We start from the raw sequence: 64160 nt of genomic DNA, 5'->3' as shown, positions 1-64160 counted from the left end.
TCCTAGGTATTAGGAAACATGAGGCTCTCCCATACTGGGGTTCAGCTCCCTTGATCCTTCACTGTTGGCTCTTACTGGCTAAGGCTGGTAGAAGTTCTGCTCCCATCTTAAATCAGGCAAAGACTCATGCTCGGTTGCTGCCATCAATGAAAGGTGAGAACCCTGGGTGTTTCTATCACATACTGATCATCTGAGAAGATTGGGCAAGTTTCCACTTGTATATGACCACTGTTCTATATTGAGAATAATCTGGTAAGTTCTATCAGTATCCCAGTGGTGAATTCCTTTAGAATAGCATCCCTACCCCTAGTTACCCAGATGTTATTGGATACTCAAAACAATTCCCACACTGCCCTAACCATTGATCATGCTGGCTAGGGCTTATGGGAATTTAAGTCCAACAATGGGAACCACTGCTTTAGAAACAAAAGCTGTTCACCTACATCAGGGTGAGAAGGCCTGTGCAAAGGCTTAAATAATTATTATTATTATTAAATACAATGAATGCAGCAGATCCCATCTGATTTTGAAAGCTGAGCAGGATCATGCCTGGTTTGTATTTATATGGGGGACTACCAAGGAATATCGGAGGCTGTAGGCTATATTCACAGGAAGGCAATGGCAAACTGCTGAGCATTCTTGCCTAAGGTGGGGGGGGGGATGCATGAGTCTCCTTAGGTCAACAGTATGCAAAGGGATCTTGCAACACCTTTGAGACTAACTGAAAGAGGTTGGTAGCATGAGCTTTTGTAGACTTGATCCTGCCTCTTTAGATATATTAGGTGGAGCTCAGGCAGACTGTGTGTGAGAATGTCCATAGAATATAGCAGACTGTGTGTGAGAATGTCCATAGAAATGCAAAACTTGTTGGGTGTAAAGATGAGGTGACAAGTTCAGTTTTAATGGACAAGGCACAGATGTTGCCCAAAACCTAGTTTATTAGATAACCATAGAAATGAGCATTGGGATGTAGTGTGGGAGACTACACCAAAAGATGTGATGAACTGGCCAAGAGAGCCCCCACTGAGGCTAGGGGTTACATAGTGTTATGTGTGTAGTGTGCCAGGAAGCCATTGTTTCCATTCAACCCACTGCTGATGGAATGCAATTTCTTGATACACTCAATTCTGTTGTTTCCAATCTTCCTTTGTAGTCTTTTTGTTCAAGGACAGCTGTTCTGAGGTCTGGGATGGAATGCCGAGAGAGATTTAAGTGTTCTGCAACTGTTTGTGTGTGTGTGTGTATTCCCATTCTTAATGTCTGATTTATGTCCATTTGTCCTCTGGCTCCGTTTGTTCAATATAGAGTGCTGAAGGGCTCTCTTCAGAGGATGCCATAAATCACATTAGAGGATGAACAAGTAAAGGGTCCTCTAATATTGTGGGTGATATTATTAGGTCATGTGATGACATTTCCTGTATAGATCTGTGGGCAAGTCAACAGGTGACTTGAAGGCACGTGTGTGTGTGTGTGTGTGTGCGCGCGTGCATGCATATACACACCTGTAGGATAATAAAATGTGCCAAGATCCGCCAACCTGTCAGGTGGAAAATAGAAGGGATAGGGAGATCACACACTTTGAATTAAGGAGCCAGGGTACTTTTTTGTGTTAGTACCAGAAATGTTTTTGTCATTTTAGTAGGTCAACCTAAAGAGGGTGGGAGAATATTGTAGCTATTGCTATTAAATGTGCAGAGAAATCTTGTAGCACCTTTGAGACTAATTAAAGAAAGAAGTTGGCAGCATGAGCTTTTGTGGACTTAAGTCTAATTCTATTGCTATTAAGCAGTGAAGAGAATCAAAAATGCTTCCTTACCTGCTACAAATCATCCAGAGATCTGTCTACCTCCGTCTTAAATCATGCAGCCATTCAGGCTGGAGATCTGACATTATCACCCACCCTTACTGCGGTAAAAGAAAATAAGCTTCTTTAAAATTGCTGGAAATAGAAGCTTCCAATCCTTTCTAAAACATGGAAGACTTGCCATATATTGAGCCTTCCCTTCCCTTTTGAATTAGCTCTTTATTTTGAATCAGTATGCTTTTATGTTTACCAAAATAACTTTAGGGTTGAATTGTCACCTTATTTCGCTCCTGCCGATTTTTATGGCCTAGTTTCTTAACAAAAATAATTTCCAAAACTAAATTAAAACAATACTTTGTTCCCCAGTTTACTTTTTAAACATTATATCCTAGTTTTAAACTTTTTAAAACTCGGGATTTTTAATGCTAAACCTCTCTTGGGAATAGAATGCACTGTTTCATAACACTTAAGAATTATAATAGGCTCTTTTCTATTTAATGAGTCTTCCATGGATTCAGATTTAGTAAGATTATTCACATCAAGGATGGCTTTATGCTTCCATGTACTGCTGTAGTATATGACTTACTACTGTTTTACAGAAGAAAATTAAAGCTAAAAGGAATGTGCATTTATTTTAAGCAGAATAAATAGAAAGAGCTAAGTATATGCATCTGGTTTCTGTTTACAGACCCAGCACACGTTACCATTTATTTCTGGTAAATTTGTAGTACAAACAGTTTTTATCCTTACGGATGTCAGGATGATGCTCTCTATGTATTGCTTTTGCTTATCTAAAGAACCAAGGATTTAGTGTATGCGTCTTTGTGGAAGTAACTGTACTGCTGGATCAAAACCTGAGAATCTGGAAACATTTTCTTCTTTCAGAATAAAAATAGCATTCTTATTGAACTCTTTCCCCCCATAAAGCTAGACAGGGTGGTTTTGAATAATGCTTGAAACTACATGGCATTCCAAGTAGTCTAGTAAGCATTCACACGTGTAGATATTTGGTTCATTGACTCAGCTGGCCTCTGAAATAAATCCCAAAGTGGCTACACCTCAATCCTTTATATATTTGAACCTCTCCTGAACCTTCCTTTGATGTTACATAGAAACAGCACAATGTTAGAGCACTGTGTAATACAGGCATACTTTTCTCTTAACGCTTTGAGCCAGACCTGGTAATAATGGCCTAGCAAATGGGAAGTTTGTCTACATTTCATCATACTACTGTCAAAAAGTTCATCTACTGAAACTGAATGGGAGGTAGGTTCACGACTGATGAAAAGGAAGTACGTGTTTACAGAGTACACAGTTAAACTTATTTGCTTCCAAAGGAAAACACATTCAGGCCATATACCTCTCATTATCAATTACAGAGAACCATTAGTGAGGTTGATGTGCTCATGTCTTGCTTGTGGTCTCCCCACAGGCATCTGGTTAGCTAATGGGTGAACAGAATTTTTCACTAGATAGTTTTTGGGCTGACAGCATGGCTGCTGGGCACCACATCCATTATCATTACATTTGCACATATCAGTGCAACCTGCCAAGACAAGGAAAAGGAGATGCCCAGTGTTTAGTGTTATACACAGCTGTGGAGAAATTCAACTCCAAGGTCTCTGAAAATATACAGTCTACAATGGATTACAATATGGTTGAGTTAGGTCAGTGCTGACTTCTCCTAGGGGTTGTCTAGAAATAATTTATTTCAATCAAATAGAATGATCCAGCCACATGCAATTCACAGAAGGTTGGGCTTTTGGGGTGGAGATTCCTGAAACTGCAGAAAAAGGCTTCACAGTTTTCAGTGGAGTATTCACAGAAATCTGCAGAAATGTCCATTATCTCATGTGTGGTTATCCATCTGCTGTGCATGGAATTTGAATGGCTGCACATTTTCAGCAAAAAGAGGGTGAACAGATGTGAATTTTCATGGGAAAGTGAAGACAATTAACCATCCCTGCAAATTTGTGAAAATTCACAGCAATTCACATAACATGCTTATGTGTAGACTAGCCCTTAGTTGTCAGCTGTGTTACTTGATACCCTTTTGACAGGAGGGCACAGGAATTTTCTACACACAAAATACATGTTCTCTCAAACAGCAATAAGAAATATCCAGCAGGCTTCCTCCAATTTCAAACGTCAGTTACCCAAATGAGAATTTGACAAAAGCTTACAAAGAACATGGGTCCTTAACACCAAGACCCTGATAGCTGGAAGCTGCAGTGTATTAAAAATATTGCCCTGTTCCTGACCAAAAGAAGGCATTTATGGGTACTACAGTGGGTCCTTGCCTTACGCGGGGATCCGTTCCGGATCCCTCCGCGTAAGGTGATTTCCGCCTATGCTCAAGCCCCATTGGAAACAATGGGGCTCGTGTGCGGCGGCGCGCACGCGCCCATTCAATTGAATGGGACGCGCCGCCCCTTCCGCCCCGCGCATGCCCCCGCGGCTTGAGCGTGTATGACGTGGGCACGCTGTATTTCTGTAATCGCAGAAAAGGTTATAACAAAAGTTAGCCATTTGTAAAAGATGAGCTGTTTTATGTACACGCTTATTTAAAAAAATCCTGTGTTAAAAAATTAACATACTGTAATACACATGTTGTTTAAAGACTGTACATTGATAAGCATTACATCTGAATTTGCTGTTAATGTGGATTGCCCACCAGTATAATAAAAACCCATTAATTTATCTACATATTAGCCACAACCTTGAAAATATAGCATTTAAATTATGACATTTTGCATAGCTGTACTTTAAAACAAACCAAAAAAACCCACCAAAGGTTTGAACATTTTGGAGAGCACACTTTCCGTTGCAATTCATTGATATAAAAATATAGGAATGCCTTCCTTTGCAGTTTAAGAAGAGGCTGTGCAATTCTGCACACATTATCCTGAGAGGTAGGATCATTTTTACTGGAATTGCAAGCTACAAGGGGAGGGGTAATCTTTCCACTTCTTTCTGCAAACTTTTAACCCCCCCCCCCCAACATCACTCTGCAGATAGCAATGGAAGGCAAGGTCCCATGGATGCCAACACACTCCTATTGATAATTGCAATATGGGGAGAGGATTTCTATTGGTCTTATGGCAGGTAGGAAGGGATCAAAACTCACCTGCCCACATGCTATCCTCCTTATAATTCTGCCCCCTTCTGGTACTGCATGCTACTGTAATTGATGTATCATCCTGTATACATAATCCTGAGTTATTTTGGATTATCATGTTTCTCACAGTTTGAGCATTGGACTATGACTCCGGAGACAGGGTTTGAATCCTGGCTCTGCCATGTAAACCTACTGGGTGACCTTGAGAAAGCCACACACTCTCACTTTCAGAGGATAGCCATAGCAAACATCCTCTGAACAAATCTCGCCCAAGAAAACCCCATAAGTCTTAGGGCTGTCTTAAATCAGAAACCCAGTGGGTGACCTTGGACAAGTCACATTCAGTCAGTCTTAGAAGATGGCAACGGCAAACGCCCCTCTGAAAAAACCTGCCAAGAAAGTTTGTCTTAGGCTCACCATAAATGGGAAATGAATTGAGGGCATACAACAACAACAACAACAACAACAACCAGTATCTAAAGAATTTTGATGTGCAACGTACAGCAAAAATAAAAAATAGAATTAAATTATTTTTTTAAAAAAACTCAAACCTGCTCTTATTGAATACACTTGCTACCCATGCTGGCTGCTTCTTCAAAGACAAGCTACCAAAATGAAATTTTAATCAGGCACTCTGAAATCACTTTTTTGTTGTTGTTGTTGCTGTTGTTGGTTGCCAAAGGCTGTGTATTTCAGAGTTAACTCAATTCAGTGTTGCTTTGCTGACTGGTTAAGGAAGACAAATGATGCCAAAAAACCTCATAATGGGTATTTTTCACAGCAGAGTAGACAGAGAGCAGGAAAATGTTGTAAACAAGTGCCTATCTGAGCAATTTCTGTATTTACTAACAGAAATTTGTTCCTTGCAAATTATTGGAAGGGAAAGAGTCAGGCTCTAATTCCAAGTTACTTTCAATCACGGCTGGCCAACCTGTGGTCCTCCAGCCCTGGACTGCAACATCCATCAGTCCTGGACTGTACAGCCCATGTTCAAGGATTTGCAGCCAAGTGACATGTGGAGGGCCAGAGGTTGCCTGCTCTGCTTTAAATGCAAATATCAGGTTTAAAAATACATATGTCTGGATTAAAAACAACAACAACTGGCCAACAGGGATGGTCAGTTTTACCGGAATAGCAGTGTACAGGAATAGAAGGTTTAATCCTTCCCTCTCTTGCTGAAAAGTCTATCCCAAAACTGTAGACACCAATAGTAATGCAAATGGTTTCCTGCCCCCATTCCTATTTGCAATGGGAGGGGGGCATTTTTCTTGGCGTTATGATGGGTGGGAAAGGAACAAACCTCCGCCTCCCCACATAATGTCTTCCTCACAATTCTCTTGCCCCAGGCATGGTGTAGTGGTTTGAGTATTGAATTTTGACTCTGGAGATGAAGATTCAATTCCCCACTCGGCCATGAAACTCACTGGGTGACCTTGGAGAAGTCACATACTCTCAGCCTCAGGGGAAGACAATGGCAAATCTCTTCTGAACAAATCTTGTCAAGAAAACCCAGTGACAGCTTCGCCGTAGGGTCACCATAAGTTGGAAATGACTTGTAGCCACAAAACATCTAGCTACCCACCCAGGCCAACAAACCCTCATGCTGCTGCAAGCAAGACATTTAAAGGGTCATCTGTAGACTTTGTCAAATGAAGACACATTTGTGACACACATCTGCCAGTTTATGATCCATGCTCTGAAATCCCTGACTGACAGCACCATTAGTTTCTATTCTGGAAAAGAAAAAAGAGCAAGGGACTTCACAATAAATGATTGTAGCACTATGATTCCACCTAAACTGTCATGGCTGCATCCTGTGGAATCCTGGGATTTGCAGACTGATGAAAGACTAGATTTCTCTGGCTGAGATTTCTAGTTGCAGACGCCATGATTCTACACAATGCACCCATGGCAGTTTAAGTGGAATAACAGCACTACAATTGTGTAGTGAAAAAGGGCTCCAGGTATTTTAAGTGTCAGTGGACAGCCATGTATTGTTAATCACTGGCATTTTACCTGCACAAACTGTGCAGGCCTGTCTGAACTAATAACAAAACATTTCAAAAAATATCTTCAGCACTGTTTTGCTATTGCTTTATCAATCTTAGTCCTCAGGACTAGAATCTTACCACTTTTACAGCTGGGATTCTAAGAATTTGAAAAATAACAAGAAGTCCTTCACTAAGAGAGCATCCCGACACTACCTGTTCCTGCTACAAAACAAAATTATTCTCCAGCTTCACTGGAGCACACTATCAGTTCTAGTCACCAGTTTCCTTGCAGTTTCCCACCATCACCCTATCAAAGGAAAAGAGGTTTGAATGTATGTGCACATTTCCTCATAGGTGGCATATTCTATGAAAACTCAATCCCAAGCACTCTAATCCCAACATGTTATTTTTGAAGCAGTTGTTAATTATATATTGGTTAGAATTGTATACAGGCCTAATGTGTCAGTAAGATCAACCTTGAATAACTTTGAAAAGGAAATTTGCCCCGCGAAAGCAAAATTGCTTCTTTGCACATCAGAATGCTTTGGTTAGAGGAGAAGGGAACAGGGAGAGAAGTGTCATGAAGTTCTCTCCTAGCCCAGAACTAGGCAATTGTATGTGATTAATGCAACATAAATCACATGTTTAAAAAGCTGACCACTTCTATACTGAAGATTGTGGCCAGAATCCTGCATCAGGGTTGCATAGAGTGAATCTCCACATGCAGAATTACGTATTAATCATGCTATGCAACCCTTATGCTGAAGGCCAACAATGAAAAATTGAACCTCACCAAGTTCATGAACAACTTCACTTCTGCAACCTTGATCTGAAATGGGCCATTCCACATTGGACAAAGATGTCCAACCACTTCCACAGAAGAACGTACACATGCATTAAGACATCCAATAGGTTTCTGTCCCATGAATGACAGATTTGGAGGTGAGTGTCCATACTCAGGCATGTACGAAGGTGAGAAGTTCATCTGTCATGTGTCAATCATCAAGAAAGCATAGTGTACACAGTTGTAAAGTATGAAGTAAAATAGCTTCCAAATGTGCTAATTTTTTTGGTGTGGATACTCCAATGTCACAATGCTAAGGCTGTCTGGATTCCGAGCAGCTCATGGAGCAAAGTGTCTTGGCCTTTAGTCCCATGTGACCAGCTGTATCACTAGGAATGAAAGCAGTGACACCTGGGGAAATGTTTTCACTGCCCCACTACTAACATCATTGCCTAATCTTCTCAAGAAGTTTGATTCACTGAGTCTTGCCAAGGTTGCTGATGTCCCTCCACACTGGAGGAGAGGGGACTGATAAGAGGTGGGCCGCTTGCTGGGTGTGCTGGGGCTCGACCCATCGGTTGGTCTCTCACCGATATAGAGCAAGCTGCGTTCTTTGGCATCCTGTTCGATTCTGAAGAGTTCATACTCTGTGTGGGGGAGTCTGATCCCCAGAGCTGCGCATCCGTTTGTGTGAGTCACATCCAGTTCCTCCCCAATATGCCATGAGCCAGCCTCCCCACAGCTCCCAAAGTCAGAGGAGTTGAGCATTGCTACAGTTACCTGATCCATTGGTGTGACTCGAGCACGGGTCACCTTGAAGACCAGCTCAGTGCCTCCCCTCACAATGAGGGAGGGTGCTCCTTGTGTATAGTGGCCTGAGGCATACACAGTGAATGTTGGCTGCTTGCAGAGAGGGTCAGAGTAGTGGTAGTAGTAGCCTTCCCATGTGTGGTTGTGACCATGGAAGATGAAATATCTTGAGAGAAAAAGCACTGCTGGGCGGACTTCACACCGAGAGCTGACCCAGCGGCCAGTCAGCAACATTGGGAGTTCAGGTCTATCTGGCAGAATAGGTGGATGGTGTTCATCAGCTCTGTATATTATCCCACAGACAGGACAAGGGTGGATGTGGTGCTGAAAGAAGGAAGAAAGAAAGGAAGAAGGCAATTCCTCAGCAACACTTTCATTGTATGTATACTTATATACAACATTGTTTATCAAGGGAAAACACAATCTGCAATGTGGGGGCAACTTTTCTTTAGCTTTCTTGTTAGCGAAGGAAAAGAAGAATACTAGGGAGGAATGGTGGAAAGGAGTTGCAGCTTTGGAACAAAACTATCCGTACAGAAGGGAAAGCAAAGTTTCTCCTCCAGTTTTATCAGTTTTTTAGAAAATACATTCACCTTTCATTTCACTTAACCCCAAAACAATACATGTGGTCTAGAAACTTGATAGAAAGAAGCCAAGATGAGCATATTAAGGCTGTAACACACTGCATACTAGAAATTTTGAAGCTTGTTTGTGCAAAACCCAGAAATGTTACAAGAAGCCCTGTCCCAGTTCAAAGCCCAATAATACAGAGTGAACCTACACTGTTGAAATAATAACAGTTTGACACCACTTTAACTGCCATGGCTCCATCTTACAGAATCCTGGGATTTGGAGTTTTGTGAAGCACTAGCTCTCTTTGCCAGGGAAAGACTGAAGACCTTGTAAAACATACAAATCACAGGAGTCTGTAGGATGGAGCTACAACATCTATAGGTTGATTTGTAGCATTATGATAGTTTTAATAGATGAAAACTAGATGGAACTGGTACAGTGGAACCTATGCACATAAGAGAGATGGACCTGTGTTTTACAGGGCAGAGAAATGTACTGTAATGTTCAAAATCAAAATTCTATAATTTGGTTAAAGGTGTATGGAAACCATCCTGTAAAAATACTTTCCTTTATACTTCACTATAAGGAGCTTAATGTTAAAGAAACACATGTATTTTCCTCAGGATCATGTATCTGAAAAAGTCTCCCAAAATGTTTCTGGGCAGTGTTAACATATTCCTGTACTAATTAAAGAAATGAAATACATAACAATTTACAGTGAACCATCTCTGTTTTCATATGCCAGGGGTTCTACAGATGGTCAATTTTTGAAAGACACCAGTCATGTTTGCATGGGAATGTGATTTAAGTAACTTGGTAGTTAATAATATGGCAGGTAATTCACATGTGTGATGATTGAAGTCTGCAGTAATTCAACCATTTTCAGTCCTCCTTACCACAACTGTCACTCTAAGGAGTGTTGATGGTACACAGTGCATTGCAGCTAAATACTCCCAGCAGTTACTGAAATATGTACATTCTTTTAGAGCAGGAAATACTTTAATAATGAGAGATAATTTTCCAAGAGTGGTTTTCTTTTAAAAACAGATACAGATTTGGGGAAAATCAAAGAGGTTGTTTTGTACAGAAGGAGTACTGTATTTTTAGAGGAAGGGATGGCATACCAGTGAGGAAAGAAACCTTTACAGCTCATGACTGGCTCTAATTCACAAGCCAGGACCTTTGGTTTCCTGATTTTAATAATGAATCTTCACATTGTAGGTACACTGCCTTTCTATGGGTATATAGGAAAAGTGAAGAATAGAGGATAGGATTCTGGTCATGAGATCTTCACTGGCCAAGCTGCCCATGGAGTATTCTGGCTCCAGAACTGTACTGGATCTCTCTTGTTACCTCTGCACTCAGTGGTGATGCCAGGTGGCTGACTACACACATGTCCCTGCTGTCACCTGGCATGGTGAGCCACTCCCTCTGAGGCCAGAAACGAAGCACCCAATGTTGATCACATAGCTGGGCACTTCATCATGACTTCACTGGAGTGACTTCCACCAGCAAGAGCAGTGCCAAGAGACAGCAGGGATGCGTGTGTAGGGATTGCTAGAGTCCTCTGAGTTTTCCTGCAAAATCCAGAGCAAAAGGTGAGTAATTTTAAAATGATTTAAGGCTGGTATGATGGCGATTTGGTGCAGAACTGGTCTTGCATTGTGAAAAGAGTTTGCACTTGGAGATTTGGCTCTGCGTTGTGAGGACAGGTCATCATGAAGAGAGCACAACACTATTTTATTTGGTTCTTGTAAGCCTGAGGGCAGGGAACCGTCTATTATCCCCTCTGTTGTAAACCGCTTGGATTCCCAGTGATTGGGCGGTATATAAATAAATCCTATTATTATTATTATTATTATTATTATTGATGAGCTTGGCTTTTCTATCAAAATCTATGGAGCTGGCTTAGACTGGTCAAGCCATGAGTCTGTTGTGCGTTCTATTGCCTCATTGCTGATAGCAACTTGCTAGGGTCTTAGGCAGGATTTTTTTTTACAGCTCAAATATATTTTTTAAAATTAGAGATGCCAAGGGTTGAGGGTGCATATAAATGAATATTTTCCCCCATTTTAGTGATGGCCTCCTTCTGTTTTGCTAAAGTGTGTGTCTAGTCCCTGTGGACTCATGCTGCTTCTAACCTTCTCATAAATGGAGACATGGGTCCGAGCTCTTCCTTTGAATTCTTGGTGCATGTAAGGAACTGCAGGAGTTCAGTACTGCCCACACTGACTGGCAGTGGCTGTTCACAGTTTCAGACTAGGGTCTTTCTCAGCCCTCTTTGAAGATTTTGTTGTTGTTGTTGTTAATTGCCTTCGCATCAGTCTCAATCCATGGCAACCCTATGGATTTGACATCTCCAGGCCCCCTGTCCTCAACTGCTCTGCCCAGCTCCTGCAAACCCATATTCGTGGTCTCTTTAATAAAGTCCATCCATCTAGCATGTGGCCTTCCCCTCTTTCTACTTCCCTCCACCTTTCCTAACATTATTGTCTTTTCCAATTATTCATGCCTACTCATGATGTGTCCAAAGTATGATAGTCTAAGTCTTGTCATCTTGGCTTCTAGGGATATTTCTGGCTTGATCTGCTCTAGGACCCGATGCCATAGATTCAATCTGGGACCTTCTGTATGTAAACAGAGTGCTGTACCACTCAGCTACAACTCTTGCCCCAAAGGCTGGTGGTGACTAAAAACAATAGCTAGCTGTGAAATGAATCCAAACTTTTCAGAGCCCCCCCTCCTCCCCCTGGTATCCAAACATCTCTCCCACTTTCAATTAAATGAAGCACTTTTGAAGGATCCAAATGACAGTGTCTAATTTTCCCCAGGCAGTGACATCATCTGCAGGTCACAAGCTGTGTAGAAATGCTAGCTGATTCATTGCAACAGCAGAGTGAAGTCACTATTTCAGCACACCTTGGTTTTAAATTAATTTTAGAATGCATTCATGTTTATCATCTGGTTTAGCTCATACACGTACGGTTTTGGCACAAAACAACTCTGCTTTAATGCCACTCTGAGCCTATATCTTTGAGAGGGTGTGGGTGTGTGTTCATTCTCTCTTTCTTTTCCTTTCTAGTATCCTAATGGTTGCAGTATCGTATGAGGGGAAAACCTGCACCTCAGTTTCATTCTGCTCCCATCTGGTAACAGTCATGAGCATTTTTCCGCTGTTGTTCACAGTCCTATCGTGCTGTTCAATCACATTTCTTAATTGATTAGTTATGATTTTGATAAAAAATACACTCTGGGAAAGAAACCAAGCTCCTGACAAAAAAGAAAAAAAGAAACGAGGGCCGGCTGTGTAATCACATTTCAGCTGAAATACTAGGTCTCTGTATATCCCAGGCCTGCTGCCGATAATTACATTCAGGGCTATTTCCTCTGGTAATGGCATTCCGCTGAGGGATAATGGTTTATTGGATTTCCCTTACTGCTCTTCTTTAAAAATAAAACTTAAAAAAAATATGAAATTCAGTAGGATCTGCCAAAACAGAGTCCATGTGATAAATAATATCATCCATTCGCTTCCGCTTTAAAAATCTTTGTATTGTTGTTGTATATAAACTTATATATCACTGTTCTTCGAAACATCCAAAGCATTTTCTCTTGCTCTGTTGGGAGAGCAGGAATAGTCATACCTACATGAAGCTTGTTAGGGAAGGTGGGCTTCTACATCAATATTTTCTTTTAGAGAACGATATAGCAAATGGTTTGTCAACTGGTTTGTCTTTTCTGGCAGGCTTATCCAGATGATTTTTAAATTGTGAATTTTGAATTAAGAATTATAATGTGAATTATTTTAATATGTGTTCATATTATTTGTCCTTTTAAATCAATGTGTGTTTTGATGTGTTTTAATCGATGTCCTGTATTTGTTAACTGTATTATTATTATTATTATTATTATTATTATTATTATTACTTCTACTACTACTACTATTTCCAAGACTATCAAAATCCTCCACTCCAGGGAATATAGTGGGTAAGGAGCATGTGTCTTGTGTCTCTGCAACTCTTCCCTCCCAGCAGCCTTCTGGGAATGTGATTCTGCTGGAGTAGGGGAAGGCACACTCCCCACATGTCATGTTTTCTAGCAGGATTGTGGTAACTGATTGATTCATTGATTGATGTGTGAGGAACCCTCAAAAATGGCCAGAGGGGCACCTTGCTTCCTGCAGGCTGTGTCTCAACTTTCTTCGATCTACAGATTATCTACTTTAGCATGGTGGTTTTCTAGAAAACTGGCACTTATTTTGCACTGTCATCCAAACAGCTTGTTGGCTTCAAAATCCAACAATCCTTAAGCTATTCTTTCTTTCCTTTTCCTGTACTGATCTGCACATGTGATACTAACTTGTTAGGATGGCAGCATTTCACACTGCAAGCTGCCAGTTTTACTTCCTTCTAGTGTGTTTTTGCACTCTCTAGCACAGGAATTCTTTCACATGGCTTCAAAAATGAATTCAAAATTGCTTCACTGCCTTCCAAAGCAGTAGAACCTGAACAGCTACAAGGTAAACAGACCATACTAAAACAAAACAAAACAAAACAAAACAAAATACTACTGTTTGTTGTAAGATGTACACTTACCATGGCATTCTGGAGGGGATGCTGGTAACCAGTGGGTCGATAATGGAGCCTTTCTGACCACTCAGTATGGATGTCCCCAAGATACAGCTCTTCTATCTCTCCGCTCCCCTGGTTCTGCTGGAGGAACAGTGATGGCTGGTACTTTTCCACTCGTACAAGGCTAAGTTCGTGCATGGCAAAGCCAAGCCCTGAGGTACAGTCTCGTTCTGCTTTAGCACTCAGAAGCTCATACACAACACCAGGAGCCCAAATCCGCCCAGCTGGCAAGAACTCACGGCAGTGCTCCCCTGAACTCTGGTTGATGCGGGCAACTGTTTCCCACATGGCCCTCTGGCTGTGAAAGACAATGCCAACTTTGTGAAGGTGGTAATCAGCTTCTGTAGCACCTCGAGTGATCCAGGAGGCTTGGCGGAGCCTGATTTTGCCTTTAATGATCAGGGAGTAGGTGGGTTCCTGGCATACAGGGTCGCGGTAGTAGAACTGATAAGCTTTGAAGAGGCGGTTGGCAAAGAACATATATGACCGGGTGAGGAATTCAGGTCCTGGACGTACCTCGCATCTGAAAATGAAAAGAGATGTTTTATAACAATATCAGTACTGTTGCAGCAGTGTATATCTTCTGAGCATGAAGGGTTGCCAGTTCAGGATCACCCCAGGCAGTGAGATTTTCAAGTCAAAACCTAAGATGGAAGCAGATGAAAGATCCTTCCTCCATCCTAGCTGCCACTGCCATGGCCTCAGAGGGAGAGACGAAGAGGCAGGCACAGCTCCATCATGCCTAAGACCAGAAACAGATGAAGGGCTTTCCCTCCATCCCAACAGCCACTGCCCTGGCCTGAGAGAGATAGAAGAGCCAGGCTCTGCTCTGGCATGCCTAGGCCCAGAAGTAGATAAAATATCCAGAAGTAGATAAAAAGTATAATTAATAAGTAGCCATCCCTCCATCTCAGCAGCTATTAGCCTGGCTTCAGAGGGAGAGAAGCAGTAGGTATCTGCTGGACTGAATCCCCTTCTCCATAGTCATTCCCTTTTGTTTCCTGTTTTACTTGGATTGTAAACCTGAGAGCAGGGAACTCTTTCTCTCAATCTCTCTCTCTTTCTCTCAATCCCTCTCACACACAATGAAAGAGAAATTAATCAATCTAAGTAACTGTTTTGCATTCATAATTGCTGCTTAGTCATGATTTTGACACTACTGCCATGATTCTAACTCTCCTCTCCAACCTATTTTAATGGGCATCAGATGCATGGGGAGAAGGAGGTCCATTCTTCCTACAATCAGAACACAAGTAAATAACATTTTTGTCAGGTCTGGGGAGGTCAGGGCAGGACAGGTTAAATACAACTAATATGCAGTTGTACAGAATTCCAGCCTATAATCTGATGCTGTGCACCTGGATACTTTCAGATAAGATGTTAGGGCTCTTGTATTCCCAGTGGGCACTTTTAGATAAGGCAATAGGGCTTGTTATAAGTAAACTATCAAATGATTCTGTGAGAGAAACAAAAAAGAAGGTGCCTAAAAGGGAAGACCATCATAAATGCAATGGGTACATGAAGAAATGCTGTATCTGCAGTGCAGAAATAATTTGGTTTGACACCACTTTGATTGCCATGGATCCATGCTTTAGAATTCTGAGAATTGTTGTTGGTTGTGGCATCAGATCTTTGCTTTGGATCCATGGCAATCAAAGTGGTGTCAAACTGGTGTGAAGTCGAAGGCTTTTATGGCCGGCATCCACAGTTTTTTGTGGGTTTTCAGGCTATGTGGCCATATTCTAGAAGAGTTTATTCTTTGGAGATTGCTGGCATGGAAATGAGTGGGGTTATATATCCGGTGTGACCCAGGTTGAGAAGAGTGAATTACATGTTAATCAGTGTATTGTTCTGTTGTTGAATGGCAAAGCCTCAGGGTGGGAGGATATGCAAGGAGGATTTGTGTCTGTTTAATTAGTGATCCATTGTCTGCTGGGAAACCCTGATCCTGGGTAGTTTTCATTTGCATTTTGTTGATTTTGGTGTTTTTCAGGATGGTAGCCAAAATTTTATTCCCTTTGAGGGTTTCTTCTTTCTTGTTGAAGTTGTCTAGATGTTTGTGAATTTCAATGGCTGCCCTGTGTATTCTGACCTAATAATTGTTGGCATGGTCCAGAATTTCAGTGTTTTCAAACAGCATTTTGTTTATAACATATAACCAGGATGGTTTATAAAGTGTTCTGCTTCTGCTGACTTTTCTGGCTGATTCAGTCTGCATTGTCTCTTGTGTTCCTTGATTCGTGTTTGAACACTGTGTTTGGTGGTCCCTATGTAGACTTGTCCGCAGCTGCATGGTATGCAGTAAACTCCTACAGCTGCGAGTGTGTCCCTCCTGTCCTTTGCTGAGCGGAGCATTTACTGGATTTTCTTGGTCAGTTTGTAAACCATTTGGATGTTGTGTTTCTTCACCAGTTTCTCTATTCTGTCTGTGATTCCTTTGATGTATGGTAAAAAATATCTTCCCTTTGGGTGGTTGTTTGTCTTCACACATGTGGGCTCTTCTGGGCATGGCAGCCCTTCTGATGTCTGAGCTGGAGTAACAGATCCTTTTTGCCTAGTTTACCAATGTTTTTATTGTGCTTTTTTTTCTTTTTGTCCTGGGTGATGGTTGGAGTTCTTGTGTCTGTATCTGGCCATGTGTGTAGGTTTTCTGTATACTGTGTGGTCCAACTGTTGGCTCGGTTTGCGGATGACTAGAGTATTTCTGCAGTGCAGATGGAGCCATAGTGAACAATCTTCCTACTCCTACCTTTGCCTAAGTAGCTGGAGCAGCAGATTCCTTTAGAGATTTGGGGCTCACTGCAGTTGACAAAGTCAAAGAAGCATTTACTGTAACATTCAGCAATTGAAAATTGCATTTTCTTCAAATTGCTCTTCACCAGAAAAAAGAATAGCTTCTTAACTGTTGGTCAAAGCCCACATGTGCAGTTAAACATGTAGGACATTTGGACAGGCAAGAGCATCAGTATTTTTCTGATCAGTTCAGTACCTCTGCAAGGATCTTTGCATATTGCTATTTGCCACAACTTTCTTACCCTGTTGAAACCCAATGACCTTCCAACTGGGGAGGCAGAAGAGCTGAAATCCTAGCACCATCCTGAAGGTGGCGCAATTGGTACTGGCACTGTGGCTCCCATTGCAGTTTCCCTGGTCCGCTCTGGTCTGTGTGAGGTATAGGGACATCCCATAGCTTCTTTCCAGATGCATAAGCTGTAAAGAGAAATCAGATATTTTATAATATAGACACAGATGCTCTCAAGCACATTTCAGCACCTGTTTCATTGTAGCATTTTCTAACAGGCTTCTTTTATTGTTCTGGTCAATGACATTTCTATAGGGTTTTTTTATGAACCATATACTTTGCAAGTTTAATCTTCATCTTGGTTTTAGTGGGGGAATTTATGAGGTATACCAATTCTGCCCAATTTACAGACAAGCAGAGAGATTAAGATGGATGTCAGGTCAGCTGCCTCTAAACCGAATCTGCTAGCCTATGTTTCCAACAACCTAGTTGTATTTACAGAACATCATTTTCTGGTGTTTAGTGAAGAACATCTGGGCAAACTCTTAAAACCAACAAATCCAATTTAAGAATCAAGATCACAAATCTGGTCCTTCACTCGTTTCTAGCTAAACAGAGGGCAGCTCAATAAGAACTGAGAAATACTTCCCCCCAGTTCCCTGAATGGTGATGAGTAACAAGGATAAGAAGAATTCCTGCAAAATTGATTGTTCTTGAAAACATAGACCAGATTGATACACAGAGATAGCTTGCTGAGAAATCATTGGCATCTTCAATTTTTCACCTTTTCAGAATGAGAACAAGACAAAGCATGCTTTTTCACCCATTGAGGTTTCCACAATTTGTGCCCCTTTTTGCCTCGAGAAGCAGAGTAGGCAGTCAAAGCAAGCACAAGACTGCACAATTGATAAAGATCTACCTGATGTTTCTATTTTTAAAATGTTAATGCAACAAGACTATTGATATTACCATTCTGCACAATTTGTGCAGAAATTGTTCTTTTAAATGTAAGAATTTGCAGTGATACTGACAAAAAATATCTCTCACGAAAGGAGATGTTAATAATGGTGGCTGGAATACTGTTAGAGAAGTATTTGTAAGTGGACTCATATCTGTGGAAATTAGATTTGGGCAATTCTGTGCATCCATATTCATAAAGGAGCTGGTGTTACATTACTAGGTAAGGAAGATGGCAAAGTGGCCTTAGCATATTCGAACTGGTGCACAACAGGGCTCATGTGTATTGGTCCTGTTAAGCATCAGGACACCTGCTAAATGCAAATTGGGACATTCTTGCTTGTGTCCTGTTGCACATCTTTGCAGTTCACTAACAGGGGCTTTTGTGCCTCTGTTGAATATCTAAGTACAGGTTGAGTCTCCCTTATCCAGAATAACAAAATTCAAAATATTCCACAATACAACACATTTTTCATGGGTGGTTGAGATAGTGACGCCTTTACTTTCTAATGGTTCAGTGTACACAAGCTTTGTTTCATGCACAAAATTATTAAAACTATTACCTTCAGGTTATATGTATATATGAAACATAAATGAATTTCATGTTTAGACTTGAGTGCCATCTCCGAGATATCTCATTAGGCAAATATTTCAAAATCTGAAGGGGGAAAAAAATATTCCAAAACACTTCTGGTGCCAAGCATTTTAGATAAGGGAAACTCAACTTGCATACGTAAAATTATGTAACACTGACCAAGACAGAGTATTACAGCCAGCAATAATAACAAGAAAAACAAACCTTTTCATTTATTTATTTTGCTGTTTCTTGTTTTCATAAATGAAGATTTGCATCCATGAGTAGAACTGACATAAGGGCAAGGGAGATCCCAAGGCCAGTAGCTACAGCTAATGGAGGTAACAAAAGCTCTAAGGGACTTCAAAAAGCCCAGACTCCAAAGTTTAATAAACACACAACTAGCTCTGAAATCGTTTTTTTGGACTGTATTCTTGGCAAATGGACAGAGCATTGTCATTACTTTGAGAAATGCACTATGATTCTACTTTAAGTGCCATGACTGCAACCTATGGAATCCTGGGATTTGTAATTTCGTGAGGCACTAAAGCTCTCTGTATACTGTATGAGAATTCTAAATGCTCCTCTGTAAACTTCTTTGCCTAGGTGGTTTTACAGAAAACTGTAAAAAACTGTAAAACATATTTTGCATCTCTGCTGCTTGATCAATTGCTGCTCTGTTTTAACATTAATGTTGTAGCATGTTGAACTGTTTAAAAAAATTGTTTTGTACCTCTTTAGGTTGTATTAGATATGCATTTTACAGCAAACTATTTAAGAGATTTTTACTATATCAAGGGTATAATAATACAAACTAATATATACATCATATATAATATATAATAATTTACTTCATATTGTTATAAATTATGGCTATTTTAATGATAGGGGTTTTTTTGTAAGTTTTGTATCATTTGATTTTTTCCCTTCTTGCTTTTAACTTTGTTGTGAAACATGTTAGGTCCTTTGTCAAGTGAAAAGTGGAATATAAAAACAAACAAACAAACAAACATGGTGGTGGTGTGTGCCTTCAAGTCATTTCCAACTTGTGGCAACCTTTAAGGCTATCATAGGGGTTTCTTGGCAAGATTTGTTTAGAAGAAGTTTGCCACAGTCTACCTCTGATGCTGAGAAAGTATGCCTTGTCCAAGGAGAAGAGAAGGACAAGAGGTGACATGATAGCCATGTTTAAATATTTGAAATGATGTCAGATTGAGGAGACATCAAGCTTGTTTTCTGCTGCACCAGAGACTAGAACACAGAGCAATGGATGCAAACTACAGAGAAAGAGATTCCACCTCAAGAATAGGAAGAAGTTCCTGATGGTAACAGCTGTTTGACAGTGATATGCGTTGTCTCAAGAGTGTGGTGGAGGCTCCTTCTTTGGCTTCTTTTAAACACAGACTGGATGCCCATCTGTAGTGAGTGCTTTGATTGTGTATCACTGCATGGCAGGGAGTTGACTGGATAGCGCTTGAGGTCTCTTCCAACTATGATTCTGTATGGACACCTAGAGGTATTCTACGGCTGAGCAGTAATCCAGACCCTGGTCTCCTGGACTCCTAGTAAAGCATCACACCATTATACCATATTCACTCTCAAAAAATAAATTTCAGTTGTCATCTCTCTCACCATATGGTGCATTAATGAAATAAAGTTTTGAGTTACACAAGATCCTGCATTGGACAGAATGGACCTATTAAAGGCTTGACGCATATATAAAAATCAATTGAAAAGTTTCCAATAAGCAATCCATTTTGATCTAAGAAACCTCTAGCCTGCTCAATTTCTGGACACCCGCTAGCTCTACCCCAGATTAATTCTCCTCTCCTTCCATAATTTTACTACTGAGAGACAACAGGGAAACAGGGAAATTGCAACAGAGGGAATGTTAAAGGTTTCTGTTGCCCTTTTACAAGGGCAGTAATCTTGTCACTTACTTCATTTCCCACAGCGGCAGATGTTATTGGCTTAGGCAATGGGAAAACATGCAGACAGATGAGGTTTCTGTTTTGTTTTGTTTTAATATCAATCATTTCAAAATCCGGCCTGAAGTCAGTAGGAGCTTTCCAATGGCAGAAATACATCCCAGGCTTTGAACACCTGCCTCTTTCCCTGAAAATCTAGCAGAGCTTTGCCTCATGTTTTTCAACCATTCAGGCTACCTCCCTACCACCACCATTTTGTTTTCAAAACCTTCAAGTTGGAATCAATATAGTATTACAGACGGTAATGGGCTTGAACTGAGAAGGAGAATGATGTTCTCACATCCCTTCTTGATTATAAATCTTTCAGGGTGGTCTGGCCTGCAACATGCAAGACTTTCTCTTCAATTTCCAATTCCACATCAATAAAACAAGAAGTATAATGAATAGAACCTAAAAATATTCTTCTCCTTACTGCTGAGATTTCTCTCTGACAAGTACAACCTTCCACTGAGGATGTTTACCCAACCTGGTGCCCTCTAGATGTGTTAAGCTACAATGGCTATGCTGTTTGGTGAGAGATGATAGGAGTTGTAGTTCAACTAGGGTTGCCATAACTGAGGACCTCCAAACCGGGACAAATGTAGGACAAATGCAGGACAACATTTTCAAATGTAGGACACATTTTTTAAAAATGGAGGACACTCAAAAAATTGAGGCTTTTTTTTGAGGTGCACCATGTTAAGAACTGCATTAAGCACACTTAGGCTGCTGCCACACTGCTTTCACTCTCATCACTCCATCCTATGGAATCCTGGGATTTGTAGTTTGTTGAGGTGCCAAGGCTGGGCTTTGAAATCTCAGGCATAAGAGAGGCAAAAGGCTTGGGCTGCATCTATACTGGAGAAATAATCTGGTTTGAGACCACTTTAACTGTCTTGGCTGAATGCTATGGAATTCTGGGAATGGTGGTTTGTTCCAGCACCACAGCAGAATGGCAGTTAACCCCTGGAAAGCTCTCTGACCAAGGTGACCAATGCCCTCACCCCAAAATGTAGGGCACCCAAGCAAAAATATGTAGGACATGGCCAAAAATAAAAGCTACAAACACCCATGTAATTATAAATCCATGCTTCTTAGCCATGATCCAAATGGAGGACATTTTGAAATGTGACAGAAGAGGACATGTCCTGGAAAAGGAGGAGGATGCCTGGTCACCTTGTCTCTGGTCCAAAATACACTGCAGAAATAAAACATAGCTGGACTGAAATGCCCAGAGTTCCTCACCAAAGCTGCATCCACACTGAGGAAATAATCCAGTTTGAGAGTGACTTAACTGTCCTGGGTTACTGCTGGGGAATGCTGGGAATTGTAGTACATTGTGGCCCCAGAGCTATCTCTAACAGGGAGTCCCATAACCCTCCAAACGTAGTTGAACCGCAGTGCCCAGAATTCCTCCCCAGGTGCATCCACACTGAGGAAATGGTCCAGTTTGAGACTGCTCAGTGCTGGAGAATCCTGGGAATTGTAGTCTATTGTGGCCTCAGAGCCATCACTGTCTCCCAAACACTAGCATTCCCAGGATTCCCTAGCACTGAGTTAAAGCAGTCTCAAAGTGGGTTATTATTCCTGTAGTGTGTGTGAGAGATATAAAAGCTAGGGACTGGATTCATTTGGAAGATCTCTGTGTCCAAAACACACTGCTTGGACTGCCAGGGCTCAGTGCTATGGAATCCTGGGAATTGTAGTTTATTGTGGCATTGAGCTTTGGCAGTTAAAGGGGTCTCAAAGTGCAGAGGGGGGGGGGGGGGAGAGAAAAGCCAGGGAGAGTGAATGAGCTCTGAGAGGAGGAGGAGGAGGAGGAGGAGGAGGAGGAGGGAGGGAGCCAAGGGAGGTGGCCAGGACCATCAGCCTCCTCTCTTCCACCGAAGACTGCTGGCAAGAGGCTCTGCCCCCGCCTCCTCTGTGGACCATTCAGCTTCCTTTTGTCAAAAGAGCTCTGGTGCCACAAGAAACTACAATTCCCAGAATCCCATAGCACTGAGCCATGGATGTTTAAGGGGGGGGGGTCAAACTATTTCTGCAGCCTTTGCTACCCCAAAGCCTTCTATTATTTACCAGCAACTTGCAAGGCAAAATCTCTTCCTTCACCAAGCCATTGAAAACCAACCCAAGTGGAGGGGGGCTGATTGCTTCTTTCCCATTGGTCAGCTTTGGGAGAAATTTGCATATTCCAAGTAAAGGTGTTTAGGGCCTCAAAAACGATCTTGTGATAAAGAATTACAAGAATACTGACGCGGTAGACATTTAAAAGATGAGGCATTTAGACTCCCAGGGAAACAGGAACGATTGATGGCCTTTTTTCTTTGCTCACTGTAACCTGAAAGTAATGCCTCTTGCAGGGTATATATACCAAGTGGGCTGGCAATAGCTCTGAGTGGCAGATGTCTTGAAGACCTGCTCTCTAGGCTTAAGTCAGGCAGGGAGGCGGGGAGGGTGGCACACAGCCATGGGGAGGGCTGGAGCTGCCTCCAGGGCCTTGCTGGGGGGGGAGGTCCTGGGGGAGGGGCCAAACCGGGGTGGGACCGTGTGGCCCCGCCCCAAACTGGGAAAGTCCCGCCCCCAGGCGGGGTATGGCAAGCCTAAGTTCAACAGCTCTGGCGCATGATTTCAGGAAAATTGTCCCGAGGAACCACAGTATAGTTAGCATTCCTTGTTTCCAACTGGATGCAGAGTGATGACCAATGCCAGACAGAAAAAGAGGGCTTTGACAACAGGGCAGAGGGATCTCAGAGTTTCCCCCGTCACAGCCTTTTTGAGGGAGCTCAAAAGGGCTGAGGCCCAGCAAAGCATAAAATGGTAGTGTAAGTAGTGTAGTCATAAAATAGGTTTTATCAGCAAACAATTAACTGGCATTGTTGTTTCAAGTTGTTTCTGGTATGTTTCCAATATGGCAACCCTATCACAGGGTTTTCTTGGCAAGTTTCTTCAGAGGGAGTTTGCCATTGCCATCCTCTGAGGCTGAGAGATTGGAATTTGCCAAGGATCACCCAGTGGGTTTCCATGGCCAAGCAGAAGTTTGAACCCTGGTCTGCAGAGTCATAGTCCAACACTCAAACCACCACGTCATATTGGCTCTCATAGTTTGGCATTATCAGCACACAGTTACTAGCACCACTATATATTGGTATTGAATCCCTCCTTAGAAAAATGAAATATTTTTTTCCACTGTGGTTTTCTTGTAGTACAATGTTCTACAATTCAGTTTTCTTCAGGATAATACAGGCTACCTCCCGATTTCATCCAGAATTTCCTGATTCAGATGCTTTTAAGTTATAGAGGAGAGGCTACTATTTTAACTTCCAGCTGCCTGATGCCCACACAGGAGCCAAAGTGTTGGCATCCACCCTGGACAGGTTATAGATCTATGCAAACATATTTCTTAGTTCACCTTTGAGACTAACTGAAAGATGTTGGTAGCCTGAGCTTTTGTAGACTTGAGCCTACTTCCTCAGATGCATTTGGTCCAAATGCATCTGAGGAATTAGACTCAAGCCTACAAAAGTTCATGCTACCAACTTCATTCTTTCAGTTAGTCTCAGCGGTGCTCCAAGATCTCTTTCCATACTGATTTTATAGATTAACATCTTTGAATCATTTTCCTTTTTGTTGTTGTTGTGTGCCTTCAAACCATTTCTGACTTACGGCGACCCTAAGGTGAACCTATCATGGGGTTTTCTGAGGCTGAGAGTGTGTGACTTGCCCAAGGTCACCCAGTGGGTCTCCATCACTGAGCAGGGATTCAAACCCTGGTCTTGGCCTCCAGAGTCAAACTCTAATGCTCAGACCATTACAGAACATTGTTTCTTTTACTTGTGAGGAAAATAACATCAGTACAGATTGTAAAGGACCATAATCTCTTAGTGTTTACGTCAATATAAACACACTTTAATCAATACAGTTATTCCAAAAGTCTACTGATAATGGCTAAGCAATCAACTATGTGCATGCAAGCACATTTAAGTTAGTGTGTGGTGCTGTTCTTTGACTGAATTCTTATTATATTGCTTTATGGCTGCACTGACATTATGGATACTTTGCCAAGCTATCATAACGTTCTGACACATTAAAAGGATGGAGGAAAAGAGCTGTCCTCTCCCTTCCCCTCTGAATGCAAGATAAGACTTAGCACTGATTGTTTTAAAAGTCTAACCTGTAAATTATTTTGAACATCTACTGCATTATACTTGTAACAGAGTAGTTGACTGAGATGACAGAGAATGTACATCAAAATTCCAACCTGTCAGAGAACAAAGAATGTTTGCAATCCACTTCTCAGTGAGAAAAATGGTGTCAGCTAGGCTGTGATTTAAAATTCAAACACACCACAAGGACAGAAGTAGCTTTGTAAAGCAGGATCAGAAGATGGCTAGAGAGTTAGACACTAGGGACCTTATCGCACACAGAAACATAAACGTTCTAGGGACGGGAGAAGGACGCTCGTGTGCGCGCGCGGCCGCCCAAAAACGGATTTTATCGCACACAATTCAGTCCTCCAAGAGGCCCCGTTCCGTCCCCCGTCGCGCACCTGTTCGCGTCCAGTCCTGATGGGCGTGATTTTTGCCTGACGGATTACCTTCAGTCGGCAAAAAATGGCGCCCGTCAGGACTGGACGCGAACGGGTGCGCGACGGGGGACGGAACGGGGCTCCTTGGAGGACGTCTGCGTGTGCGATAAAATCCGTTTTGGGGCGGTCGCGCGCGCACACGAGAGTCCTCCTCCCGTCCCTAGAACATTTACGTTTCTGTGTGCGATAAGGTCCTGACAGTACTGCTGTATTTGTACCCAAAGAAAAAGAGTTATGCTCCTACAGGACTGATCAGAAGTTAGGAAGCATGAGAAGGTGGGCTTCAGATCTAAACTGCATCTAGTGATCAGAACTAGCAACAGCAACAGCAAGTACATTTCTATACCGCTTATCGGTGCACTTAAGCACTCCCAAAGCAGTTTACAAAGTGTAAGCTAATTGCCCCCAACAATCAGGGTATTCATTTTAGTGACCTCAGAAGGATGCAAGCCTGAGTCAAGCTTCTGCCCATTTGCAAGTATTGAACTCGCAACCTTATGGTTTGTGAGTGAGTTGCTGCAGTACAAGGATTTAACCACTGCGCGACCAGGGATGAAGAACAATCAAATCAGGAGGTTTAGAAAACCAGAACCTTACCTAAGAATGCTATAACATAAATCCCTGGTGGAGGAAAAACAGCAGTTTGAATACATCCAAGAAATACTATTGCAATGATATTTCCAGACTTCACCACATGAGGGCACATTCAAATGAAGTAGCAGTAAATGACAAGGAAAGGATGCATACATACGTGGAGAGAATGATTAATGGGAAAACATTAACATTGTATAAGGAACATAAAGACAAAGATGAGGCCTGAATGAATAAACTCACAAGTTAATTGTCCCTCCCAAAGTTAAAAGCTTGTCGAACAATAAGCTTTTCCAGAATTATTGCTATCAGTTCTTTTTGGAGTCAGCTCCAGGCCTTACTGAAATTGCTATGACTCTTGCAGCACCTTAAAGACAAGAAAGTTTTATTTGGCATAAGTTTTGGGGGGCTTCAGCCCACTGCATCTGATGTCCACATAAGCTAATGCAAATAAAACTTGATAATATTTAAGGTGCCGCAAGATTCTGTTGTTCTTGTCCTAATGGACCAATATACCCATTCCCACCCCCAAAAAACCTTTACAAGACTCTTCCCTATAAACATTGAGTTCTACAAAGCTTTATAGGCATATAAAACAAAAGCAAAAAATGGAAAAGTAAGTCAGAACACTAGTCCAAAATGAAGATACTAAGCAGGTTCTCTTTCTCTCCCATACCTTTTAATTAAATTAAATGACCAAATGCATCTGAGGAAGCAGACTTTAGTCTATGAAAGCTCATGCTGCCAATTTCTTTCTTTCAGTTAGTCTCAAAAGTGCTATGGACAGATTCTACAGGCTAACATGGCTATATTTTTGAATTCTACCTTTTAAGTAAATATTAACGTTTCTTGATTTAATCTCATCCCTTGTGAGATACCACTAAGGCAATGAAGCAAAAACAAAACAAAACTCCATAATTACAAATTGGGAGTTAAAATCAACAAATTGTCACTGTTAAAAGCAATAGTGAGAACGCTGTTGTGGACTTGTCTTTGTAAGTGGACTTACTGTATATACTTGTGTATATGTCTAGCAGTTTTAGGCAAAAGAAAATGACACCATAAACCTGAGTGGACAATGTAAGTACTGTTCTTCACCTCTTATAAAAACAGGAATCGTCCCCTGGTGAAATGCAAGAGTGTAATCTGTCCTGGAAGCACTGGCCTCTCTCTCTCTCCTCTCCCATCCATCCAGCCTTTAGGTTGAGCACAAACAGTTATGCCTGCTGGAATTCTGTAATGTGCATCAGGACACTCTTGATGCTTTCTTAACACCCCTGTTATGTAGCTAAGTACAGGCCCCACCTGGAATATTGTGTCCAGTTCTGGGCATCACAAGTCAAAAAGGACACTGAGGCCTGTTACAGACAGGCCAAAATAAAGCTGCTTCGAGTCACTTTGGAGGTATGGTATTTCAATGATGCATGCGTCTGAAGAGTCCAAAAGCCGCACCAAAGCCACGCTTCAGTCCTAAGGACTGGAGTGCAGCTCTGGTGTGGCTTTTGGACTCTTAAGACTCATGCATCATTGAAATACCATACCTCCAAAGTGACTCGAAGCAGCTTTATTTTGGCCTGTCTGTAACAGGCCTGAGAAACTGGAGTGTGTCCAAAGGAGGGCAACTAAAATGGTGAAGAGTCTGGAAACCATGTCCTATGAGGAATGACTTAGAGAGCTGGGAATGTTTAGGCTGGAGAAGAGAAGGTTAAGAGGTGATATGATAGCCCTGTTTAAAATATTTGAAGGGATGTCATATTGAGGAGGGAGCAAGCTTGTTTTCTGCTGCTCCAGAGAACAGGACCTGGAACAATGGATGCAAGATACAGGAAAAGAGATTCCACCTCAACATCAGGAAGAACTTCCTGACAGTAAGGGCTGTTCAACAGTGGAACACACTCCTTCAGAGTGTAATGGAGTCTACTTCCTTAGAGGTCTTTAAACAGAGGCTGGATGGCCATCTGTCGGGGATGTTTTGAGAGTTCCTGCATGGCAGGGGGTTGGACTGGATGGCCCTTGTGGTCTCTTCCAACTCTATGATTCTATGAAAATTATGCAACATAGAGAGTAATGGAAGATTTTGGCCACTAAACTTTACACTAGTATGTGTGTTTGTGTATGCAGGTGTGTGCACCAGATGAGATTATAAATTTTATTGCCTAATTCATAGAATTTTACAGGTATTCCAGGAGGTCTTTCATTTATAACTCCAATTGTACTTCCCATCAGTTCCTTAGTATTTCTCTCTCTTTTTTTAACCAAGAAAAAATCAGTTATGGAGGAAAAGATGGAATAATTGCATAATATCTTTTCCGTGAAAGCAAACTAATAGCAAGGATTGAGTCAGGGTAGTAAAATGTAAGAGTGAAGATAAATGCAGAGAACGGACTGTACAATAGCATGTAGCATAACAATTGGTTTATCAGATCAAAGCTCATTTGACTGGCTATGCTGGCTATGTAGTATGCAAAATGTAGGCTGGCACTCTGTATTGCATATAGAGTGATCTTGCAGCAACTTTGAGACTAAATGAAAGAGAGAATTTGGTAGCATGAGCTTTCATAGACTAAAGTCTACTTCCTCAGTTGCATTTGGTGAAGTGGAAGTCAGGGACAGACCTATATATGCCACTAGTGTGTGAGAATGTCAATTCAAATTCAAAATCCTTTGTGTTTGGAAATGAAGTGGCAAGCTCAGTTTCAACAATGGCCGTTTGTGAACAAATGCGTTGGGAATTAGCCTTTGTGTGTGGAAATGAAGTGCTAAGTCCAGTTTGGCATTGGAAACTAGCCTGTAGGTGAGAGGAATAGATGCTCCCAGGAGGATGGGGTCATATAGTGTTGAAATGTGTGTAGTGTGCCAGAAAGCCATTATCTTTGTTCAATCCATTGCTGAGGGACTGTAGTCTGTAGATGAACACGAATTCTGCTGTTTCTCTTTCTAATCTGCCTTTGTAGTTCTGCTGTTCAAGGATCAATGTTCTGAGGTCTGAGATGGAATGCCCAGGGAGATTTAAGTGTTCTGCAACTGGTTTTTGTGTATTCCTATTCCTAATGTCTGATTTATGTCCATTTATTCTCTGGCGCAGGGACATAATCTGAAGCACTATATATAAATAATTCATCAAATAAATAAATATTCCATCAGTACAAACATGAAGTTGGAACTCCATTCGGGGAGAAAAGACAGCTTACTAGGAAAGCAGGAGGGTAATAGTATTTTGGTCAGAGTAGAAGCAGACAGGGTTAAACTGTAGCCTTCCTGTTCCAAATTTTCCCTTTCTAAAGCTGTCTTTTTTAAAAAACAGAAAAGCTGGAATGAGGCTCACATTCTACATGCATGCATATCATGTATTTAGGCCCAGAAATAACCCACAAACCATAGTACCATCAGGAAATATGGTCTGTAGTTAAGTGCAGCTACTCAGGCCATTGGTGGTGGCAGTGCTTATTTACTTAGCTAACAAGGTTGTGCTTTTCTCAGTCTGTATTCCACAAGATGGCTAAGGCGGTTGTCCCACAGCAAATAAGGTGTGGTGAAACTGTGTGACTTCTGGTGTGATGAAAATATACAGAGCACCTTCTTAAGTGGCCGTTTGGGATGGAGGCAGAAGAACCAATATATTTCCCCCCTTTCCTCCTGTATGATTTTTAACAGCTTTGCCTGACGAAGAAGCCAGTGGAGCTTCAAAAGCTTGCATGATGTATTTTGACAATGCCATAAAATGCTACATTAGAGTCTAGTTCTGTGTGGATGCTGAACAAAATGACCTGGGGCATTTTAATGCCCCATTCTGGTGTATAAGGGTTAAAAGAAATAAGAGCTTCAAAAGGAAGCAAGACAGCTTGTTCTGAAGTTAAATTATACGTATAGCCTTCAAGTTTAAAGAAGACATAAGCCATGCTGGCATAGCTGGGGCAGAAGGGTCTTTATTAGTGGCTATTGTGGCCACTTATAACAGTGATACTTAAGTACTGTTTTCTGTGTGTTTTTTTGGTATGAAACTTTCCGAAAAGTGCAACTATTAAATCAGATTGTCAAAAATATTTCCAATGTCTGAATAATTAGTACTGATCTCAGAAGTAAAAGGACCACCTACCACATAACAGTAGAACAAATAAGGCCTGACAAACACAAAACAGAGGAGCTGGCAGAACTTGAAAGGCACAGCCAATGGAATTATTAAAGGGTAGGAGAGGTTTTTGTTATGAGGTAAGATAAAAGCAGCCCAGTACATGCAGCCTGACTGTCTGACAAGAGTGTGGTATGGTAATGATAGAAACCAATAAATATTCAAAGGGTATGATCATGCAAGGAGTGGGAATATTTATAGAGTAGAAAGAGTGACTGTTTCAGCAGGGCAGAGTTACCACAGGCAATACACTGTGTGAATAGCAGGGGAGATAATCATACCAAGGTTGACCAGCCTGCAAAGAAAGCTCTTGGTAAAATTCAGTCCCTCTGGTACAATTCAGAGCAGAATGTGCAATCACATAGTATGTAAAAGAGGGAATAAACCTGCCTCAGCAGCTAAGGACAACATCTAGAATTCAGCATGGGACTTATATTTCCTAAGTAGACTTACATCTGCAGGAAATAGAATTGCCTAGTTTTACAACATCTGTATTTAGTAAGGGCTTGCCATGCTGTTACTATGTAGGGGAGCCAGTGAAGTGACCAATGCACAACAGGACTGGTGTGCAGCAGGTGGCAGAAGGAGACAGTGGAACATACTTCCTTGGCATGGTGGAGTCTTCTTTGGAAATCTCTAAACAGAGGCTGGATGGTCATCTGTTAAGGGTGGTTGGATTGTGAGCTCCTGCATGGTAGAGGGTTAGACTTGATGGCCCTTGTGTTCTCTTCCAACTCTATGATTCTATGATTCTTGGTAGAGCTTGATACACATTCGGACACTCTTGCCAATGCCCTGATACTTCACAATTTCTTCACAATTTACTTACAGGGTTTCTTAGCCCCTCTGCTGCCTAGCTAAACGTAGTAACTCAGATCATGAGAGAGAATTCCAGCCAGCATGTTCAGTGCTACAGCTCATAATAGTGGTACACAGAATCACAGAGTTGGAAGAGACCACAAAGGCCATAAAGTCCAACTGCCTGCCATACAGGAATATACAATCAAAGCACCCCAACAAATAACCATCCAGCCTCTGCTTAAAAGCTTCCAAAGAAAGTGATTCCACCATACTTTGAGGCAGCATATTCCACTGTCAAACAACTCTTATCATCAAAAAGGTCTTCCTCATGTTTAGGTGGAATCTCTTTTCCTGTGGTTTGCATTCTGTGTTCCAAATGCTTCACCAAAACTTTCCTAATAACCAGCATATGCACCAAGTAACAGATGTCTGTTCTGTTTCCAGGCCTCTTCTGTCAGTGAGCCATGGTACAGGCTGAGGCTCCCTTATGTGAAATTCATGGGACAAGAGGTCTTTTGGATTTCAGATTCTTTTCAGTTTTGGAATACCTGTATTTACATATACATACATAATGAGATGAGAGCCAGCATGGCATAGTGGTTTGTGTGTTGGACTATGACTCTAGAGACCAGGGTTTGAATCCCGTTGAGTGACCTTGGGCAAGTCACACTCTCTCAGCCTCAGGATGGCAATGGCAAAGCCTGTTTGAAGAAATGTGCCAAGAAAACCCTGTGGCAGTGTCACCGTAACTCAGAAATGATTTGAAGGCACACAACAGCAGCAGCATATAATGAGATATCTTTGAGACAGAACTCAAATCTAAACCAAAAAAAATCACTTATTTTATACACATAGCCTGAAGGTAATTTTGTACAATTTTAAAAAATATAATTTTGTGCATGAAACAAAGTTTGTGTACACTGAACCATCAGAAATCAAAGGTGTCACTTTCTCAGCCACCCATGAAAAAAGGGCTTAAGTTTTTGGAATATTTCAGATTTCAAAATTCCAGATAAAGGACTCTCAATCTGTACAACAGAGCTGCAAAAGCAGTTGACCCTGCTAAACCCTGATTACCAGCAGGACAGAAATCTATCACGTGGTGTAGCTGCTGGCCATTAAGGTAGGTCTGGGTAGTCAGGCCAGGAGACAATGCACCATTACACATTCATAACTACATCTCTGAAATAGGATCTCAGACTATGGTTTAGCATTTCTGACATCTTTCCTAATAACTCCTTACAGACTTTATCCTTTTCACTTGAGATCCATACTAGATTGACATTCAAGATGCAACATTCATTAACTGACCATGTAGTATGAAAACCTCAGTAATACAAGGCCTGCTAAATACACTGGGAGCCCAGCATTCTTCTGCTTTTGCATATCCAACAGAAAAGTGATTCGGGATCCATATCTTTCAGTTCTGTATACCATCGAGGTCAAGATTTGGGTATGGACATTCAGGAGCCTAGCTGGCTCCACATTTGGAGCAAGACACTTCATGCTACACTAACTTCCTCTGCGTTCACAAAGCTGATAAGGATACTCCTAGAGGGGAAAACATTCTTCACCTTTTTTTTTTCAACATTCTCCCTTTGTTTCTCATGAAGCACCATATTTATTTCAAATAATCAGTGAAAAGGACAGGGAGATGCCACACGGTCGGCTGGAAAAAATGACAAATGTAGTATTTCAAAACAAACTCTGAATTCCTTATTGCTCGGATATACATTTTAAAGTTCAATTGATTGTAAAATGTGGTCTAATAATTATGGAAGAACAGATTTTTAGAAGTAGAGATTAACACTACAGACTTTTTTGTTTCTTCTTTTCAAAAAGGCTCATTTGTTTCTGTTATTTTAATGAGGAATGGAAAATAAGCCATTTTCTTTTAATAAAGCATGATAGCTGCTATTTATTTAATTGCAATTTCTTACGTAAGAGCTACTGTGGTTTCAGTGTTGGACTACAATTCTGGAGACCAGAATTCAAATCCCCACTGGAATTCATTGGGTGACCTTGGGCAAGTCATTCTTTCAAAGGAGTTTATCAGACAAGGGAAATTGGAAATATAATCCAATGGCAATCTGAACGCATTCATGGGGTTTAACGTTATTGCGTGATAAACCACTACATGCAAATTCAGGCAATGGGAAGTCAGTCCGAGCGCAATCATGGGGTTTCACGTTATTGCGTGATAGACTACCACATGCAAATTCAGGCAATGGCATGCTATTTTCGGGCAATGGGAAGCCAGTTCGAACACAATTCACATTCACGTAAATTCGCTGAACTAGCGAATTCACGTGAATGTGTTCTGGCCCACTTTCTTTTCATTCAAAATTAAGAGAAATTCCTCATGTGTGATAAAGTCCTCAATCTCAGAGGAAAGCAAAAGCAAGTCCCCTCAACTTTGTCAAGAAAATCCCATGATAGTATAGGGCAGCAATTTCTCATACAGTCCTCAGTACATCAAACAGGTGGGAGCTTGGCAATATCTAAACTATAATAAAATTTAACTTAACTATCAATTGACTAACTGTATATTCAGCCAGTGATGAAGCAAATGAAGTTAGAAACTTCTTATTTATTTACAGTTCCTTTGCTGTTACATTTTCACACTAATGTATCCAAAGATGAGGTCTGGAATATTGCTTTTATGTAGTTATAGGGAACTCAAAAGATTTTACCAAAAGCTTCTCATTAATGTGCTTAAAGATAGTCCCAGGAATATGCATGACACAGTGCAAGCACATGAGAAAATAAACATTTTTCAATACAAAAAGTGCATCCTCGCCCCCTCTACAAAGTGCATTAGATGCTGTCATGGCAGAAGGCACCTCAAAGAATAAACATACACTTGGAAAGCTATTAAAGTGAGATGTGCCACAGCACCAGTGACATGAATCAAAATAAAAGAGAAAGGGAGGCATATTTAATTTTGACTCTCAACTGCCTCAAAGGGGGGGAGAGATGCTTGTTCAGTCGAAGAACAGAATTGGCATTCTTTCAAAATGCAGGGGCTTGTGTGTGTACGTGTGTGTGTGTGTTTTGGAAGAGAGGGAGTGTTTGTTAGGGTGTGGTTTCTAGATAGTTTGAAATTTCAGCCTACTGTTTTGCCTGCCAGCATGGGCCAACGTTTTGATGCATTCCAGTTCCCTTGAATGCCTCCGACAGATGCTCAAATTAAAGCTGAAGTTCAAGCTGCCCTTTGCATAATCTAATAACAGAACTGGTGCGCCTTCAAATTACAACAAAGTTTAGGACTTCCTCGCCACAAATATAGCCTGTCATTTAGATTCTTCATTTGTCTTATCCAGGTGGCCTGATTTGTTTGTTTTTTCCAGAGAAGGGAAGGAGGCCAGACTGGATACTGTAACAGAAAAACCATAAGGTTCATTTCATAGTTGGGAAAAACAGCACTGACAATGAAACGCCCGTAACAAGTTTGCTAGAGTTCCACATCCACATTTCGTGCTCCCTGAAAGAAGCTTCAGAAGGAGCCATTTCACACTACATAATTGTAGTGCTATGATTTCACTTAAAGTACCTGTGAATGCACTCTGTGGAATCTTGTAGTCTGGTGAAGAACTAGAGCTCCTGGCTTAAAATTCTGAATACACATCCCTCAACTGCAAATCCCATGGGATGGAAACATGGCAGTTAAAGTGCAATCGCAGCACTATAATTATGTAGTGTAAAAGGGTCTAAATTACAGGCCTTTCCCCCATCTAATGATAATACTACAGACTATCCCCAAAAAATTCTCAGTAAACCATACTGTATTAGACCTAGAACTTTATCGCACCCATTTTTGTCTCCATTACGGTTACGGAAAGAGGATGTTCATGTGCGCGCGCGACTGGCCAAAAATGGATTTTATCGCACGCTAAAGCATCCTCCAAAATGCCCCGTTCCGTCCTCCGGCGCCAAGCCGTCCCGGTTCAGTGCTGAGGCGCATGAAATGTTCTGGTTGGAAATCTTCCGACCGAACAAAATGGCACCCGCCAGCACTGAACCAGGATGGCAGACTATTACTCTGGAGAACAAAGTTCAAATTTCCACTCAGATAAAGAAATCTACTGAATGACTTTGGGCAAGTCACAGTCTCTCAGCCTGAAAGTCACACTCACTCAGGCAAAGGCAACCCCCCCCCCCTGAAGAAACCTGTCAAGAAAACCCTATGATAGGTTCACATTAGAGGCACCATAAGTCAAAAACGACTTGAAGGCACACAACAACAGCAAAGATACTTTACTATGGATGGAGACCGATTACATGGAGCCCCTCCCTTACAACTGTCAGCCCTCCTGCAAAGAACCAGATGCCAAGAGTTTATGTCCTAAATAGCTTTCTTTAGTACAGGTAAACCTCAGTTAACAAAATAAATGTGTTCTTGAGCATTACATCTTTAACAGAAAATTTGGCAACACAGGTAAAAATAACATGGAAAGAACAGGGAAGTTCCTACACCCCCAAAGGACATGTTATTGTAAACATTTTACTCAAAACTAACCATATACAAATGTGAAATGAAACAACCAAGCCAGGTAAGCTTGCATAAGTAAACATTTTGAGCCTTCTAGGGACTCTTTGAGTCTTCTAAAATGTTTGCAGGGATAACTTTTTATTTTATCATCTTCCACTTTTCTTATGATTTCCATTTTGGTGGCTAAACTTACAGATCTGTAATTGTTGTTCCTGGGCTTAACTGGTAAGACAGGTTTATCTGTCCTCCCCCTTTTAAAAAAAATATGTTTATTCATTTTGAAAAGCAAAGCAAAACAAGTCACAGACATAAATTATCTATATCTTTAAAAACTATACCTCTTTAAATAACAACCAAACTAAAAAGTTTACTAGATTAAAGAAAAAATGGAAAGAAACACTATTTAGAAAGAAAACATGCAAAAGCACACATAAATATAATAATTTAACAGTAGAACCCTTAGCCATTCACATCAGAAATGAAAAAGGAATTACAGGGTATATGATTGGGAAGGAGGAAACAAAGATCAATTTATTTGCGGTTGATGCTTTATCATCCTCACAATTACCATACCAACCCATAAAAAAAAAATCTTGAAGTAATGCAAAACTTGAAGACATCTCAGGACTTAAAATTAATATTAAAAAATCAGTGATAATGTTTTTCAATACCAAATAGCAGGAACGAAAGAAAATACAGGTCATAATGAACTGAAATAGGGAGTTAAGAAGTTTTAATTTCGCTGAGTTTGTAATTAAGGGGGGAAAACTATTTAAAATATTTTTATTTTATTGTTTTGCCATAAATAGGCAAACACAGCAAAGATAAAAAAAAAAAAAAATTAAAACCTGACAACCTGATTGTGACAGAATAGCGAGTGGGAAAGGAAGAGAGGAGGAGAATCAGGCCCTGTCCTGCCAGAATTGTGGGATTTTCACACCCATGGAGTTAGTTGTGCTATAATAGTGAGACTGAGAGCATATTGACACGTTTTACCCATCAATGAAAAGGTGCACTACATTATCAAATGGAATGCAATGCAGCAGCAGGACAGACACATCATGTGATAAGTACTGGGCAAAGCCACCTTTATCCTATTAAAATTCCACGTTTAAGCTTCATCTAATAATGTCCTTACTGTTAACTTTGAGAACCAAATTGCATTTTTAAAAATACATTTTTAAAAACTTTACCAAACATCATAATCTCTCCCATAATCTGTCTGTCCCATGATATGATTCAGTTCAGTCTCTTTAGAGAATTCAGACTTGATTAGATCTAGAATATATTTATTTTAGTTTTGGTGGTCTATGGTATCTGAAGAATCACATTTCAAATGACTTGATTCTCTTCATATCAAACTTCTTCAGTGTCCAGCTTTCACAAATATAATCAGAAACTGGAAATATTATGTCATGGATGATCCTGAATTTGGTATTCCACTATATATCTTTCTACTATCTTCACTGTTTTCATTGTCCACTTGAAAGTTATGTAAAACTTCTATAGTCATCATTTTTGTTTTCTTAATACTCAGCTTGCTTTAGCCAGCGTGGACAGGGACTCTGAAGATCAGGGTTCGAATCCTCATTCAGCCATGAAAACCCACTAGGTGACCTTGGGCAAGTCACATTCTCTCAGCCTCAGAGGAAGGCAATGACAAACTCCCTCTGAACAAATCTTATCAAGAAAACCCTGTTTGTCTTAAGGGCTCCATAAGTCAGAAACAACTAGAAGGAACACAGCAACAATCCTGCTTTTGCACTATATTTCTTGACTTTCCTCAGTTGTCTTACCAAGTCTTTGCTGTTTTGTGCAAGTAATATGGTATTATCTGCTTATCTTTAACTGCTGAAGTTCTTTCCCCTAATAGTTATGCCTCCTTCTGCCAAATCTAGGACTGCTTTCCATAAGATATATATTCTACATACAGTATAAATTAAACAGGTAAGGTAATAAAATACAACCTTATATGAACCCTTACCAATTTGAAAGCATTCTCTTTCTCCATATTCAGTGGCCTCTTGTTCAGAGTAATGGTTATGCATCAGAACAATGAAATATTGTGACATACCCACTTCTTGTACAGCAATTCATTTTTTATGATATAGTTTAGCTATAATCTATAAAGCACAAACTGAATTCATTGGTGCATTCCATTATCCGACATATCTCTGCAATATGATCCCTACTGCCTCTTCCTTTTCTCACTCCATAAATGGTAAAAGTCTTTGTTATAAAATCTTGAACATCATTTTGCTTGCATGAGAGATTAATGCAATCATACAATTATTACTGCAATCCCTGGTGTCTCCTGTCTTGGGAAATGGAATGTATGGTGTGCATTTCCAAGCTGTGGGCCATTGTTTTGTTTTCCATATTTGTTGACAGATTTTAGTTGGAATTTGACTGGATTCTGTCTGTATTTTAAAACAACTTTATTGGTATGCCATCTGTTCTTTGTGATTTATTTCTTCCAAATTCTTTTGTGTCTAGCTTCCATTTCATTTCCTAAAATAATGGATTCATCATCAGAAAGTTCTTCCTTGAATCATTCTGACATCCTTTCATCTCTTTTATATAGTTCTTCAGTGTATTGCTTCCACTGTCTCCCCCCACCCTTGATCACACAGTGGCTGTAACCCAACATCCTCTCAATACAGTTTAAATATTGACATACAGAGATAGACGACATGAGTGCTATGCAATCTCCATGCAGAATAGCAGTATTGCACAACACATGTCAATGACTAAGTTCACAATACACGATGCACAACGATGAACAATGTGCATCCACATTGCAAAGTATAGGATGCAAAACTATAATACGAAATGTACAATGCACAATTTGCAACGACAAGGCACAGATGAATATGCTGTCTGTGGAACACCATTTCTGCCACTATGAGCGGAATATATCCATTGCATAATGGTTGCTTTTTGATCCCACACGCATAGCATGACATACACATATATATATACAGGACAAGTCCCATATCTACAGAGGTTATGTTCCCAGTCTTACTACAGTAGTGTAAATCACGTATAATACTGAACCCTATGGAAGTTGACCATAGAGTTGCACTGAAAGACCTCCACGGTCTAGAAAGGTGTTCTCCATAGGCATTTGTCCGGGATTGCTGCCAGCAATCTCTGACTTATGCTGATAACCAGGCCTGCAACCAACACGTGTAGGCAAAACAAACCTTGTGGAGAAGCAGTCAAGGAGCAAGCCGAGAAAACAAGCCGGTGTCGGGGTTGCAGAAAGTCAAGCGTGCCGAAAGACGAGCCGAAGTCAGGAAGCCAGAAAGCAGCGTGGTCAAAACAGTCCGAGGTCACAATAGCCAAGAGATAACAAAGGTCTGGTCCGAGGTCAAGGTAGCAAGGTAACAAGATGTCAGGAGCTAGAGCGACAGCAATCACACCAAGGGCTCATGCAATAAACTCTAGCAACAAACTCAAGCCTCTCTCCCACTTAAATCAGGGAAGCTCTCCCTCGAGCCACCTGAGGCTGGTTTGCCGATTGTCTTTCTGCAATCCTCCTGGATCTGCGCCTGCAAGCACTCTCGGCCCTTCTCTCTTGATAAGAAGGCACTTGCAGGCACGCCTCGTCTCCTGAATCACCACTAGGCTGTGGCACCCTAGAAAGCCTTTCTTCGGCACTAGGACCTGGTTGAATCTCCTGCTCTGGGGCTGGAGGATCACAGCTGGGACCTGGCAGAGCAGAACTAACACCTGGCATTGCCTCAATCGGCCCTTGCTCTGGAGGAGGCTCATCCTCCTCCTCATCCTCCGAGAGCTGATCTTGGCTGGCCATGACATCATTAGAGATTCTCCAGTATACAGTCAACCTCTTCTGGAAGTTGACCATAGTCTTGCACTGGAGGACATCCAGATACCTTGAGAGAACATATTTTTTTTGGACACAAGTAAGTGAAACTGCAGATACAGGGGTCATACTGTAAGTGTTTGTCCCTAACAGAATTCCAGCCAATGGGTTCCCCTATTAATCATATAGCAGCCCTACTCCTGGTTTAAATTTCCCTTTGAGTTCTTAGATTTTGTGGAAGAGGACTTTTGTTCTACCTTTTTGTTGTCTTCTTCCATTTGTTTGCACTGATTACTATAACAGTTGTGATCAGGATTCTGACTCTATTTCTAGCCTCTTTTACACTTATATCTTGCTTGTTACTAACTGTTTGAAGCTTCATCTATCATCCAATTAGGCTTTTCTTTCTTTTTGGTTGCAGATAGTGTCTTTTTGCATTCTTTCCTGACAATCTCTCTGGTTTTGTTCCAGAGTTTTTCTAGCTCCCGGTCAAGTGGGCTTAAATAGTGTGAATCTGTTCTGTACACAGTCTTTAAATTCTACATGGCTATTCTTTACACTCTGTTCCCATAACAATGAGTCCTTGCGTCTCAAGAGTTTCACATTTCTCTTCACATTAAAGGAACACTCCTCATTTAACACCCAATTTGCTTCTCACACTCTGGACATCCCATGCATAAAAGCTTTCGTCATGCCAAAAGCAAAGGAATGACTTCAAAGTAATTGGAGAGGTGAATACATTTTTCTTCTTGTTGTTACTTTCAGCTTAAAGTTTTATCATTGTGAATAAATCCCAAGATATTTTTTGGCATCTAAGCATGATCTCAACTGGCACCTGTTAACCATGACATCAGCTGAGCTTTTAAAGTGTGGGTTCAATGACAAAATATACGTGTCAATACCAGTTCAGGCCCCACTTTATGCTGATGATCTGCCTTTAACCAACAGGAATAAGCATAGGTAATTTTTAAGGAACACATTTTGCCTAGCAATATCACCACTACAAATTAATAGCACCACTCACACCTTAATAGCACACCTTCACAGGGAGGCTGGCTTGATTTGTATAGTGCTAGTACAGCCATGCTGTGTCTGTGAATGGTCCATGAGCCTCTGGGCTGCCCTGTTAGTTAATTAAGGCAGATTCATGAATGCATTGTCGCTGTATATTAAATAAGCATTACAGATTCCTATGGAGGAACTGCCATTGCTACAGGGTGTTAGGAAGAAGCAAAGCATGATTTATGTTTCATTTGGTTTTCTTCTTTTCTTTTCTGTTCTGTTCTTTTTAGTATGGGGAAAATTGTGCAGTTGGAATATCAGCTTTAAAAAACATCTGCTTTTAAATGCTACATGGTTTGTGTCCCATGGGAAATACAACTCCATCTAAAAGTAGCTGTAAACATCCATCCTGAGTGGTCAATTTCCCAGGGGATAGTCCAGGTTGAGTCTTCCTTGTTTGAAATGTTTGGGACCAGAGAGGTTTTGGAGTTCAGATTTTTTTTGTAGTGGTGGGGGGGGGGGAATACCTGTATTTGCATATTTGTACATAATGAGTCTCATCCTGGAGATAAGGCCCACATGTAAACACAAAATACATTTATGTTTCATGTATATCGTATACAGATTTGTTGTCGTTGTGTACCCTCATGTTGTTTCTGACTTAAGGCAACACTAAGGTGAACCTATTGTGGGGTATTCTTGGCAAGATTTGTTCAGTGGAGGTTTGCCATGGCCTTCGCCTGAGGCTGAGAGCATGTGACTTGCCCTGTGGGTTTCCATGACCGAGCAAGAAATTGAACCCTAGTCTCCAGAGTCATAATCCAACACCCAAACCACTATGCCACAATGACTCCCCCTTATACACATAGCTGGAAAATATACATAGATATTGTATAAATTTAGGCTTTGTACACATATCCTAGATTTATGCAATTTTTAAAACTAATGTTGTGCTTGAAACAAAGTTTGCATACACTGAACCATTAGAAAACAAATGTGTCACTATTTCAGCCACTCACAAGACATTCTGGTTTTTGGAATATCACAGATTTCGGAATTCCTGATAAAGGAGACTCAACCCATACTTCCATCTTAAGTGACATACATCAGAATTAACTTACTTACAAATTTCAATCTCAATATCACAATGGCAACGCAAATATTTTAAGCCAGAGAGCTCTCCTGCTTCACCAAACCACAGTTTCCAGGATTCCACATGATGCAGCCATAGGCATTTTAAGTGGAATCATATCACTGCAATTATGTAGTGTGAAATTGCCCCTACTGCATACTTAAGAGGTGTTTTTTGCCAGTTCCTTCCCAGAAATATAGCTTATGGTATCTGATATTCATTGACCGTTTCCTTTCCAAGTACTGTATTAATAACAAGATCCAACCATGCTTAGCTTGCAAGATCAGATGGGATTTGGTGCCTTTAGGGTGCCGAACACTGGGTATAGCAGTTTCCCACATAGCAAACAATGCATGCTCAGTAAACCATTTTGCCTCTAAAGGATGTTAGCAGGGATGTAAGGACTGCTCCTGAGCAAAACAGAACTGATCTGTTTTTAAATATTACAGCCATTCAGGAAGAATGCAGAAGACACCCAACACTGTGAGAAGAACTGTGAGATTCTTCTCTGTTTGAATCTTATATTTATATTAAAACATAAATTGTACTATATTATTAAGTGTATTTTTATATAATTTAATTGAAACACACAAACAAAATGATTAATTGTTATGAATTATTTGTTGTTTGTTTTGTATGGAGGGTAAATACTAATGCAGCCATGAATGAGAGGCTCCTTGCCTTATTTGAATGAACCTTGCCTAGCTGTGAATAGTGGATTATATTTGAATGTCCTAATCCTGCAGGGAGGGACCAGATCCACCAAAGAGGACCTATTAATTTGAAAGCAGACATTGTTAATCTCAAACCATTAACTTCTGTTTGAGCTGAATGCATATCTGTACTATGTCTCCTTGGAAATCCAAATACTCATCTATCATTGACAAATTTCAAGGCTCACAAGGGAGTCCTGCACAGTCATACTATATTTCTGTGATGATGGATGGAAAAGCTAAATTCGCTCCCCACTACCCCCACAATAGCAATAACAACTCTAGTTTCTCTGAACACCAAGTTTTTACTTGCCGATTTTTGGTCGCTTGGTCATCAAGCAACCACGATTTCTTGGAAATGTCATCATCAACATTGTCTACATACCTGTTCATTAAAGGACTGACATTCTAATATTTGGGACAAGTGTTATTTTAAATGTGATCCAGACTGTCAATGTGAAAGAATCCATATAGATTGCTCGATGTTTTTCATTTTGTGGCTGAAAACAGTTTGGTCAAAGCTGGGTTAAGATTAACAATTGTCCACAATTATTTTATATAGTGGAGAGTATAATTAAAGAATCCTGAACAAACAACTCACATTTAATGAGCAAAACACATACTCTCCAGCAGCTGTGCCTGTTTAATTTGGATGCTTTTGTTTTAAAGAAACATGTATTTTGTACTTCAAAAAGCATTTCAAACAGAGAAAAAGATCAACGATTAATGTATTCCTTTTGGATCCTGAGTTTTGAAATTGTTTATTCCTTACTCTAATGATACATGAATACTACAAAGTTTAGGGATAGAGATAAAAACAGGATTGAAATAAAATAGGCTGGTGGAGATGCATATGTGTTGTGGTTTTTATACCACAAGTACGGAATGATGAGTAAGGATAATTTCTAAAACCAGAAATTACTAAGAAGAAAACCAGTACTGGAACCTTATTCAAAGAAATGTTGCATCTGGCAGAAGAAAGTTTGGAAGCAGGGTTGTCTTACAGGGAGTTTCTGAATTTTCTTCATAGCATAGCTCAAATAATATAGACTGGCCTCATTCTACAAGGGCTAAACCTTATGTAGCCATCATAGCCACTTGTCAGCACTGAACTTTATGTACTTCTATGCAAGGTCAGGAGGAAAAAACAACCTTTACACTATTATAGAACACTGAAAGGGGTAAATACATCAACAGTGTTCTAATGACTCCTTCACTGAAGTCCTACTGGAATCCAGGAAGGATAAAAGTAACATCCAGGGGATCCATGTTCCCCACTGAACCATGAAAATTTGAAGACTGACCTTGAGTCAATAACTCTCTTTCAGCCTGATCTACCTTGCAGCATTGTTGTTGTGAAGATAAAAATGGGGACAAGGATAACCATGTATGCCAACTTGAATTTATTAGCAGAGAGTGGGATCTTGGAAGCTATGCAGGGTCAACCATGGTTAGTACTTGGATGGGAGATCACCCATGAATACCAGGTGCCATAAGATAACAGGGTTGCTATAAGTTAACAGGAGACTTAGTCCTAGCCTTCTTCCAATTTCTTCGCTGCAGTCTCTATTCTGATTAATGACCGAGCCAAGGTATGGAAAACCGTGAACTATTTCAATGTCTTCATTGTCAAATTTAAAGTTATGTAAATTATCTGTAGTCATTATTTTTGTTTTCTTAATTTCAAACTGTAAACCTGCCTTTGCACTTTCTTCATTGAGTTTCTTCAGTAATTGTTCTAAATGTGAAGTCGAAGGCTTTCATGACCTGCATTTATAGTTTTTTGTGGGTATTTCGGGCTATGTAGCCATGTTCTAGAAGAGTTTATTCCTGACGTTTCACCAGCATCTGTGGCTGGCATTTTCAGAGAATGCTGGCATGGAAGAGAGTTGGATACACACACACACACACACTGTGTGACCCTGGGTAGCGATGAGTGATTTCCATGTTAATCTGTATATTGTTCTGTTGTTGATGGCCGGGCCACAGGCAGGAGGATATACATGGAGGATTAGTGTCTGCTAATTGGTGATCATGGTCTGCTGGGAAAGCCCCTGAGTGGTTTCTCATTTGCATTTGCTGAGTCCTGATTTTTGCTATTTTTTAGGACTGGTAGCCAAACTTTGTTCACTTTAACGGTTACTTCTTTCCGGTTGAAATGGATCTAAGTCTTTATTCTTTTCCGCTAGTAGTATGGTGTTGTCTGCATATCTTTGTTGATTTTCCTTTCTTCAATGTTTACACCTCCTTCCTCCAAGTTTAATACAGTTGGCCCTCGGTATATGTGGATTTGCCATCTGTGGTTTTAAGCATCCGTGGGTAGCAAGCCTGCGTTCTTCCCAATGGCAGCATGGTCATGCAGTCTCACCACCCTAAGGAACAACAGGACTTCTTACCTGCCTCCTGGCCGGTTTACAAAAGCCACCTGGTTTCGAAAGTCTATATTTCTCCAGCCCTTCTTAATCACCATCCCAATGCTGATGCTGCTAAAAGAAATATCCAGATAGACTAGGCAGAAAGGGGGATGAGCAGGCATAAAAAAAGCCTTTGTAAAAAGGAATTTCACTGTCAGAGGCTTTTTTAACAGAGATACACCTGTAGTTCCCAAAGTATCATCTGTATCTGCTTTTGTTTCTTGCCATTGATGCTACAGGGGTGCAGCTGCCAATACTGAGCATATTTAAGAAATGTTTTGATTGTAGCACTTGAATAAATTAGATTGATGACATTTTACATTTTTTAAATTTCAAGCAGTTAGTTTAATATTAGGGAAATTATTATTTTAACTTGTTAAGCATAGGAAATGGAGTGTTATAGCAGGGCATGCAGAAAGATAATGAAACTTGAGGCAGCAGGTTTTCTGTAGGTCCAAGCTTTTGTAGCAATGTTTAAAGGTTGTTGACTAAATTCAGAGAGAAAGGTCTGTGGATGTTGTATCCAAAAAGGTTTCCCCTTGACATGAAACATATAATTGTAACCAACTGTAGGGGGAGGTGCTCATCTCTATTATTAAACCGAAGAGCCAGCATTGTCAGAGGACTACTATGGTGGTCATGTGGCCAGCATGACTGCATGGAAAGCTGTTACTTTCCCACTGAAGTGGTACCTATTTATCTACAGTACTTGTATTTTTACATGCTTTCAAGCTGCTAGGTTGGCAGAAGCTGGGATTAGTGATGGGAACTCACCTCATCAAGCAGCACTTGGGCCTTGAACTGCCAACCTTCCGATTGTCAGAACTGGCATCTTAACCACTAAACCACCGCATTCCTTGCATCCCTCAGTGAAGGCACTACCATGAACCAAATGTATCCATGAACAATATTGCTTGTGGCTGGACATCACTGTTGCACACTTCTTTCTGAACTTTTAAGATTCCTATGAGAATATATTTAAATTATTTTATGTGTTTTAATTTATGTTGTACCCCACCCTGAGCCTTGGGGAGAGGTGGGTAAGAAATAAATTATTCTTATTATTCTTATTATTCTTATTATTATTATTATTATTATTATTATTTCAAGCCCTTGTTGCTTCCCCTCAAATGTGGATAGTAGCAAAAGTAAACCATCTAGCTAAATTTAAAAAGAGACTTAAGACCTTCCTGTTTCAACAAGCCTTCCCCGATGCTCCTTGATGATATATGACTCCCCCCTACATGTACAGCATTATCGAGCACATTTAGCTGGCCTGGATTTGATGTATGATTTTAATCTGTATTTTGAAATGTTTTTTATTGAAGTTTTATTTATGTATTGCAATTTTTATCTTGTATTTTGTATTTGATATTGCAATTTTTACCTGTACACCGCTATGATCAACACGGAATAGCGGTTTATAAATAACACTTATTATTATTATTACTAAATAATGTTTGAGAAATAAAGTCCAGAATTTCTGTCCAAAAGGTTTTGACCTCCAGGCATGTGAGCCACCCACATAAGGATGTTCCTTTATCACTGCATCCTCTCCAACAAACTGAGGATAAATTGTTGTTAATATGTGACAAATGGACAGTCATGAGATGCAATTTGTAAACTAGTTTCAGTGTATTTCCTTTCAGTGCTACTGACATGATTTTATCAGAAACATTAAATGATTTTAAATAGTAGACAGGCAGTAGTTTGTACATACAGTATAACTAGGTACACAAGCAATAACTAAAACATGCCTTCTTATTACCACACATTCCTCCTATCCTTGTGCCTTTCCATTTCATGCTTTTGTCTCTAATTTCTCTGTTGTTACAATCGGTACCTATATTGCAAATGTTCAAAATGTGATGAATACCAGCTTCCAAAAGCTAAATGCCAATTACTCCAGATTGAATCTTCAAGTGCCCACAAATATGTTTCCAATATTCAGGCTCTGTAAGTGAACACTAGTCTTTTCAGAGCTTTGCAAAGCTTCAGTTGGATTGTCAGTACCAACCTATCAATGTCAACAATGATACATATTTGGATATTGCCTGCAACATATGCAGGAGAAAAAGTTCTCTCTCTCTTCCTGTGCATATGTTGTACCCATGCTATAATGTTAATACAATATGCAAATTTTATACAACAATCCCAAGAGAAACTTAATAAAATAATATTTTATTCATGTCCATATGAACATTCTATGAACCTTCCATTGGGATTACTGAAAATAATTATACCCAGGGTTGCCTTTGAAAATAGCCTAGAAATTTCAGCTAGTATCAAACATGACAGCTCAATTATTAAGGGGACTTGGCTAACAGGATCACATTATATCAGTGTTTTGCACTGCCTGGTATTTCACCTGAAGACATGAAACTCCCAGTCAAAGTACTGTTTGCAACTTTTAGAATCCTAAACAGCTTTGGACCAAGTGACTTGAGGAAGCATCTTTTTAAGGTCATCTGTGAAATCCTTTCTCAGATGTCCTTAACAAATTAGGTGAGGTGGGTAGATAGAAGACAGAGGGAATTTTCAGTTGTGGCTCCTCAGTTGTGAATTGCTGTTGTATATCTTCAAGTCATTTCTGATCTATGTTGATTCTATCACAGAGATTTCTTATCAAGACTTCTTCAGAGGGGGATTGCCTTTGCCTTCCTCTGAGAGAGTATGACTTGCCCAAAATCGCCCAGTGGGTTTTCATGGCTGAGCTGAGATACAAACTCTGATTTCCAGAGTCATAGTCCAATGTTCAAACCATTATGCCACGCTGACTCTCAACTGAGGGTTGTCCCCCTCAAAGAAACTTGCTTGGTACCTACATTATACTCTTTTTGGTGCTGGGTAAAGACCTTTAAAAAAAGAAGAAGCAAACCCAGACTTCAGGAACTGCTTTTAGAACACTTCATTCTTTAATCCCTTAAAAACAAAACCTTAAATTGTTTACTTTAGGTTTCAGTATGTGCCGCTGTTTTTTATGGGCTCTGTTCACTGCTAGCTTGCAGTTTGTGTTTCTAATCTGTTGTACTGCCAAAAGCACTTGGGTTACTGGGCAGATGAAATACTCGGATAAGCAAATAAATACATATATTGCATGATCAAAAGAGACAGCCCCACCAAACATTGCAAATGAGAAGGAGGATGAAGAAGTCAAAGAAAGGGAATCTAACCCCTAAAATCAAAGAGAGGGAACATTATCATGAAGATTTCTGCCTCACCGGTTGAACTTGTCCAATAACAAGAGAAGAGCAAAGCCAAGAAAAAGCCTTCCCTCCCACTCAGATCAGCACCAACTTCAGGTGCTTGGCTACAGCCAGCAGCCAGCTCTTCCTCAGTTATTAACTGTGATCTTTTATTAGCTGCGAGAGACTAGTGCTGGCTCCTTCGAGCAAGCTCCCTGCCATGGCAAATAAAAGCAGATCCCTAACACATGTACATGTGTGCATGTAATCCTTTTGTTACAGCAGACTATCTGCAAGCAGAGTGATCTGCAACTTGGAACTTCAAAGGGGGGAAATATGACAAGAAGCACAAGAAAATTGGTGTGCACTTATCTAATACCTGTATGTTTATGTATCTCTGAATCTAGGAAAGTCAGCAAGCTCTGCTATAGAAACTCACGACACAATATATTGGTGTAGCTTGGAAGGCTCCTTTGCTGGGTTAGCTACAACAGGCTAATGGGGGCCATCCGTCTGGAATTTGTCCCAGATGCTCAGCCTAGTCACAGGGCAACCATCCAGGTTTCAAACTGAGCCAGGACTCATCCAGGCTTAGCCACAGAACTTGCCTTCAGTCCCACAAAAATGTGGGAAGGAAGGAGCAGATGGCTTTGTGTGTGGCAGTGAATCTCTTCCTTAAGCAACTGCATTTGCTCTCCCTGACAGCAACATCTGGTTTTGGGACAAGACATAAAATCCGTACAGGATTCTGGAAAAGTAGAGGGGGGGGATGACTTGGAGCCTGGGACCCCTACCAGTTCCCTCAAGTATCTCAACCTGGAGTGGTTCAGCCAACACAGGAGACAGATTTTAAGCAATCCTGCACAACCTGCTGCTTTAAGAGATGGATTTCTGCCTTCCTATTGCAAAGCTGTAGCCTTTAACAAAATCTAAAACAAATGTGACAAGAAGCACTCTTTCCTGAAATGAGTGGAGAGCTAAGTAGAAAAGAGAAGGAAAAGCTTTTGAAAATAACCCAGATAAAAATCCACTGCACTCTTATGTGAGTTCAAGCGTCTTATGGCAAGCGTCTCATAGGGTTTTCTCAGCAAGCTTTGCTCGGAGGAGGTTTGCCATTGAGGATGAAAAAGTATGGATTTGTCCTTGAGACTCTGTGAATTGTCTAAAGTCCCCCCAGTGAGTTTCCATGGCTGAGCAGAGATTTAAACTTTAGTTTGCTTGAGTCCAAGTCCAATATGCCAACCACTTCACCACACTGGCTCTCAGAAGGCAGATGCAAAATTAATCTCCTTTCCAGAATTATTAAATGTCCAGCTTGGTTGTTTCTTGGTATCCCATGCATATTAAGGCCCACTTAATAAGGGTACCCATGAATAGATTTCCAGGAAAAACTTCAACAAGAGGGAGCTAATGGACTGGGAATTAATACAAATGAGTTACCCATTACCACCTCTTTATCACTTTGTCCTCTTGCAGATCTGGTTGTTAAAGAACAATCATCACTCTTTCATGTTACATTTAGAGACTTACCTGTTGTAAGGTTTTGTTGTTTTTTCTGTATCTTCAAGTCATTTCTTGCCCTAAGGCAAAGCTACTACAGGGTTTTCTGGGGCTGAGAGAGCGTGACTCGGCCAAGGTCACCCAGTAGGTTTCCACCACTGAGTGAGGAATCGAACCCTGGTCTCCAGAGTCAGTCATCCAACAATCAAAACACTACGCCATGTTAGCAACATGGGATCTTTTCTGGGATGAAAGGGAAATACAGACAGGCAAATGTTTTTATATAGTGCACATGAAAGTTTATCAATATTTTATGACTGGTGTTTCAGGCATCGGACTTTTCCCAGTTTTGACTGCGCATACAAAAATCGACACACGTCTCTCCATTCCAACCATATCCTGCAGATTAATCTGGACTAACTACAAATTTTCTATCTGTATGGAATTCACATGCCTCGCAATCCCAGGCTCATAAAAACAGAACCGTGTTTGTGTGTGTGGATTCCTGTGCAGTCTCTGAAGAAACCTGTCAAGAAAACGCCACAATAGCTTTGCCTTAGGTTCCCCATAAGCCAGAAATGGCTTGAAGGCACACAACCACCCTCTACTACAGGCCTACTCAGAAGTAAGTCCACTGTTTATTTTCCCTGGGGCATCTCTCCTTCTTTAAACTGCAATCCTAGCCTTACTTTGGAGAACCAAAAATCCATCAATTATATCTTTATTGGCCAACCAAAATGCACAATATACTTGTTGCAAGCTTTCAAAGTTCCATGGGCTTCTTCATCAGGCAAGATGTTGCAAACCAAACAGGAAACGAAGAAAAACAATTGGAGATGTTAGTCAGATGCCTGCATGTTGTTTCAGTAGTGAGGTATAGAGGTTTGAGTATTGGATAGGGACTATGGAGGACCAAGGTTTGAATTCCAGCTCAGCCATGAAACCCACTGGGTAACCTTGGGCAAGTCACATTCTCTAAGCCTAAGGCAAAGGCAAACCTCCTCTGAATAAATCTTGCCCAGGTAACTTTATGTAACGTTATAACATGGCCAGAAGGAACTTGGAAGACACAGGACAACAACACCACATCCTTGGAACTTAACTTTTCAGAAGCTCTGCTATTTTAACAGCTCAATATTCCATCTTCAGGCAGCCTCAGAGGGATTGGAGCCATACTCTCTACTCTCCAGCTATTCAGAAGTTCTTACCTGCAGCCAAACTTTCCTCGCTACAAGTGTGAATCCCCTTAATCATAAATAATAATCTGATCTCTTTGCCCATCATGGCAACACTTTCGCTGCTTGAAGGAGATCCCATTCCAAAGCCACACACACACAAAGGAAACCCTAGGTAAATCTTGTCCCTTGGGATGGCCATCCAGTCTGTCAAATTTTATTGCTTTTGGTCAATGGCCTTTGCATAAAGCAACATCACAATAACAACCAAGTACACGCATATCGTATTTGCAACCTACATTCTATGATTCTACAGTAATTTACGATTTACAAAACTGTATTTTTAAAAAGTTTAAGATAACTCTCTCTCTCTCTCTCTCTCTCTCTCTCTCTATATATATATATATATATATAGTTATAGTTATCTTAAAGGTTTTAAATGTTTGGTTTTGAAAATCATAAATCGCTGACATATGACTGATGTTGCAAATATTATGTGTGTGTGTGTGTGTGTGTGTGTGTAGTATAAAATTATTATTATTTTATATATATGGGATCTCTGTCAAATGTCTCAGCCCTCCAGGATCAGTCAAAGCAAGTCAAGGATCCCAGAGGCAGATCTCTCTCGATGCATAACAGATCCACCGCCATAGTAGTAGTGCATGGAGTGTTGCTCTGAAGACTAGGGTTCAAATCCTGGCTGGGCCAGGGAAACCCACTGGAGCTGGTGACCTTGGGCAAGTTACACTCTCTCAGCCTCAGAGGAAAGCAATGGCAACCACCCCCCTTTGAAGAGATAGCTTTCTGCCTTCCTATTGCAAAATTAACAAAAACACATGTGACAAGGAGCACTCTTTCTTGAAAAGAGTGGAGGACTCAGCAGAAAGGAGAAGCCTTGGGGATCCCCCCTTCCCCACTATAAACCCCCTGTACTCTGATGTGAGTTCAAGTCAACTTTGACTTCTGGTGAGCTTCTCATAGACGTGAAGGCACCCAACAGACACTACAACCCCCATCCCACCCAGCCCCAAGCCTTCTTACCTAGGAGGAGCAGCCCCAGGAGCCACCAGGATGGGGCCATGGCACAGTCCCAGGCGAGGTCTTGGCAAAGAGAAAGGCAGGCAGCGAGGAGGAAGAGGAGGAGAAGCCTTGGGCTGAAGGCAGCGAGAGAGAGAGCGCAAGGCAAGGACCCGGAGCCACACGTGCGACCCTCCGAAGGAAGAAGGGGAAAGCAAGCCTATGGGGAAGGCAAGGGATCCCAGGGAGCCTCTCCTGCTGCAGGGCAAGGGCTGGAGGAGGATGGGTCTTTTCTCCCTCCGTTGCTTAGGCGGAAGGGCTGGCTGGCAGGAGGCGATGCTTGGCTTGTGCTTCGGAGCAGCTCGCAGGTTCCTTCTCCAGAAGAAGAAGAAGGAGAAAAAGAAGAGGAGGAGGAGGAGGAGACTCCGGAGGCTGGGCCAAGGCAGGCAGGCAGGCACCGCTTCCACAGAGCCTGCCTCTCCTCTCTGGACTCAGAGATTGACTCTCTCATATAGATACATATAACACAGCCAAATATATATTTGACACACACACATGAGAGACAAGAGACATTATACGCACGCACACACACAAGTCAAGACATATATATATATGAGAGACAAGAGAGACTGAGAGACAACACAGACACACACACACACATTTATATATGAGAGACAAGACATACATATATATGAGAGACAAGAGAGACATATATATATATATATATATATATATATATATATATGAGAAGAGAGGCGACAAGGACACAGCCAAATATATATACTGTATATAAAATCTCTCTCTCTATATGTGTGTGTGTGTGTGTGTGTGTGTATTTGACTGTGTCCTTGCCTCCTCTCTTGTCTCTCGTATATGTGTGTGTGTTTGGTTGCGTCCTTGTATTTATTTATTTATTTATTTATTTGTGTGTATGTATATGTGTGTCTGTGTGTGTATCCTCACTGCAGAAATCCTCCAGGTTGACACACTCAGGGTTGCCCTATTCCATCCCCTCATCTCCAGGCATCTGGTTTCCATAATATGCCAGTTATTATAATTATGCCCATTATTTGCACATGACTTTATAGGTCGTGTGGATATAGGGATGCGGTGGCTTAGTGTCAAGATGCCAGTTCTTGGTTCAAGGTTCGAGTGCTGCATGATGGATCTCCTGTCACTAGTCCCAGCTTCTGCCAACCTAGCAGTTCGAAAGCATGCCAATGCAAGTAGGTAAATAGGTACCACTTTGGTGGGAAGGTGACAGCGTTTGGTGCAGTCATGCTGGCCACATGACCACCAGAATAGTCCTCAGATAATGCTGGCTCTTCAGCTTAGTGTGAGGGATGAGTACCCACCTGCTACAGTCAGACACAACTAGACATTTATGTCAAGGGACTACCATTACATTTAAAAGGTCATGACCTATAATGGGAATCCCATTACCTATGGATGCTTTCCCTGTGGCAACTCCATACTCAGATGATCCTGCAATTAGGCCTTCAAAACTGGACTGACCATTTCCTGTTTCTTATTATTGTCCTGTATGTATTTTTCATTTCTATCCCACTTGTTCTCAAGGTAATGTGCACAGCTCTCGCCTCTGATTTATCCTCACCGCAATCCTTTGAGGTAAGCCAGGCTGAAAGAGATCGAGTGACTGGCCCAAGATCACTCACTGAATTTTGTTGTCCCAGTCCAATAGTCTCATCACAACACCGACTGTTTCTCATTTTCTGATTTTCAGAAGAGTCCTTTGTAAAACTAACAAGTCACTTGAAGCCAGCTGAAAACAAGCAAGTTCCAGGCAGAAACAGGGACTGTGTCAGTTTTTAAATAAGTATCCATCACCTTGCCCAAGTGTCCTGCCTTTTGGCTTGGAAACAGCCAACACAACGATCAAGAAACTCTTCTCCTGCTCTCCTGTTCTGCTCTCCTTGAACTGCATGTCTTTCCTACCTTTCCTTTGAGAGACTACTCTTGAAAAGTCTAGGATTGTCCATACAAAGTGTTTCTGCAACCAAACAGCCAACCAGGACCTAGAGGCAAGAAACAAGGTGTAGACCGGTATTTATCTTTTTCATTCATTCCCTTGTGTTTTGTGGCTGTCTTTCCGGGGAACAAGTGTACAACAAAGCCTGGTAGATGCCAACTTCTCCTCCTCCTTTTACTTTTTTTTAAATCTTCAGCTGGCTTCCCGAAAATGCAAGTGACCAGAAGGCCTCTTGGCAAAAGGTGCCAGCATTATTCAAACACCATGATGATTGCTTAAGTAATAGGCTGTATATTTTACCACTGACACTCTAAAGTTAGGCATGGTGGAGAAGACAGCAGGAAGACTGATTTTCTATCTCCTAATCTTGTTCAGCAATGTGTTTGGGAAGTAACTGAGCCGAAAACAGATCTGGTTTAGGGTTGAGATCACCTTTTTTTCTTTCCAGTCTAATCACTTTGGGGCCAGAATCCTCCTGGTGCCTTATGCATGGGCAACTTCCCCCATAATATTTGATTGATACAGGGCATCTACAGTTGGCCCTCCATATCCACAGATTCTTTACCCATGGATTCATGCATTCGCAGCTTGAAAATATTTTTAAAAATATATAAATTCCCCCAAATTATTAACATTTTCCATTTTATAGAAAGGACACCATTTTACTATGCTGGTGTATTTAGTGGGCCTTGCCTGAAAAGAAGAAGGCCCTCCCTCCCTCCACCATCCAGAGGGAGAGAAAGGCAAGCCAGCTCCATTGGGCCTAATCAGAGTAAGAAGAAGGGCCCTCCCTCCAGTCCATCTGGTCCAGGCCTCAGAGGGAGAGCAGATCTGCTGGACATTTCCCCCTCCCCACTGCCATTCCCTTCTCCTTTTGTGTCTTATCTCTTTAGATTGTAAGCCTGAGGGCAGGAAAATGTCTAATTAACAATTTGTAAGCCACTCTGATAGCCTTTTGGCTGAACAGCGGGATATAAATAAATAAAGATTAGCCTCCATGGATTTTGGTATCCATGGGGGTTATTGAAACCAACCCACAGTGGATATCAAGGATCCACTGCATACTGATTTTACCAGAGTTTCATATGCAGATCTCTTATGTATAGAGATATATATGCAGATGAACAGTCTCATGCAAATGTCCATGCAGTTGCAAATATAAGTGCAGGTGCACATCTGGTTATGCATTCAGTTGTACATTTGAGTGAGTATTCAGCTGCACAATATAGCCATTTGATACAGAAGTTGCACATCACAATCCAGCAATTACACTCCATAATGTCAGTATAAGCTATAGGAATCCCACTCAAAAATGGGATTTAAAGTACTGTAGATTTAAAGTAGAAAAAAACTGCAAATGCAGGAGGTTTTTCAGACAACATTTCTGCAAACCAGAAATAATGCAAAAATAAAATGAATGTAAAGGGGACAAAAACGACACCTTTTTACTTTCGGTAAATCAAAAGCAATATGTCTAGGTATTTTCCTCTAGCTGGCCAAGCTGAAAATCCCTGTAGGAACTTGCTGCAATCCATTCATCTGAAGGAAAATAATTGGATGCATCACTGCTGATCCTGTCACTCTCCAACAACGTAGAAGTGTCTTATTTAAGACTTCTGATCAGTAATGCAACTAGAAAATTTGAGTCAAACCAGACATTATGGGGAATGTGTATTCCCAAAGTTAATCCATTTTTTTCTCTCACAGCAGGATTTCCTCAGAAATATGTACTACCTCAATAGTCAGAACTGCAAATGAAGCTCGTGTTTACCTTCCATTGACTAATCACAAGACAAAGTATGGTAAATACAGCACAGGTGAAGAAAATCAGGTGCTATGACAAACAGATGTCTTTCACCTCTGAAAGTGGTACTTTGGCAAAAAAAAAGGGGGGATAAATGATTTAATTTGATCTTTAGACTGTAGACTTACAGAGCCCACCCCCCTCTTTTAGATAGGCATGTGCAGTACTTTGTTATGAAATACACAAACAAGTCTCTCTTCCTGCATAGACACCATTCCAATGCTTGAAAAGCTGCGGGATAAGCCTGGGTTGCATACAGGCTGCATATGGGAGATGCCATAAGACCCATCTTTGATGTTAAACACGGGAGAACGATGGGATAAAGTGTATGCAATAATCTCTAGAGAGTCATCAAAATTCAACAGTAAGCTGACTTCCACAAATTCACACAGGACTAAATGCTATTGTTATTCCCAACTAGAACAGAGCAGTTGACTCAAAGCAATTTAGCTAGGTGTGGACTCCCCATTCAACAGTTGATTCAGTGGTCTACTCTAGCACAGTGTAAGTGGCCTGAGTATTGACTACAACTCTTGAGACCAGGGTTCAGTTCCCCACTCAGCCATGGAAGTTGCATACTCTCAGCCTCAGAGGAAGGAATTGCAAACCTCCTTTGAACATATCTTGCCAAGAAAGCCCCATGATATGGCCTTAGAGTTGCCATAATTTGGAAACAACTTGAAGGCATACAACAACAAACTCTAGTTTGAAGTAGCCAACAGGATTCCAGGCACACTGTGATACACAACCAGTAGAACAAGGTATACTGCAACTACCATCTACTACATGAATATAAATATACACTATGCAAGCTCAATGTAAGCTCTCAATCTGCATGTTATACATTATACAATAATATCACTAAATCAAGATCCAAATGGTATTGAGACTGGTATTTTTTTTTCCACTGTGGAAAGATTAAAACCAAAACTTTAACCAAAACCCTAATATAAACTGGCAAAGATTACTTTGTGGAGGATATTTTAACTGTCCCAAGATGCAACAAATGAAAGTGCAAAACAGCACTTCTCATAATATAATACCATTATTTTTTCACTCATATGTACATTTTAATCTCTAGTTACTGGTAGCAGCTGGTCAAGGAACAAAAGAAGAAATTAAAGTTAAATCTGTCATCTCAGAAGTCAAGGCAGAGCTGCTTGCCCTTCAAAGGCCAATAAAGTAGCTTTGGGTATTTTAGATATCCAATTCCTAGCACAAGAATGGATAATGAGTGGTTGAATCCATATGCTCTCTGCTTTGGGTTTGTTTTATAAATATTTTTGGGAGGTAGGGAATAAAATGTCACTAAACCTAAATCTATCAATATTGATACACACCATATCATGGCCCTTTCATTGGCCCTATACAGACAGCCAAAATAAAGCTGCTTCAAGTCACTTTGGAGGTATGGTGTTTCAATGATGCATGCGTCCTAAGAGTTTGGAAGCTGCACCAAAGCTGCACTCTAGTCCTTAGGACTGGAGCGTGGCTTTGGTGCAGCTTCTGGACTCTTAGGATGCATGCATCATTGAAACAGCATACCTCCAGAGTGACTTGAAGCAGCTTTATTTTGGCTGTCTGTATCAGGCCATTGTCTACTAGTAAAAGTCTCTAAATCTTTGGAAGAGTCTTTCTGAGACTTAAATATCAAGCAGGTAAACTTTGTGCAGGAGTGATGTGCACAGCACTGGGAGTCATCTGGTAGTTCTGAAGATGGAAGGATTTGGACAGGTTTCTAATCTTCCACCTTATATATTTAGTAAAAGCCATTCCATTTTCCAGAACAGGATCAGATCACTGAGCTTACTGCTTTTGACAAATCCTTACACTTTCCTGATTCAGTTTTCTTGCCAAAGCAGGAACTTTCAGTATTAAAATATCTCCCTCCTCAAGTACTTACCACCATACTTCTATTAACAAAGTGTATGTCAAAGACACTCTTTTGAGAAAGGCTTTTTATACTTACCCAGCCCATGTTTCCTTGTCATCCTCTGTCTAGCTTGAGGTTTGTTTGGTTTTTTTTAGCTGTACCAGTATTCAGAGGATGGTGAAGGAGGGCTGGAGAAATACAGAGTTGTGGAGTTGTGTTATAACTGGTGCAAACAATTCAATAAGCAAAGCTGGAGCTGAGAAAGAGAGATCCAGTCTAGCCAGTCCTACTTTAGCTATGTGTACCTGCCCACAACAGGCAAGTTAAATGGTAGCTACTCCCAGAATTCTATACTGAGCATGTATGGACAACAAAACAGAAAGAAAAGGGGAAGAGCAGATAAGCCTTTCCTGCTATCCCTTGCATGTTCAGAAAAGAAAAGAAAAGTATAGATTGCCCACCAAAATGGAAATCACAACAAAGGTGAGGGCTAGTGAAAGGAAAGGTCATTGTTGGATGTATTTTGAAAGAAGTATTCAAGGCGTCTCCAGATGGTTCAAAATGTTTTTTTTTTAACTTATGCAAATCTTACATGACCTGGTGGTTTTATTTCACATGTACATATTGTTAGTTTTTTAAAATAAAAAAGCTCACTACAGGTCATGCCTCCCTTATCTGGAATTCCCAAATCCGAAATATTCCAAACACCAAAACTTTTTTCATAGGTGGCTGAGACAGTGACATTTTTGCTTTCTGAAGGTTCAATGTACATATTTTGTTTCATGCACAAAATTATTTAAGGTATTGTATAAAATTACTAAATGCTTTTCTAACCCTCCGCCCCCACTTTCATGGGGAGAAAGGGAAAGGCAATTTAGAAATGATAAAGGGAGTAGAAGAAGTTGAAACAATAAGAGTCATAAGACTCTGCCTTTTATCACATACCCAAATAACTTCCCTTTAGGCCCCTACAAACAAGAAAATAAGAACAAGCATATAGACCCTCTTAGCTGGGATTGAACTCGCAACCTTATGGTTTTGAGTGAGTGGCTGCAGTACAGGCATTTAACCACTGCACCACCAGGAAGCTGCAGTCTGGTGTCTTTCATCTCAGTAGAATTGGCGGGAGAAACTCAGATGGTGGACTTTGACTTGCAAAATATCTATCTTTTACCAGTCCAAATCAATACGGATACAGGGTTTCCGTATTTCTGTATAAATGTCTACTGTCCCCCCACAGAAGACCAGCTACTGTCCTCCATGGTATAAAATTACCTTCAGGCTATGTGTATATGGTGTACATGAAACATAAATGAATTTTGTGTTTAGACTTGTGTCCCATCTCCAAGATTGTTCATTGTGTACATATATGCAAATACAGGCATTCCAATTTTTTTACAAAATCTGAAATCCAAAACACCTCTGGTCCCCAGCATTTTGGATAAGGGAGACCCAACCTGTAGGACATATTAAACTTTTCTTCAGCCCCTTTCAATTCTAAGATTCTATTATTCATTTTTGTCACTCAAGAACATTTCCCTATTACTTCCATGTTATTTCTGCCTCTGGTACCAAATTTTCTGTTATAGAGGCAATGCCTGAGAACACATCTCCTTCCTTTATACTTATATTTAGACCTTCCAATAAAATATTTAAAATATTCAAGCCTAGACTCCTTGTAGCTGAGATAGAAGGACCCATTTCAGTCTCTTTTTCTCCTCTTATGAAGCTTCTCATGAACTGACTTCCTGTGGGTCTCAAATAACAAACAATATAACTGTGGCAAGAGTAATGCTGAATACAGTTGGTAAACCACACAAGGATGGTTGACTGGAAATATGCACAGTACATTGGAAGGAACCAATGCATTCCAGTGGTATTTGGTGTTATTCTTTTTGCTGCCATTTCACCAAGACTCTTCCAGTTAGTTTGTTCTGACCTTGGTAATGGGTTGGCAACTCTTGTGTGACCCATTCTGCCAATAAATTACCACTGAGCTGAATTGAGGTTGACATTCGAATAAGAGACATGTGGAAACTCCCCTGCTGTTTGGCCTGTTACAGGATCCTCCATTAAGTTGCATCCTGACTGACGTCACTTTTGATGGGCAAAGTGAACTAAACAGAAGGTTTGAGCCTGCTTTCCCTCTTCTTCATTTCCTTCCTAAATTAGCCCCATTTGAAAAAGAAATGATTGATAGTTCAGCTGTCACCAGCTGTAGACATGACAGTAAATAGCTCTCAAGGTGTTTTTTTTTCATCCTCAGAAAAGGAAAGAAAAATAGATGTATGCCCTCATTTATACTATATATTGGCAATAGGCAAGAAACAAAATGTTGACTAAAGGTAGATGTGAAATGGTTTTCCGCTGTTCAAATAAAGAAAAACATGGAGCATCATCATTCATGCCCTGAGTTTTCTGCTGGAGAGATGAGAAGTGGAAGCCAAGATATAATGAGTCTGATAGTTCAATACTCATTCCACTGTCTCAGCTACAGCTTGAGGTTAAAAGTTCTTTTGAAGCTGGAAAAATAGACAGGATGTCTAAATGTGAAAAATTGATTCAGAGGTGCTCTAAAAGGAAGCATTGTGTTGAAAAATTTCCCTGTCTTTGTGGCCAGTGCCAAGGTTGGGGGACCTTTGGTGCCCTCCACCTGAGTGGGTCCCTTGATTGTGGCACCCTCTCCTCCCTTAATCTTAGGGGACACACAAAAAATGGGGCAGCCCAGCCAAGAAGCTCAATCTTATTCTGTTTTCTCAAGTTTGATCTCTAATTTTTCCACTGGTAGGCTCAGTCCTCCTAGTTCCATTTTGGATTGCAAGGTTTTTTTTCCCCAGGCAGAAATAATAGCAGATTTTTCTCTGAATTTTTCAAACTAAGAAGCTTTTTGCGAGTGCATTTTTATACATAGACTTCCACGTTTCCGAGTGTACATGTTTTCAAACTCCTCCTGCCCAAGATGAATGGGAAACATTCGAATGTACACAGTCCAGGTTGCATATTATTTGGGGCTATGTTGTTGTCGTCTTTATATCTCAAAGTTAAAACTCAAAGCAGCTCACAATCTAAAAGAACAATACAAATTAAAAAGATACAAAAAGTAATATTAAATTAGAATTAAATTATTCAAGTTAAAAGAACAACATGCAAAAGATTGTTTGAAAAAAAACATAGTCACACTCTTTATTAAAAAGAATTCCTAGACTGCAGTCAAGAAACTAGCATCGTTTGAAAAGGAATAGAGGAACATTGCAACTATACTTGCCCGGGAACCCATGTGCCTACAGGAGGTAATATATACTCTCCAATTGGCATGACCTGTCCCAATTAATCTTCTCTTCTTCCATCTTTTCAACTGCTTTTAAAATGTCCCAGTTTTCTCTCTCCTCTTCCCACTGTCTCCCTTTCTCCTCTGCTTATTTCTATTGCTGAAAACTGAGTTCAGTATGCAAGATTAGCTTGCATGCAATAAACTCAGCAGGGGAAAGAGGAAAGGGGCAGAATGTTGCCCTTCCATATAGGCTGGGCAAAAGCAAACTACTGCAGCCTGCTCTAGGTTGTATGATTTTCCTTATTAATAATCTTTGCCATCTTGACCACACTCTGTTGTTGTTTGGCCACACATGTCCCAGTTTTCATCTGTGAAATGTTGTAGGTATGGTAGTTGACATATGTAGCTAGTGCTACCTGATGTATTCCCTCTTTTCTTGACAGATCTCTTGCCTCCTTGACTTGATATTCTCAGGTCTGACTCCATTTCAGATTACTTCTTCTGGTAGTCTTTGCCAGAGGTGAGCAAGGGCAAAATGAGAGCATTGCCCCTCAAATAGGAATTCCTCCCCATACTGAAAATGTCCTTAATCCCCAGCATATCTAGCATTGGAATAACTTAAAACTTCAGTTGAGCATGTAGAAACACGTTTTAGGCATCAAAAAAAAAAAAAAAAAAGGAAACAAACAAAGGGCCTTATCACACTACTTCTTTATACCGTGTTAATCCACTCCGGTCATTTGCAGTAGTGATCCTCTCACCATTAGTATGCTTCACACATGGATTTCTCTTCCACAGTACACATCATAGCCTTCCATGCATCATAACCTCCTCCCCATCACATCATAGATTCATAGAATTGCAGAGTTGGAAGAGACCACAAAGGCCATCCGGTCCAACCCCCTGCCAGGCAGAAAGTCACAATCAAAGCATCCCTGACAGATGGCCATCCAGCCTCTGTTTAAAGACCTCCAAGGAAGGAGACCCCACCATGCTCCAAGGAGTTGTGTTCCACTGTCAAACAGCTCTTACTGTCAGAAAATTCCTCCTAATGTTGAGGTGGAATCTCTGTTCCTGGAGCTTGCATCCACTGTTCCGTGTTCTAGTCAAAATAAGCTTGTTCCATCCTCAATGTGACACCCCTTCAATGTCCCCAGCTTCATGACTGGTCCTTTTTTTCACTGTTTGTTTTGTCACCATGGAGTCACAGAGGAAAGATATCATACTAATGCCCATTGCTGGATTGGATCCTTTCTTGTGAGAGGCAGAACAGGAAAAGAAGATGGCCACATCATCATCTCCATTTTTCAGTTTTGTGTTGATGTAACTGCCTACTTTTGAACTTTTGAATTGAACTCATGTAGAGGGGTGTACTTTGGCATTTTAGCCATTTCCTTGTCACAGCAGCATCAGAGCATCTTTGCATTGTGGTGCCAACTTGTTAGGGTGATGAAGCTGAGAGTGATCTTCTCAGATCAAGCACTGCAAGTAGTCGATGGATTCCCAGCTCAAATCCTCTGAGGAATTCTAAGGAGAGAGGAACTAGCTGGCCACACTGCCAACCCACCCACATCCCACCCAATAATGGAATACTGTTTGGTGATGCAAACGTTGGTCATTAACAGATTATTTCCAGTATGCAAAAAGCACATTTGCAATGGCACTACAATGGAATGATGCCAGGACACCAACGATGTCATGTGGTATGACATGATAGCTGGTTGTGTTGCTGCATCACTATGTTGCCATAGCACCATTGTGCGCTAAGGCCCAAAGTTACAAGAAAATGTGAAAACAGCAAATCTAAGAGTTCTCAAGTGTGGACAGTTCAGTGTCCACTCTTTGCAATGCTACAAATTTGGAAACTGAAGGAAAATTAATTGGAGGACAGAATTCTTATTTGGATGGGGCAAAGCCTTCTTATTTGCCTTCATCATGTTCCAGAAACCCTGTCTTTCTACTGGACATATAATTTCCTTAACAAATATTTTCTCTTTACTGAAAACCATCTTTGGTATTATTAATTTCAACCAACCAGGATCTACACAATGCCAGCAGGCACTTGCCAGTGTAAGAATCCCACCAGATCTTCCCAAACCACAGCAGCAGTTGATAAGATCTGGCTTATAGTGTAGCCTCCTTTGCTAAGGGTCCTATAACTAAATCAAAGCAGAGCAGTAACATGTCGTGCTGAGTTACTGGAAATAAAAATCACTTAAACAACTAAATGCAGGGTTTTATCCACTTTTGGGGCAAACTCTTCTCTCAGTATTCCTTGCTTAAGAAAACCCTATGAAATTCATGGAGTTGCCATAAGTCTACAGACGACTTGAAGGCACAGAGACATACGCAAATGCACACTCCCCATCCCCCAAATTACACATTTCAAATACATTTAGAAAGTGGAGTTGCACACATCTTTCTCTTAGCTGTCTTTTGGGCTTTAATAAGACTCATGCAGCATAAAATAATCACATCAACATTGCAATATTACAGAATGAATGGTTTTTATAATGACAATTTTAACTTTCAGATTCTGCCTCTGATCTTTCTCTTGCCATGTTTCCAAAGTGAGCCATTAACAGATCATCACAACAGTCAAATATCTTATGGATGTTTTTGCAGCTATGTTTCTCCCACATCCATTTCATTTTTTTAAAGAAAAGAAAATATGCAAATCAATCCTCCCCCCCCCCCCATAGTTATTTGGAAAATGGTCACAGTTGCAGGCAAGACCATTATTTTGCCTTTATTATTCACAGCAAAAGGCAAAAGAAACCCTCAGCCTTACCTCTCATGAAAAATTAATTTTCATGCAGCCTTTTCATCTTGGTGAATTCCCCTGCAAGACTTTGCAAACACAACAGAAAACTCCACACAGGTTTTATTACACTTACACACAGAAACCTCCTAATGCTGATACGTCTGGCTGAGGAACACCAGCTGTCTCCTACAGCATCATAACAGCAGGGTGAGAAGAAGACCATATCCCAGTGATGGTGAACCTTTTAGAGGCCGAGTGCCCAAACTGCAACCCAAAACCCACTTATTTATTACAAAGTGCCATGTCCCTCTGGCTTTCTAGTAACAAACTCTGGCAAACTCTGTGCTGGGGCGATGGCACATGTGCCCACAGAGAGGGCTCTGAATGCCACCTCTGGCACCTGTGCCATAGGTTCGCCATCACTGCCATATCCAATTAAAACTGGAGAAGGGAGTTCAGTGAGGAGAATATACTTTTCTCTCGTTGGACCACGTCCAGATTAGGTTTGCCTCTTCAGGCCTGTCCGGGTCCTGAGATTTCTAGGTCCAACCCAGAGACCTAGGAATGGCTCCAGGTGATGCCATTTTGCATTAAGTACCAACCACAGTTGCTAACCATTCAAACACACACACACAAATAACATATTTTTCTTGTTTGGAAATTAAGAAAGAAATCTCAGCTACAGTAGCTCTTTCCAGCTCATGGTGAAAGGGGGGATTCTTTCTTCTCACTCACTTAGGGGTAAGGAGGCTTTTAAAGAAGTGGTTGTACTCCCCCCCCCCCCAAGGTCAGAAAAGGTTTGGAAGTGGAGCAAGCAAGGTATCTAAGGCCTGTTACAGACTGCCAAAATAAAGCTGCTTCAGGTCTCTTTGGAGGTATGCTATTTAAATGATGCATGGGTCCTAAGAGTCTGGAGGTCGTGCCAAAGCCACACTCCATTCCTAAGCACTGGAGTGCAGCTTTGGTGCAGCTTCTGGATTCTTAGGATGCATGCATCATTTAAACAGCATACCTCTAAAGAGACCTGAAGCAGCTTTATTTTGGCAGTCTGTAACAGGCCGAAGTCTCATGCCCCCCCCTTCAGTAACTCTCAGCCCCCCCGGAGGTCTCTCCCCACCATTTCACAACCAATACCATAGGAGAATTTATGCATGAGACACACACACACTGCTCTTTCAACTATTTGTTCCTTGTCTTGAGTGTGAAACATAGATTGTACTGCACTATACATTTTTATCTGTTCTACACTACTTTAACCAGGGTGGGTGATTCCTATAGAATCCTGGGATTAGTCATTTGCTGAAGAACCACTTCAAAATATCTACTTGAGAGCACCAGTCCACTCCCCTGAACTACAACAGTAGAGCTTGTTAGCAGACTTCTAAGCACCTTACCAAATGACAAATCCCTAGTTTTCATAGTCTGGAACCAGAACAGTTAAAGTGTTTCAAACTGGGTAACAAAAATACACCCATAAAAAGGCATTCAACAGAGAATCAAACTAAGAATCCCTATCTTAATTTCTTATCTCAGACATTTAAGTAAACCGTGTGGACCAACAAATGTTGTTGGGTTTCAACTTGAAGCATAGACCACAGGACGGGGACCACTAGAGGGCTTCAAATTGCCTGACCTATCTTACCGACTACATCCAACCAGGAA

General features: G+C 40.9%; 1 protein-coding gene across 2 annotated transcripts; it reads right to left on the bottom strand.

Moving 5' to 3' along the window:
- Positions 1-4332: 4332 nt before the first annotated feature.
- LOC149315610 (protein APCDD1-like) lies at positions 4333-50978 on the bottom strand. Of its 2 annotated transcripts, XM_089513738.1 has the most exons (4): positions 50821-50978; positions 16747-16921; positions 13676-14234; positions 4333-8831 (listed from the first exon to the last, which is right to left on the bottom strand). In XM_089513738.1, exons 1-4 carry the CDS (start codon positions 50858-50860, stop codon positions 8061-8063), a joined length of 1545 nt encoding a protein of 514 aa, XP_089369864.1. In that variant the 5' UTR covers positions 50861-50978; the 3' UTR covers positions 4333-8060. The 2 variants fall into 2 exon arrangements, with proteins under 2 accessions (XP_089369864.1, XP_089369865.1); XM_089513739.1 differs by lacking the exons at positions 16747-16921; positions 50821-50978 and adding an exon at positions 15543-15611.
- Positions 50979-64160: the final 13182 nt, after the last annotated feature.

The sequence above is a fragment of the Sceloporus occidentalis genome, unplaced genomic scaffold (genome assembly GCF_023333645.1).
Source record: "Sceloporus occidentalis isolate IW3139 unplaced genomic scaffold, rSceOcc1.0.p SCAF_3, whole genome shotgun sequence".
NCBI classification, from domain to species: Eukaryota; Metazoa; Chordata; class Lepidosauria; order Squamata; family Phrynosomatidae; genus Sceloporus; species Sceloporus occidentalis.
The sequence above is the reverse complement of the archived record's forward strand: the minus strand, read 5'-3'. Positions and strand labels throughout refer to the sequence as shown.

Bases quoted from the DNA above. Each gene is read 5' to 3' on its own strand.
- LOC149315610 (XM_089513738.1), bottom strand. From the start codon at position 50,860: ATGGCCCCATCCTGGTGGCTCCTGGGGCTGCTCCTCCTAG. The intron at 14,235-16,746 runs GTAAGAAAGTTG...TTTCATTTTCAG, and splicing joins GGTCATTGGGTTTCAACAGG to ATGCGAGGTACGTCCAGGAC. The intron at 8,832-13,675 runs GTAAGTGTACAT...TCCTTCTTTCAG, and splicing joins ATCCCCTCCAGAATGCCATG to CACCACATCCACCCTTGTCC.